Consider the following 72,089-nt stretch of genomic DNA (forward strand, 5'->3'; position numbering starts at 1 on the left):
GCCCCCCCTTAAAAATATCGGCCAGGGGCATTGCCTTGCCTTGTTCAAGGCCCTTTAATAACCCCCCAGTGCTTACCAGAAGGAGTTCATATTCCTTAATAAGTACCTAACTATATTTTCTGCTTCCCATCATTCCTAACTTGATGCTCTGGAAATACTATCTTGCCAGTAGTATATTTAAGTTGTATACACCCTGTCTTTGCTCATTCTGTTCCCTCTGCCTGGAATTTCTACACCTTTCTTTGCACGGGCCTGGGTGGCCTTTAAGACCAAGCTCAAGTGTCATTTTCCACAAGAAATTACCTCTGAACCCTTGGATTAAAGTAGCTGCTCTTCCTCCATCTCCAGGAATTTCTGCATTAAAGAAAATATATCTACTAATGTATTTGTAAATAGATTGGAAGTTCTTTGAACGCAGTGACCACACGTTATTCATCTGTCATTGGTCAGCATGGTATTTGGCACTCAGAAAGACTTAATAAGTATTTAAAGGACTGGATTAAACTTAGCCGTTAAGGTAATAAGCAGTGAATATATGCAGATTGGCAGTTTCTCATACTTTTTTCACATACCATTGTCAGGTTGGTTTCCATTAATTTGCGAGTTCTAAATCTAGAAATTAATATTTATTTTCCTTGTTTTATTTCTCTATTTATTATTTATTTAAGTTTAATAAACAAGTATGGAATAATTAATTGTTAATATTACTTACTTACTTAATTAGTTAATTAAAAAGATTTTTATTACTTATTTTAGTCAGAGGGGAAGGGAAGGAGAGAAACATCAATGTATGGCTGCCTCTTGCATGCCCCCTGCTGGGGATCTGACTTGACCCACAACCCAGGCATGTGCCCTGACTGGGAATCAAACCAGGGACCCTTTGGTTTGCAGACTGGTGCTCAATCCACTGAGCCACACCAACCAGGGTGACTCTTTGTTTTATCACCTGGTATTTAAAAATATAATTCTGACAATATTCCTCCAATTATTACATATAATATTTATATATTAAACTAAACACATAAATTATATATTAGTTAAATATATATAATTATATATTACATTAGTTGAAAAAAGCATGCCTTCTTGACCAGATATAAGATATTATAGAAATATCAGTAAGTATAATGTCAGGAAAGAATAGAGAGCTGGCATATTGATCTGCTCAATATCTGTTGGCTTTTGGGAAGTAGTTAAAGGGGCAGACTCTGAAGCCAAACAACCTGTATGTAGAACGCTACAGAAGTCACTTAACAACTTTGTCTTGGTTTACTAAGGACATAGAAGGGGATAGTAATAGTCCCTATTTCATGGTTGTTATGAAGATTCAATGAGATAACACATACAAAATCCCAGAGTATGCCTGAGAATCATAAGTTATCAAGTAGTACAGTTACTCTTATAATTAATCTTGGAGACTTGGTTCAGGTTATGTCACTTCTTCCTATTGCCCTTCTAAAGATGAATTGTTATTGGATGCCCTTCTTCAAGATTTACATAGCACACACTTCATTCATTCATTTATTCATTCACTCAATCGTCATTTATAGCATCTACCAGAAGCCATGCCCCTGGTCGAAATGGGGGTACAAATAAGGCTACCTTCAAGGAAACTCCAGTCTGGTTAAGAAGACCAATCCATTTATAGAATGAAAGCAATATGCTTAAGTCCAGTGATAAAAAGCAGACCCAGAAATGTAAATTATAAGAACTGTTAGTTACAAATGAACACCAAAGTTCCCATCACTACTTTATTTTGCCTGTCTTTGGTGAGCAGGTGTAGTGAGGACAGTGGGTCATGTTTATGTCTAATGCACAGGAAGAAAAAGTGAACCCCTTTAAGCCATTTGTCACCATGAGGAAAAGCAGATAAATCATCCAATATTTCAAAATAACCCAGAATTCAGATTTTTTATGTGAAGGCTCCTAGTTTTTGAAATAAAATTAATCTATTAAATAAAACAAAATTGTTGTATAAGTTAAACAAAGCAAGTTTATGAGCTGGAAACTGTCTTTTTAAAAAAAGTTTTTCCTTTTGAATTATTTTTTATTTTTGATTTAATCTTTATTGTATTTTTTTATTTAATCTTTACCGTTTAGTCTCTTTACACCCCCTTCCCCCAGCAATCACCACACTGTTGTTCATGAGCATGAGTCTTTTTTCCTTTTTGCTCTCAATCCCTCCACCCCCCACTAGCTGTCATCTGCTCTCCATCCATGAGTCTGTCTCTGTTTCGCTTGTTAGTTCAGTTTGTTCATTAGATTCCACAGATGAGTGAAATGCTTAGGGATTTTAGTTGGTAAATTCAGGAAAATATTTTGTTTTTACCACAAATTTTTATTTTGATAAATTTCAAACCTACAAAAACATTGAAAGATTTGTGTAATGAACATGCTTTATATAAGTATGTGTATTTACATTTACCACCTATTTGCATATAGTGTTTTTCTCTTTTTTCCTCAAAGACATTTCCTGGATGTAAATTTTTAATGAATCATTTGAAATGAGTTACAGACATTTTGATACTCATGCCTAGGTAGCTCAGAATTCGTCTATTAAGAAAAAGACATTACTTTGTGTAATGACAATAGCATATTACCATTAGCATTAATTTAATTATACACTTAGTTTACAATTGCGTTAGTGAATGGTTTCTTAACATATATAATGAGCTTTCTCCTCCTCAACTAATCTGTTTTTTTGAACAAGTTGTATTCTTCCATTACCACTAAAGTGGGACCATCAGGACCCCATTCCTCTGAATCTATGGGAAGTTACACCCATTTGATTCTTGATATCATGATCTAGTCCTATTTTCATAAGGCTAATATTTTACATCGGTGAGGTGCTATGTTACCTTCTTGCTCAACACATGGACTCCCTTTTCATGCGTCACACTGTGTGCATGGATTCATGAGCACTGAATCATGTCCGTTATTCTGGATTCTCTTCCCTATTGTTTCCTCCAGACAATAAATAGCTTCCTTTTCCATCACCACTTTTCTTTTTGTGACAAAGCTGTTTTTTTCTTCCACAGTGGTTGGTTTTACCATTTTATCTGAACTTTCCCCCTGTGTTCTCTTCAGATTTCATATAAAACCTTCTTGAACAGGCCTATTAAAATGTTTTGCTTATTTACATGTTTGTCTTTTCTTTGTTCAAATGTGAAGATCTTAAGGAGAGCAATAAAACTTAGATGGAGATTTCAAAGGATGCATTGAAAAGAAGCTTAGCCCAATTTCACTGTGTCAATACCAATTAGAGTGAGACTACTTAAGAAAGTCTAAGTCACCATAAAAACATTCTTAGCAACATGCAAATGGAAGTGAGCCCATTATAAAAGGAAATTTCAGGAAAAGAGACTTGACTCATCACTTGCCATGGCATCACTTGCCTGAGATGTACTGGTTGAAGTGCCTCAATGACGTCTTCCGAAGGCCTGTTGTAGTTGTATGTCTATTTGCGCTTGAATGACAGATTTTTTCAGTTAGATTTTAGAAGAATACCAATACCTTCTGAAAGAGGCATTACTCATTTGAGCTGCTGACCATATACTGGGAGAGTTAAAAAAAAAGAATTAGAAGTTGGCTTGTGTCACGTAATGCTTATGAAAGCACTGGTACTATGTGTGACACAGTGTCAGCATGCCATAAATGTTAGTTTTTCTAGTTACAAATGGAAATCTCTTCTATTGCTTTACCAATGCAATGCTAAGACCAAGGAATTGCCTGGCTCTATTGAATCATCAAAAATATTTAATTATATTTTCATTTTGAGTATCATATTGTATTTTTTGAGAACTAAAAATAATTTTAAGGCATTTTCTAACTGGTATGCCTTTAATATTTGATTCATGAAAATATGCCTTTCTCTATTCTATATAATCCAAATGATCATCATCACGGTTTTATGATGTGATAGCTCCCACAGTTTTATAGCTCTCAAAGACCTGTCTTGTATCAGTACATACTTTGAATTCCATACTACCTTTTTGAGGTCAGCGGGAGGACGAATTCTCGAGACTTAGTTTTTTTCCCCAGTAAAGCAGACATATGTGTGGCTTAAGGTGACATAGCACCTGCCAATCCTTTGACGCTCAGTTTTCATAATATCTGTTGTGTTCGTTTCCTGTGGCTGCTGTACCAAATTTCCATGGACAGGTGGCTTAAAGTAACAAAATTTTTCTCCCACAGTTCCTGAGGCTAGAAGTCTGAAGTCCAGGTGTTGGCAGGTTGTGCTCCCTTCAGAGCCTCCGAGGGAGGTTTTGTCCCTTGCCTCTTCCAACTTCTGGTGGCTGTTGGCATTTGTTGGCTACGGTTGTGTCGCTCCAATCTCTCCCTCTGTGGCCACATTGCATCCTCTTCTATTGTTTGCATGCCATTAGGATGATTTCCTTATCTGGAAATCCTTAACTTAATTACCTATCCAAAGACCCTTTCTCCAAATAAGGTCCCACTGATCGGTTCCAGGGATTAGGGGCATTTTTCAGCCTAGCATCACACAGACTTTAGAGTTTTGAGTTGAGATTATGAACTTCAACAGGTCTCTGATTCATAGTCTACACTCAGCAGAGCTTGGCTTCTTTAACGGTGTCCCTCAACCCCAAAACCATGCCCCTGATTTTTAACTTCCTTGGTGTATATAAATAATTTTCCAAGATCACAGATCAGGGGAAATAGATCCTTGGTGTTTTAACTTTTCAGTTCAATGCTTTTCCTAAGAACTACATTACTAACACATTTTACTCTCATGTCAAAATGGGACTCAATAACAAGAAAACAAACAACCCAATTAAAAAATGGACCAAGTTCTTAACAAGCACCTCACTGAAAGAGATGTACAGATGGCAAATAAGCATATGAAGAGATGCTCCACATCATTGTCATCAGGGAAATGCAAATTCAAATAACAATGAGACGGCACAGCACAGCTGTTGGAATGACCAAAATCCAGCGTGGTTACAACACCAAATGCTGACAAGGACGTGGAACAACAGGACCTCCTGCACATTGCTGATGGGAATGTAAAATGGTACAGTCCCTTTGGAAGACACTTCTTATAAAACTAAATGCACTTTTACACATGATCCAGCAATCATGCTCCACATAAAAACCTGCATGTGGATGTTTATAGAAGGTTTATTTATAATTGCTCAAACTTGGATGCAGCCAGAATGAAATTCTGTAGGTGAATTCAGAAGGTAAATAAATTGTGGTATGTCCAGACAAGGGAATATGATTCAGTGCTAAAAAGAAATATGCTATTAAGCCATGAAAAGACATCGATGAACCTTAAATGATTAATCCAGAATGAAAGAAGCCAAGCTGAAGAGGCTGCAAACTGATTCCCAAACATATGGCATGCTGGAAAAGCAAAACTGTGGAGACAATAAAGACCTCAGGGACAGCCAGGGGCAGGACAGGGGGAAGAGATGAATAGGTAGAGAGCAGAGGATTTATAAGGCAGTGAAAATACAGCCAAACCTGAGTTCTTGGCTGTCTTGGTTCTTGAACGGTTCAGTTCTTGACCAAGTTGTTCACAGAAAAAATGTCTCAGTTGCCTAACGAAACTTCAGGTTTCAATTCTACTCAACAGCCTCTTCATGCTGGTACCTGTAAGGTCAGTCACGTGTCTCACAGGTGACAAAGGGGATTGAGTGTTCAAACAAATCACTTCTTGAACAGTTTTCCAGAATGAAATAAGTTCAAGAACCGAGGTTCCACTGCACTTTGCATGATATTACAATGATGGGTGTATGTTATTACATATCCATCTACACCCATAGAACAATGCCAAAAGTGAACCCTAAAGTAAACTGGACTTCAGGTGATTATGAAGTATCAGTGTGGGTTCATCCTCGGTTTTAAAAAAAGTGCCACTCTGGTGATTGAGGTCAGTAATAGGGGCATCTATGCACGTGGAGGGAAGGGGTGGTGTATGGGACATCTCTGGACCTCTCAATTTTGTTACAAGCCTAAAACTTCTCTAAAAATGTCTTCTTCAAAGAGACACTTGAAAGGCCTGCACATATACACAGAGAGTAATATTATTCCCTGGGGTTGTCTGTGTGGCAATCCATGTTCGCCTATGGAAGTAGTCAACAGCTGGATGGGTCCCGGGTTACTGAGTCTGAGCCTGCACTCTCTGGCCAGACCTCTTGCATTCAAGTCTCAGTTTTCTCACTTAGTAGGGTATTGGACAAGTCATCTGACTCTTCTCTATTTCAGCTTTTTAAATCTGTAAAATGAACTTACTAGCAACAACAATAACAACAGTTTTCTGATTATTAAATGAATTATATGCAAACATGGTGAGAATAGAGCCCGGCATAGGAAAGCATAAGTGCTAGCTTCTATCATTATTATCATAATCCTTACTGTTGGTATTGTTGTTGTTATATATGAATATGGAATAGGGAATAAGCTGGTCTTTCAAAGTAAGGTTTTTAATGACTCAGGGAGAAACATGAAAGGTAGAATTTTAAGGGATGACGATTCAGTTTAGTATAAACCAAAACATTTATAAACAATGCCAGAGGGGGCTAAAGAAGAAATTTTGGCAACCAAAATAGGACTTAACAGTTTCTTTAAAGAATTTAGTAACTGATCTTGTTTTTCACGGCTGAGTAATAAACTCTTCAATTTTGCAACTGGCTGCTTGCCTTACTCCAGGATTTGGAAAAATAGGGAAAGGACATTTGGTTGTTAAATAAAACTGTTTACAAAAGCTTTATTTTTCTGTTACATGCACACGTATGTGCTTATTACCTGACAGAAGCTCTTAGGTGATTCCCCCTCTTCATGATTCAGTGTAGAAATTAAATGAAAATGTGAGCAGAATGCAGAAGGGGAAAAAGTCAGTTACCCAAATGGTGCAAAATTGGAAGGAGTAATAATGTTACAGAATTCAAAGAATCTGAAGCATTCAGCCAATTTAGGCGGACCTGGTGGGAGGCTCATTTAGGGTTTTCCTGCAGAGGGAGCTTGTATAATAGAAGTTATTTCATTGGCTGGCTCTGTTCATAGGACAGCCTGGAAACATGGGCAGCCTAGGCTGAAAGGAGATTCCACAGCATGGAAGGGACTCACAGACTGCTCTTGGAAAGGCTGGCAACTCCAGGCTCCTGGCTTGGTTAAGCAACTTGTTCACTGGCCCACAGATAGGACAGGCCACACTCTCTTCTATTCTGAAAGTCAAAAAAGCTCTGACAACAGGAAGTTCTGTCATCACTCATTTGGGAGTAGAGCCTGACCTGAACTGACATGAGGTTATTCATCATCTCAGTGTTTATTAGTTTGCTAGTGTGGCCATAACAAAGTACCACAGGCTTGGGTGGCTTCAACAACAGAAAATTTTTTACTCATAATTCTGGAGCTTATAAGTCTGAGATCGAGGTCTCGAAAGGATTAGTTTCTTCCTCTCCTCTTTGCTTGTAGATGGCCATCTTTCCTTGTCTTCATGTGGTCTTTCTCTGTGTCTTTGTCCTAATGTTCTCTTCTTGTAAAGACACCAGTTGCATTGGATTAGGACCCACCCCAGTGACCTCATTTTAACTTAACTCTCTAAAGACTCTCTCCAAAGAGTCACATTCTGAGGTTCTGTGCGTTAGGAAGTCAACATATGAATGGGAGGTGGGCACAATGCAGCCTGTAATGTTGTGAAGTTCAAATCTTGTAGAGACATTTTTGCATTTGATTATGGGTGTTGTCCCAGACCCCAGTGGGGGGTTGATGTTTAATGTTATATGTACACTATCATCTTACTAATATGCCCTGAATTCTGAACTTCCAAATACATCTTGCCTCTCAAAAGTTTCAAAAAAGGGGTTGTGGACCTCTAACAGTTGGAGATGAGATTCCTGCCAAGGTCAGGCCCCTCCACTTACCCACAGTTCCAGACTATAAAACTAGGGGATGGACTGAATGGTCTTAAGGTCCTCCCAACTTTTAAAATTTCATTCAATGAGCAGAGATGATTTTGAGTAAATCTTATCTCCTAAAAATTACAAGAATAAAAAAATAAAAATTATAAGCATACTTCAATACTGATTCTTCTCGTTGTGTCTCTCATTGGGTGACTCTCAAGACAGGGCTCTATCATATGGACACAGAAACAGGCTTGGGCTCTTTGGACAGGGAATTCTGGAGTCTTGAGTCCTTGGGGAATTTTCCAGAACTGGGGGGGGGGGGGGTAGGTGTGAGGAAGCTCTGATGCCTTTTTTGCTCTGTGAGGAGGGATGTGACTGCAGGAGGGTCAGAATGGGACCTCCTCAATCACAGGCCAAAGGTAGCAATGCCTGACTGGTGGGGCTTCATTTGAGGGGCCAGAGGAATAGGACAGCGCCTAAGAAATCCCACTGGACAAGAAATTGGTTCGTTTGGAAAGCTATGGGGAACGGGGCACTGTTTTCCCTCTTTTGGTTCTTGCTGATAGGGAGTTGCTTGAGAAGCAATCCTGAGGAGAGGATACAAGGGCAAAAATCCCCTGGCTGTTTCCAAGTCAACAGAAAGTTCAAAATAATACATAAAAATCCCATAAGATTTATTTTAGGAAACTTTGAAGAGCTGCTTAATTCCTTATGAGGTTTGAATTTTTTAAGTTTTTGAGGGAAAAGCTTTGCCTTTTAAAATAGTACTTGCTGATACAGGGTATTAGACTTTTAAAGTATGTTTTGAGACAAAATGTTTCAGTAGAAATAAAATCTAAGAAGGAATACCGAAGAGAATAGTGCTTACTTGTGTTTGATAGCTTTAAGCAAACTGAGATAAAAGAAATTTTCCTCCCAGTTTTTAAAATATTTCTGCTTGACAAGAGTTAGGAATGTTTAGGTGCTCTCCAAACACAGGGTCAGAGAACTTACAGGAGGTTCATGCGTGAAGGACTCTGACTCAGAATAAAATTTGGTGCTATCCAGACTGATGTCTCAAGTTCTCTGGGCTTGAGTTTCCCTGGTCATAGGGCCGCACCTAGAGACTGAAAACAAGATCCCATCTCCAGGATCAAGGGTGAAGGCCATGGAAGGTCAGGACAAGTGTACCGACCTGATCTCAAGGGTGGCCATGTCCACCCATGATCTGGGGGACCATGAATCCAGTTTCAAATATTGTTGTGGATGACGAGCAGGACATGGTTAAGGTTACTTTTGCATCTGTTTACCGTGGAACCAGTGCAGAGACAGTGGAAAAAGCGTGTGTGTATGAATGAGGACATGTACAGGACTCAGTAGTCAATAGAAAAGAATCTGCCATGTGAGAAAAGCCCAGAACCAAGGGTTAGCTGCAGTTTATACCACACGAGCTCTCAAGAATCTATCCTATTTCTAGTAAGGAAACTGTTGTTGGACCACACTTTCATAGTCTGTTTCTCACCGAGTTGTCAGGCCAGTAATTGGCCTGGTCACCATACTTCTGTGGCCAAGCCGATTCTCTATGCTTCTTTTTTGTCATCATGATATTGAAATGGAAACCAAGAAGACCTTTTGTCAGTGTGAATCTTATTCAAAGATGACCCCAGGCATCCTCAGGCCTCTGTGGCTGACCTCACGCGTATCTCCAGCAAAACCCTGCCCTTCCATGCCCTGCTATGTTCAGAACTATGTCTGATTTGCTCCTCTAGGGCAGAGGAAGTCAAACATTTACTGAAGGGCAGTGGCTGATGTAGCTCCTCTTCTGCTCTTCTGTCTGTTTTTACATCACACTGTAATGTAAAAGTCTGAGTCTGAGGTTGGATTGATTTGTTTGTATACCAAGGAGAGCACTTATTGGACTGTGGACATTCACATAAGTATGCCACTTGATCCAGTTCTCAACTGGGTCCTGTAACTCAATGACTTCAAAGGGTAAACATTCAGTATTTCTGTGGATGGAGCCAAAGCCTGTGATTCTGGACAACCACAGTACGATTCATCAGCCATAATATGCGTATAAAAACTAACATTATAGTGCCCGTGGGATAAATGTGGGACATGTGAGTAGCAGACAATAGGTGGTATGGAGGTTCAGAGGGGAAGAGAACGCAGAGTGCCAGAGTTGTCCAGGGAGGCACTTTGGAAATGCTAAGGTCTAAGTGAGTACTGAATATGAGAGCGAGGAAAGCCTAAACAGGGGAAGAAGCCCCTTTTGGATGGACAGAGTGGCTGGGACCAGGATGGAAAGTTAGACTTAACAGTGCTCGTTGGGGACATGACTGGACAGTCACACTGTTAGAACTCTGTAATATAGTCAATCCCCCTTCAGACAAACTGAGATGCCGTTGGTTTATTATTTGAAGTATTTTCAAGTAACTTCCTCATCTGGGCCATAACCACTTCCTCTGGCCTCAGAATCAGTCACATTCATGCCTGCGGAGCAGGAGAATGGAGCCCACTGGCTTGTGTTGTTTGTACAATTTCTGCTATAGCCTCGGATCCACGTTGTGCACTCCCTGAGGGCTACCTTTGGAAGGCAGCCATGGTCTTGCCCTGAAAGAGTCCTGCCTACAGCCAGCTCCCTGTGGTGAGAGGGAGGGGAAGGGGCAAGGAGGGAGAGAAGAGGAGAGGAGAGAGACTTGTTCTAATTTTACTCTTTTGTACAGCATTCTTTACATGCAATAACTTTTTGTATGAAGTAGGCTATTTGCTCTAAAAAGCACATTTCTTTGGTTTTTCTAAGTGGATAATTGGAATTATCTGAAGGCTTTGTCATTTGGAGTGATAAGTACAGTAACACTTTATCTGATCTTCAGTGTCCAATTGTGCGCGGGCAACGATGCCTGTTTGTGAAGAGTGACTGTAATTTCCCTTGGGAAGCAATGCGTTCCGAAATGGGTTAATTCAACTCAGGAGGCTATATTATCTTTTTAATGTTAGAGTAAGTATCTTTGACTTGTGTTCTAAAAAGCTTGTTTTAAGTGCACCTACACCTAAATATTTTCCTGGATTTATTGTTTATTCCACTGGGAATCAAAATATTACTGGCAACTGAATATACTCAAAATTAATGAAACAAGATATTTCTGCATTGGTGGAAGCTTTGTCCAATTGGAGTATGTACCATGGCCCTCACACTTAAAAGAAAGGCATATTGTAGAAAATGCTACAAATTACAAGTTTAGAGAGAACGTGGGAAGCTTCCTGGAGGGTCAAAAATCCTGTTCACACTGTGGATCACTACTGTTCTCCCAGTGACTATGAAGCCTTGAGTTTTAGGTAACCCCACAGTTAGTGTTTGTGCCTGAGCTCCTCAGTGAGGTAAATATCAGTGTTTAGTGTGAAAGCTCCTGCCAGGACCACTCAGGAGTCACCTTGGTATAACCTCCTGAGCTGTGTTAGAGGATAGGGCAGAGCTCCCTCTGACTCAATTGGATATCAAGGGGGAAAGATCTACCTCAAGAGCAATGAGAACATTTTTCATGCCTATAATCCTCATCTTTAGGAAGTATGAAGTAAACAGACTTGACCTTCTATGCACCTACCTTTCCCATCAGTATGTGTTCAGAACAGTGTCTGCTCACCAGCTCCTGTGCTTTTGGCTTCAGTGACTTCCCTTTCCAGAGTGGACCCCCCACGCTATGAATTTCAGCAACACTTTGATCTCCCTGACTCAGAGACCTTCTGCTGTTTCCACCAGCTACGGAGGATGCTGGGGAACAGCAGCACACACAGCTAACAGATTTGCCTTGTTACTTTGTTGTTTCTTCTTTTCTTACTCACAGGCTGCTGGCAATCCACAGAGTAAGTCATAAAACTAACCTCAGAACTTTAAATGAAATGGATTTAGCTCATCTGCAATGGGATCTTCAGTACCGTGTAGCAGGTTATTTTAGTTCCCTGTCAAATTCCACTGAGTCTCAACTATAACTGGCTCACTTTCTGTGTGCTTTCTGAGCCTGGCCATCATCCTCTGACCCTAGAACCCACGTAGGTTGTGAGGGAGGGAACCGTCTATTCCTGAGTACTTCTCGGCATCCTCACCCATTTTCCACTCTTGTGTTCTACCTCCAGGGAAAGAGGCATCCTGCTCCACCAACAGTCTCCTCAATCTCACTGCCTTCTGCTTCCCTTGGGGTCTTGCTCTGCTGCTTATTCCCTTTCAATTTTACTTCAGAGTGTTCTCTGGAGTTTCAGGACATTTCTCTCCAATTGACAAACATGCTTAAGTTCCTATTCATTGAAAACAAAGTCGAAAAGCAAGTAGTCAAAAGAAAAAAAAAAACAACCAACCCTGACCCCTTGACCCCTATACCATCCCTTCACTTTTCTCTGGCCAACGAACATCTTAGTTGGCACTGGCCATCTCTTTGTCAGGCACACACTCCTTAAAATCTGGCTCCCAAACTGAATATTCTACACAGATGTTCTCTTCTTAGTTAAAGGCATCTTACAGACTAAAGCTGAAATGACTTTATCCTAGTTTTTAGCCTCTTTACTCTCTCTGAGGGATGAGGCGCCTTGGCCACCCACACGGCTGTAGACTGAGTGTTTGTGTCTTTCCTCTGTCCCCCAGTTAAAATGCTGACGCCCTAATTCCCGATGTGATGGTGTTGGAGGTGGGGGCCTCTGGAGGTAATTAGGTCATGAGAGAGGAGCCCTCATGATTAGAATTCATGTTCTTATGAGAACAGACATGAAAGATGATCTTTCTTTCCCCTGTGTTGTGAGCAAGAAGGCAGCCATCTGCAAACCAGGAAGAGAGTCTTCACCAAGAACCTAACCATACTGGCACTCTGGTCTTAGACCTCTAGCCTCTGGAAGGGTGAGAAAGAAATGTTTTTTTGTGTAGGCCACCTATGGCACTCTGTTGAGGTAGCTCTAACAGACTAAGGCACACACCTTAGAATTCCAGGTGGACTTCATGATGCTGCATGCTCCTCTGACTCTGACTCACCCACTGGTCCTCTTTCTTCTTAAATGATGATGCTCCTTCTTCTTGGTCTTTCTCCTTTCTCTCTGTACTTAGAATCTCTCTTTGAGTGATCCCAACTACTCACATCAATTAAAACACCCCTTCTTGGAAAATACCTCTGAACTCTATACATACATATCTTGGAAATATTGTGCATTTGGTTCCAGACTACTGCACTAAAGCAAATATCACAAAAAAGCGAGTCACACAATTTTTCTGGTTTCCCAGTGGGTATGTTACATTTTTGCTATACTATAGTCTATTAAGTATGTAGTAGCATTATGTCTAAAAAAACAATGTACATGCCTGAATTTAAAAATGTTGCTAAAAATGCTAACTATCCTGAGTCTGTGGGAAAATGGCTCTGATAGACTTAATTGACAGAGGGTTGCACAAACCTTCAATTTGTAGAAAACACAACGTCTGTGAAACACGGTAAAGCAAGCACGCTTGCATCTGTATTGCTGCAGTGGACTGTCTTGGATCGCGTTTCCAATTGTTTGCTGCATATCTTCACCAGAAAGATGACCCATTGACTCAAACTCAAACTCAAAGTGATTAAAGCCGAACTCACTTTTTTCTCTCTATTAAGGCCTTAGTCCATTCTTTTATCACTGCTTATGAAGCATAACATATTTTCCAAACTGGTTATTCCAACTGTCAAATTTCTTCCTCATAATTATGCATGTGTGGCTAAATTTATTACTGATAGATTATTTGTCAGATTTTGGTGCTGTTTAAAACTCTCAGTTGCAGATATGCCTATGAAAGTGAACCCAGCCAGAACCCTGCTTCAAAGATGTTCTACAATGTGGATAAGCCTTACCTTCTCATGCTATTCTTCTAAAACACTCCCAAATTTCCTGTGTTATAGATGAAACTGACAACTCATGGTTTCATGGCTATCCTCTGAGCATTCTTGTCTCCATTGCAATACACTGACATGCAAACATGGTAAATAGTAGATTGTTCAAAGTGGATACCAGTGGGTATACTCATATGAGTTGCATTCATGAACCCAGAAATGATATCGCTTCCTCACTGTCTCTCAGTATAGGTAAGGAAAAAAATGTGGAGTGGGGAGGTATACACCTGTTATTATAGGTTGTCTTTGACCACAAGCAGATTTTTTTCTATATCTCTCATTTCCCAAAGAAGACTGTATGCTCTTTGGGGACATCATATGACTTACTCTTTTTATCTTTTAAAATATGAAGTATACAGAATAAATATTCCACATGTATTTGTTGAAAGGGGACATGGACAGTTAAAAATGGACATCATGCATGCTACCCTTGGAGAGAACATACCTATTACTTATCATGCAAGCTTGGTTTCCCATTTCCAAATGAAAGCTCTATGGCAAACATCTGAAAGCCTAGACAAATGGAAATTAAGCTGCTCCCAAATATATCTGGAGATTACAAGGCACTTTGTAATGCTTTCCCGTTTTATCCTCCAGCTTAATTTTCGTCTGGAAAGCAATATTCCACAAATGGCTATAGCATGTTGGAGATTTCAGCTGGGGGGCGAACTTGCCATTTATAACATGAGCCATTAAACTGTTTTGCAAAACTTCCAGGGTTTTTTGAGGCTGGTGATAACCGCAAGAATAATGCACATTCTCTATGCCAAAAGATGTGAATTAATGAGGTAAAGGAAATGTTTATCTCTTGCAAATGACTACAGAAAGTTTGCCAAGTCTCTTCAAGTTGTCTCTTTTCTCTTGGCATTTTCTTGGAAAGAGTATGCCCTGGTTATGAGACTGTCATGTGACTAAAGAGAACTTTATGGAGTGATGCAGGCCTTCAGGGCCGCAGTCAGAGGTCTGGGGGATATGGATGTTGACATAGTTTTTAGGAATATAGAAATATATTTCAAAATCTGATCAATGAAAAATGTACAACCCCTAAACTAGATCTACACATCCAGTGCAAGGTCAGGTGGGGTGTGTGTGAGTCAGGTCACCTGGAAGTTACAACTCTGTATGATATAATCCTCTGCTTCTCATTCCCTAGACCACTTTGTAATGTGGGTGTGTGTGCACACGTATGCGTCTGTTTGTCTCGGTGAAAGGGTCATTAACATGCTGAAAATAAGGCAACAGTTTAAGGAAAAGTCTGTCCTGGTCAAAACTGACAAAGGCTGACATTTTTAAAGTAAAATTCCTGGGTGACTGAACAGGTGGACAGTCACTCTGGGTGTATCTCCTCCTCAGAATAAGAAACAAGAGCAGTTCAGAGGTTTGTGCTTGCTTCCCTGCATGGTTTCATCAACACAACTGGATAGTAGGATCTCTACTTGGGATCTAAATAAAGATTGCCTTAAGCTCAGTCTAAGTTTTAACACATTCATGATAAAGTGGAAGTACATTTGCTCTTATTTTCTAGGCTAACTAGTCCCTTATTCAGTTCAACACCTTGACCTCTGGCCTAGAGAACCTGGGGCAAGTGGAAATCTTTCGGCAGTTTTTTCTTGTGGTCTGTTGGACACCATCACTCCCAAGTAGCTAGAGCACTTCCCCCAAAGTCGTTGGGATTTGATTTTGTTTTTATCTGTTTTTTTTCTTCCCTCTGTGTCAGATCATTCCTATCTCACCTTTTACCTCTCCTGTTCTTTCTTCTGCTTCTTTTGTTTTCAGCTATACAATCCTAGATGCCTAGGAGTTAATGTGGCTTGTTAAATATTCTCTGCACAGAGGGTGGAGAAAAGCGCTATATATGTCATGCAAATAACGATAAGGAATCAAATTCTGCTCTGTGCTTTTGCCAGTTTGTGGTAATAAGTTATGTAATAATGTACTAAGTGATCAATTGGCAGCCTGGTGGGGTGAATGCACTTCTCTAAGTGCCTCGTGAACACCCTGGGAATGACTTAAGTGTGGGAAAGAATAAAAACCAATAATATATGTCAGCTCTGATCCATTTGAGAATTCATGTCCTGAGAAATTTCGGTGGAGAAATCTAATGTCTCATCTGCAAAGGCATTTGATTTGCATTCATAGAGAGATCATTTTCTGGTCTGGCTGCTCTGGGAGGGAGCTCAAAACTCATGAAACCTTTTAAATCCTTAGTTTTGTTCATTTCCCTTTTACTGTGAATATGCACCAAGGTCATGGCCCTGCCTGGAAGGAAAGCTGAATTAAGAGCAAAAATAATCGGATTATTATTTGTACAATAACTTGTACTTCTGAGAGCTTTGTCAATGCAAGAAACATCCAAATCTGTTGACAATTTTTATGAGTTTATTTGAGCCAAGCTGATGATATACAGAGTGCAAGATCTCACGTGCTCCTGAGAATGGCAGTTTTGCAGTTTATTTAGTACATTAGAACCAGAGGAGAATATAGAAGGAAGGTGCCCGAAATCCATGGACAGTAGATTAAGGAGGCAAGAGAAAACAAAGCAGTGAAATCTCTAGAACTGGATATAAGGCAAAATGGAGAAACACACTTCCTTGACATTAGTGGGTGCAGGATAGTTAATAACTGACATTTATAGCACATAGAGGTGGTATTCGAAGAACAAGAGAAGAATGGGGCATTCTGTGGTCTTATGCTCTGGTGCTCTTATACTCTGGTGCCTGCTTTTGTGCCTTCAAGGGGTAGAAAAAGAAAATTACTCTGACATTTCAAAGGTGTGTTGTCATAGATGCATAAGAACAGTGGGCAGGGCTCACTTAAGGTCAAGACTGACCTTTGCTGAGGAAGCCACAGGCCTGTCATGTGGCTCCCCTGAGCTTGTCAGATTTATTACATAGCCCCCATTTTTGTTTATGGCATCTGTAGCCCTGCATCACCAACAGTGTCCTTTACCTGGAACCCAGCTAGGGAGTTCCCTAGGATAGGTAGTATCCGGATCTTCCAAACTACAGTAAAGGGCAGCCTGCTCCGTGTCATGCACTGATAATCCCAAATTTCAAAGAGATGTAAAGTGCAATTCCTGCTGACAAGTTGTTTAAAGTTTTGTTGAAAAAGTGCGCATGCACATTTACAAACAACGTCACAGTCTATGACAAACTTTAGGGAACAGACACAGAAAGACTAGGGGAAGTAAGGTCTGTACAAGCTGCAACTGACAGAGGGTAACCTCATGGGGATGAAAAGATTTGTGCTTGGCCTTGAAATAAGGAGGGACTCTGGCTACAATGGGCCAGTGTGGCTTGGTAAAAAGAGAAGGGACTTTGGAAACAGAATGTCCTGATTTGAATTCTGCTTGGCTACTTACCGACTGTGTGAGCTCAGACTAGTTGCTAAACTTCTCTATTTCTCAGTTTTCTCCTGAGAAAATCAGCAGAGACACAAAATAGGTGCTGAGTAAGTCATTACTTAATTAGGTGAAAGAGTGTGGGAAGCACTTTAGGCAAACTGAAAGAGCTGAGCAAAGGTTTGGAGCGCACGGGCAGAGGAAGTGTGGAGCGGAAGTGAGGCTCCTGGTTGTCTAGAGCAAAGGTAACCTGGAGAAGAGTACAACATAAAGGTAAGTGATGAGAAAATAGAAAATGCATCGGGCAAATGTTCTTTAGTTATTTTCGTTAACTGAAGTTCAGTTAACCAGAGCAGTCGGTTCTGTGGTGTGAGGGCAATTATTGCGTACATTGGCACGCTCCTGATTATGCTTCAGGTCTCAGCTTTGATATCCCGTCCTTCCGTGAACTTCCCAGTCTGGGTTGTGTGCGTATTCCTATTACACTGCGTCACAATTGCTTTTCCCGTGACTACCTTCCACTCAGGATGAGCTTGTTTCTTGCTGATGGCTCAGGCTGGGCCTATTTTATTCACTGTTGTGTCTGAGCACTGAGCAGAAACCTGGCTCTTTATTAAGCACAGAGTAAGTGCTTAATAATTATTGATGGATGGGAAGAAGGAAGGAAAGAAAAAAGAGAAAGGAAAGAAAGAGAGAGAGGGAAGGAAGAAATCACTATTCAAGAAGTTGAAAGTGAGGAGATTCGGATCTGAAGAAAAGAAATTGGTAGGCAGGGAGTGAGAGTTGACCTTTTGCAAATTCCTGACTTTGGGGTTTGTTTAAAACAGGCAAGGAATTTAACTTTCAAATTTGTAATTGATTTCGAGTCACTCTACAGCCACCTGACAGAAGTGCATTTTTCTTACAAGCCCCACTACTCCCCTTTTTGCAGCTATTTTCAATTTCTTAAGCTCAACTACTAACAGAGGGAAATCAACAATTCAATTTCTTGAAAAAAAGCATGCAACCAGGAGGTCCACTTTCAGAAATATCAGTTTTGCCAAACCTCTTTCTCTCAATTATACCATTGTATCACTGATTCTAAAATATATTTTTTATATTTTAACATCTCTGCAATCAGGATGCATTTTATAATCAGTGGTATATTACAGTTCTAATGGCCATGGCTTTTCTTTCTCCATCATAGGTAAATAGCTGTGCTTCTTTTTAAACATTTTATTTATTTATCTTTAGAGGGGAAGGGAAGGAGAGAAGGAGAGAAACATCAATGTATGGTTGCCTTTTGTGAGTCCCCTGCTGGGAACTGGCCTGCAACCCGGCCTGCAACCCAGGCATGTGCCCTGACTGGGAATTGAACCACGATCGTGTGGTCCGCAGGCCCGAGCTTAATCCACTGAGCTACACCAGCCAGGCAGCTGTGCTTCTTTTTAATCAATAATATCTTAGTTAAGATGAAGAAACTGAGTCCTTAGCTAAATTAAGAATTTTCTAGCCCCGGCTGGCGTAGCTCAGTGGATTGAATGTGGGCTGTGAACCAAAGGGTCGCAGGTTCCATTCCCATTCAGGGTACATGCCTGGGTTGCAGGGCCAGGTCCCCGGTGGGGGCTACCCAAGAGGCAACCACACATTGATGTTTCTCTCTGTCTCTTTCTCCCTCCCTTCCCATCTCTTAAAAATAAATAAAAATATTTAAAATTTTTCTGAAGTTTACTCTGTAATCTGGTAGTGGAGCTAGGATGAGATCTTACTCCCAACGCATGGCTCCATTCTCCTGGTTATTATTCCTCCTTTCTCCAATTGCATGTCATAACTGCAGATACTTCATGGTAAAATTATTTTCCCATGTCAGTGACAATAAGCAATTCCATTCCAAGAGTGGGAAAAGACCAGTCAGGAAACCTGAATAGCAAGAGTTTGCAATGATCTGTGTGAGACACAGGAGCATTTACTTTGGCCTGACTTCTGTGAAAGGTAAGCGGAAGATGTTTGCCACCAAATTGGTTCAAAGAGACTTAGTTCCACTCCTGTGAAATCAGGGCATGCAGCAGGGACACCATGGCAACGCACATTTCCATCATTGTTCTCCTGCCTCTTCCCAGCCCCGAGGGCTTGTATAATGAAACCTTGACTCCCTGGACTGGATCGATTTGAAACATGTTTTATTGTTCCAACTATTTGGATTTTGAGGCCGTCATGCTCTGGATATCCTTGCCCGATAATCTGGAAGCCTAAGGGAAGTAAGTTTCTTCATATTATTCATGATTTGAGGGTCCCACAGTCAGTCATCGCTGCTCCAAATAATGATGGGACAGATACAAGCTTCCATAGTGAAGCAAGATTTGGAACCCTGAGGTTTTGGTCATGCTATTTACGGGCAGTATTGTGCTTCTGAACATTCATTTAGTTACCCTGAGCTGTTTCCCACGTATGTGTGTTGTCCTAGTCTCACAAATAATAGTTCATTTCTCATTCTAAAATTTTGCACAAAGAACAATGGCTCTTGTGCGCTTATCATTTCCTCTCTGTGCCATTTTGTGGAATTTATTCTGTGGGACTAAGTCAAAGAAAAATTCCTAGAATTTGCCTGGAATTGGTCACTGGGTTTGGGATATTTTTGTGGGGCTTTTATAAAACTCTTGCTTTGGGGTCTTGCAATATTTCAATGGTTGTTTCTATGTGTTACACCATGATAACAATCTACATGTCTTGCTCTGTGGCCGTATTTATACCACTGAAATGATCTAGTTCTCTGGAAAATTTAGTAATTCTTCCAAGATTAGACTCTATGGTTCTAACAGGGAGTTAAATGATCCCTTAAGCAATCAATTAATTTCAAAAGAAAAGAAATCACATTCAATTAGGAGCAGAATTTAGAGATATTTCAATAAACAAATAAATAAAATGTTGAGACATGAAATAAATGTATACAATGTTGAGATATGTCAAAGATAAAAATTCTCTGATCATTCATTATGGCTGTCATCACCTGCACTCATTTACTAATTAGTTACTTCTACTAAATGATAATAATAGCCAACATTTGAACCCTTCCATGTGTAAGAGATATGTGGTTGGGGCTGTATTCTCTGAGTCAGGATTGAGAGAACCTGAGTAACTGAGTTCTGGGCATAGAAATTATAGTAGATTCTCATTGATTTATTTCCATCTAGCTTTGATTTTTTTCTCCCAGGAAATCTCTCTTATCAACTTCTCCCCCCGTTTGAGTGGAAATGGGAAGACTTCGCGTGATCCTGCCTCTCTGGTCACAGTTCGGAGGTTGACAGAAGACTCAAGTTGGGCCTATGAGAGTCCCTTCCTTAGGAAATTTGAGATTGAGATAAAAGAATTCAGTCAGTTTTGGGGTGACTAAACCTGCAACGTGTAAACTAGATACCTATTGCATTCCCTCATATGTTTATCTCAAGGAGAGGTAGAAATATAAAGCTGGAGATGGACAAAGGACATGTGTAAAGGGGAGCAGGGAGGTCTTTTTGATGGTGTCAGAGGCCCTGTCCTAAAACACAGCTTATCTCCTGTCCTTTTAACCTCATAGTAATTTTTATCTTGTTTTCTCTTATTTGGGAGTGGGTTTCTATTACTGGTAACCAAAAAGTCCAAAGTTCCCTAAGGAAAGGTGTTTATATGCAAATTAATATCATAAGACTAATAACCTAATTTCAAGATATATTTCGGGCTGTGCAACTAAATGAAGAAACTGGACTTTTAAACATACTATTTATCCTACTTTTTATATTTTTGGATTATCCACTTGACAACTTTCAGTGAGCACTCACTATATGTAAAAAGCAAACCAAACAAAAACAGGTTCAGGTAACTGAACAAAAGGAGGTTCAGCTGCCTGTTGCCATGAAAGCCAGACTCGTGAGTCAGATGCTGGTGCCAGAGGGTTTTATTCCAGTGGAGCACAATCTGGGAGGATGGCTGACTCCAGTCTTAAAGCCCATCTACTTAGCACGACCAAGCAAAAGCCTGTGTCCAGAGTTCCTGCCCCAATTTCAAGTACAGTCCCTTTAAGGACACATGGACAATAACTAAGGTGGGGGGCAGAAGTGGGAGGGAGGTGGGGAGCACTGGGGGTGGGCAGGGCTGGGAATATAAGACAGAAAACTGTACTTGAACAAGAATTAAATAAAAAAATAAAAAATATAAAAAAAATAAAGTACAGCCCCTTTGGAGTTCTCAGTGGCTGCTAAACAGTCCCCGTCCCAATCCAAGTAGCTTAACTTGTTCCTGGCTGTTGTTCATTCCAGGTTCCCTCCTGCAGCCTGTGTGTGAATCCCACATGGCCCTGAGCCATGTGGCTGGGAGGGCTACAAGGTCAGGTCCTTCCGGGAGGTGTATGAACACACCAGCCAGTGCATCACCAGGTAGATAAGAGAGGGTTTCTTTGTTCCTCTGGGATTATATTAGGGTGGGTATGGGACAGACCAGATACTTTCTCAAGATGACCAATCTACTTCCCCAATTGTCTCTCCCTTCCCAACCAATCCTCTCTTTCCCCTGGTTAGACGGACAGGCCTCTTTGGTCCAAAAACCTCCCCCTGTGACATTTTGACTTCTAGGGCTCCTGTATGTGCCTTCCCTTGGTCTCGCCCCCAACCTGGTACTGGAAGGGGGAAGGGCCTTTTACTCTCGGTTATCTTGCTAGCTTTTCGTGATCTCAGTCTAAGAACCTCCCCCAGCCATCATCTTGGCCAGCGGAGGAGACTCTCTGGTGCTCTGACTGTTTTATGGTAACACTCAAGGATCTTATAATATAGTTGAGAGAAAAAATGCACAGGGGGAGAATTCTTAAGTAACAACTGCAAAGCAACGACTGTATAAACACAAATTAAATAGAGCAAACTAATTGCATAAATGCTGAGGGGTGACAGAGTAATGAGCAGGTTCTAGAAAATAATCTGTAAGGTCTATTTCAGCTACAAAATGCCACGAGGTTGCACACAACTGATAATTGGATAAGGCAGCACTTAGGAGTAACCCTATGCCTTAGGGAGCTTGAAGAAACCAGAGCAAACCAAGCCAAGATTTGATTAAAGCTTGAATGTTGGGAATGCATGCTGTTCTGGGCTACAGCAGATGCTTTCTTATATGGCAGCAGCGAGGAGACTCCTGATGAGTTTGGAGTTTGTCTGAGGAGAGGAAGGCAAGACAGGAATGATACCAAATCTTCTTCCAGGCAGCTCTGGCCAGGAGAGAAAGGAGAAGGCCATTCTTGCCACACTGTCTTTATGAATTTATGACTTTCTGACTTCTTCCTAGGTTTGTTGAGACTGGGTAAATTTGCTGTACTTCTACAATATTTCCATTTGAGTTTATATATATAAACATACATATAATTTCATATCATTTATTTAGAATATTCCCTTTGAAGGTCCTTGTTTTAAATAAATCCTATAGAGGGGGGGGGTGCCCTAGGCATTATGTATTAAGAGATTTTGTTATGAGCTATATAGCAGCATAAACAACTAACTACATTTCTGGGATCATCAAATTCAATTCTAATGAGATGCTTATTTATCATTTTACCGCCCTGAACTCTAAGTTCTTGGCCACAAAGAATATAACCATGGGGCANGTTCCTCTGGGATTATATTAGGTTGGGTATGGGACAGACCAGATACTTTCTCAAGATGACCAATCTACTTCCCCAATTTTCTCTCCCTTCCCAACCAATCCTGTCTTTCCCCTGGTTAGACGGACAGGCCTCTTTGGTCCAAAAACCTCCCCCTGTGACATTTTGACTTTTAGGGCTCCTATATGTGCCTTCCCTTGGTCCTGCCCCCAACCTGGTACTGGAAGGGGGAAGGGCCTTTTACCCTCGGTTATCTTGCTAGCTTTTCGTGATCTCAGTCTAAGAACCTCCCCCAGCCATCATCTTGGCCAGCGGAGGAGACTCTCTGGTGCTCTGACTGTTTTATGGTAACACTCAAGGATCTTATAATATAGTTGAGAGAAAAAATGCACAGGGGGAGAATTCTTAAGTAACAACTGCAAAGCAACGACTGTATAAACACAAATTAAATAGAGCAAACTAATTGCATAAATGCTGAGGGGTGACAGAGTAATGAGCAGGTTCTAGAAAATAATCTGTAAGGTCTATTTCAGCTACAAAATGCCACGAGGTTGCACACAACTGATAATTGGATAAGGCAGCACTTAGGAGTAACCCTATGCCTTAGGGAGCTTGAAGAAACCAGAGCAAACCAAGCCAAGATTTGATTAAAGCTTGAATGTTGGGAATGTATGCTGTTCTGGGCTACAGCAGATGCTTTCTTATATGGCAGCAGCGAGGAGACTCCTGATGAGTTTGGAGTTTGTCTGAGGAGAGGAAGGCAAGACAGGAATAATACCAAATCTTCTTCCAGGCAGCTCTGGCCAGGAGAGAAAGGAGAAGGCCATTCTTGCCACACTGTCTTTATGAATTTATGACTTTCTGACTACTTCCTAGGTTGTTGAGACTGGGTAAATTTGCTGTACTTCTACAACATTTCCATTTGAGTTTCATATATATATACAATTTCTTATCATTTATTTAGAATATTCCCTCTGAAGTTCCTTGTTTTAAATAAATCCTATAGAGGGAGGGCCCTAGGCATTATGTATTAAGAGATTTTGTTATGAGCTATATAGTAGCATAAACAACTAACTACATTTCTGGGATCATCAAATTCAATTATAATGAGCCCTGGCTGGTGTAGCTCCGTGGATTGAGCACGGGCCTGCGAACCAGAGGATCGCGGTTCGATTCCCAGTCAGGGCATATGCCTGGGTTGCAGGCCAGTTCCCGGCAGGGGACACACGATACATTGTGTGTCCTCGGCAGAGGCGACCATACATTGATATTTCTCTCCCTCCCTTCCCCTCTAAAGATAAATAAATAAAATATTTAAAATTCAATTATAATGAGATGCTTATTTATCATTTTACCTCCCTGAACTCTAAGTTCTTGGCCACAAAGAATATAACCATGGGGCAGGGGGAACTTTTTCTCTCTTGTTCTTAGCAGACTAGCTGACCCCTCATGAGCCTTCAATTGGGACAGAATAGCTGAGGAGTTAAGAGGGTAGGCTCTGTAGTCAGATATTTGGTTTTAGGTGTTGACTCTGTAAACTTGGACATGGACCCATTGTTAGTCTGAATGTCACTTTTAGTGTTAACAGTCAATGGGGTAATGACAGTGTGTCCATTATGTGGTTGTCGTGAGAAGTAGGAAGTGGTAAGGTAAAGCCCAGAACAGTGCCTGGTGATTAGTAAGCTCTTAATAAATGGTTGATGTTTATTTTATTTATTAATATATGCTATGAAATAAACAGATGAATAGATGAATGGTTTGACAGCATTTTATGAGAGATCTTACAATAAATATTCTGACCTAGAAAAAGGTATTGAAATAATCAGAAAAATTTAAAACACATCACTATAATTAAAAGCTGTAAGATTGCTTAATCCTCCATCCCACAGAGAATTACATTTTCACCAGTATTATTAGAAAGAATGGGAACAGGGCTCCACACCTTTAATTCACTTAGATTTGTGTGTAGCTGGGGACAGTGACATGCCTATGGGCATCTGGCTTTCAATGTGGAGATGGTTGTTATTTCTGCTGCAAGCATCCCTGAAGCGTGGAGATATTGCTTGCTCGTCTCTGGGTGTAATGACAAGCAGATCTGCAGATGCAAGATGCTATGGGCAGAGGCTGAGCTGTCAAGCACAAAATGATAAACCTGTTGTCTTTTAAATTCTCATTCATTTAGAAGGTGGGGGATGCAGAATTGCCTTTTGTGCTAAAACTATAATACCAAGGCATTCTATAAGCCAGAGTCCATGGGTCTCATCACCAAGCTTCCTCAGGTCCCGCAAACCTAAAGTGAGGACCTCATTTAATAGTGAAACCCTTATAGCTTCATTTGCAGCAGAAGGGCACGAAAGATTAAATTCAATCTCTGAAGTCAAAAATAATTTTCTAAAAGGGAAAAATCAGAACAGCCATTTAGCTGTGCCTAGTCAAACTCACAAAATAATAATAGGGGAAGGAGAGAAACCTGGGGAAATTTTCGTTAATGGTATTAGATTGCTAAGGCCTCTGTAACAAAATAACACAAACTGAGGGGCTTAAAACAACAAAAACTTGTCTCACAGTTCTAGAAGTTAGAAGCCTGAAATCCAGGTGTCTGAGGACCATTCTCCTTCTGCAACTTGTAGGAGACCCTTCCTTGCTACTTCTTTGCTTCTGGTGGTTTACCAGACATCTTTAGCAGTCTTGGCTTGTAGATGCCTCACTCCCATCTCCATCTTCATATGGTTTCTCCGTGTGAGTATTCACATCATCTTTCCTCTGTGTTTGTCTGTGTCCAAATGTCTCCTTTCTATAAGGACTCCAGTCATATTGAATCAGAGCTCCCCCCACTCCCCCATGACGTTATATTAATTTGATTACTTCTATAAAGACAATCATTTTAAAGAAAGTCACAGTCTGAGGTGCTGGGGCTTAGGACTTCAACATATGTTTTCTTTTGGGGGCAGGGGAAAAGCAGGGAGATATAATTAAACCATAACAGGTAATCACCCAAACTTAAGTTTTTACACATTTTGAAGGGTTCATGCTTACTGCATTAAGCACACTTTAAGGTCAGGAATTTTTCTCTCTAATTAAGTGTTATAGAATGATCAACTGTAAAAGAAGTCAGTTTGAACTCTGGGATTCTAGGATGTGAAGGAAAGATCCACAGCAAAGAAACACAAGTGCCTGTGTCCTAACAGCAAGGAGGACAGGAAAGACATTTGTAATCAGCGAGTGAGTCTTTCTTCCCGGCCTTGGTGCCGGAGCGAGGAACCACCTGGGCGCTGTCACGGCGGCTCTAACTGCACAGCACTTTACAGGACCTGGCTGTGAGGCACTGCCAGACGTGTCCGGGAGGCAGCTGAGCCTCCTGGGCTCTGCAGGACGCTCCACCACTTCACACGGCAGGCTCTTCCATGGGAGTGTGTGGGATGGTAGATGCTGACGTTCTTCTGGGGTGGTTCTGAGGACCCGCCCTGCACACCAACATAGCAATCAATCTCAAGGGGTGGTTGTGAGAACTTCATGATATGTTGTATCTAATGCTGCTAATACAGCATCTGCCAAAAGAAAAAAATACTCAACAGTTTGAGATGAATTTTCAGTATAATTAACTATGAAAATAATTGAACTAAGACTGAACTTTAAAAATAAAAAAAATGTTTAGTCAGTCAACACTTAGGAAAAATGACCAAAACAATGGCGTTTATGAGTGGCTGTTTAGGATAGGCTAAGGGATCTTACATTCCAAGTAAATTCTAATCTTTTAAATACTAAAAATCGTTGCATAACTATTACCTACTGCCTGTGTTGTCAATACAAAACCTGGGAAAATGAATGTAGGAGGTGATTTAAGAAATCACCGCGTGTTGATTGATGTACATTGAATTTTAGAAATGAAAGTGACCTTTTAAAATTTCATTAAGTATAGTAACTTTAATGAAGAAGAGAATAGTGCTTCCTATTTTATTAAAAATGTTATGGGAAGTGGAAGCTTTTCAGAAGCCAGTGTTAAAATCAGGATGATTTATTCTTAGCCACAACATTAAAATTTTTGTTGTACCATCCTCTCTGTATTTTGATTAATTAAGTCTTTATAAATTACGGGATTAGAAGGTTTATTTTCAGATGGAACATGTGTCACTATTGAGAAACAATCTAACTTTTCAATATTTAAACTAATATATATGTTAGTATGAATATATATTATATATAAATTGCTGACTTACCTCCACATAGATTAATTATAAGAATGTCAGTAAGATACAGGAAATGAGATATGGAGACAAAAAATGAGAACAAGAAGGATAAAGACAGGGAGTGGGCCCAGGGAAATTCTCTCATTTTAAACTCCCTGGATAAATGCTCTACAATTTCCTGGCCCCAGGGAGTGTCCTTTTATCTCTGCAGTCCCATGTTTTCTGTAATTCGACTTATCATTTCTTCAGTAGATTACACAGCATCATGTCCTTTGGTCTGTAGCACTGAGGCTGCTGCCTTCCCCCCACCCTAGGAATTCTGCCCATAAATCACTGTGAACCAGTGGCTCAGTGAGTACAGGCAAACATGTCTATAGTTGCTTGACCTTTTTTTTAATATCAGAGCTCAGAAACTTCTCAGTAACAATTTTCTCCTGCTCTCCAGAGAACCATGTTGAGATAAAATTTTAACTTCTCAGGCCATAACTAAAAAAAGGCTTTCTTTTCTGTCTCCCACCAATCTCACTGCTGCTTATCAAAAAATAGGTGCTCGGCAGAGGCAGGACAGAGGTTTGGATTATGTGCTGAGGCGTGTGGGGAGGAATGTGCAGACTCTTGGTGGTACAAGTTATTAATGCCCACTGTAACATCCCTTGTCTTTGCTCCTGCTCCTGGAGTTCCTGTCCTAATCCCATTTCCCATCATTCGCCGCTCTGTTACACTTTCAATTCCAGTCCACACAGCAGACCACAATTCTCCTATCATGCCTTGCTTACAGTGTTGATCATTGAGACAAAAACCCAGCATCTTGCCCCTGGGGCCCCCACACAATGCACCTTTCCCACTCCCTGTGTCTCTCACAGTGGGCTTCTTAAATCTAAAGCTACGTCAGGTCAGCATTGAATTTAAAAGGTGCACCTGCAGGTTGTGGGACAGCTGGGGACCAGTGTCTCGGTGAGCAGAGGGACACCTGCAGTGACCTGGGGCAGCAGAGTAAAAGCCTGTACTGGGAAGTAACTGAGGTTACCAAAGGAGTCACCCTATTTAGTTTCTCCCTCCCACTGATTCTAGTATTTTCTTCCTGAGGCAGCCCTGCACGAGAACTCAGGCTGTCCCTTGACTGTTGTGGTCACTCTTAGTGACCACACATAAAATACACACTCAGATAATCAATTGGAATGCATAGTCCCACATAATTATCAAATCTACCAACTTGATTTTAAGTTGGAGTGTCTCTTCTTTTCCCACTTTGGGATTGTTGCAGGAAAAAAAGTCTGTGATTGAGGAGTGGTTCTGTCTTTAGCTGTTTTTCTAAGCTAGTGGTTCACATCCTCCTCTGTATCCCTGTGGAGTCAGGAATGCAGGGCAAGGTGAGAAGGAAGAGGGAGCGTTGCTTGTATCGGTGTGCACTTCTGTGAGGGGTGACATGTGCCATGGCTTGGTGGGTGTTTAAAGTGGACTCTGATTCATGTGGGTCATCTGAAGTTTCTTTAGAACCCCTCCATTTTCCCCCTCCCCCCTCCCCGCCAGCCACTGAACATCTTCCTGCAGGTCTCTGAAGGATGCTGAATGTATCTTTCCTCGGGCTGGACTCTGGCTCCTTCCTCAGGCATTTGGTGGTAGTGCCAACATTTTTCTATTATACTGCCCTTACATTCTTTCATATTTTTCTTCCTTCTATTTATAGACTATATAAATGGAATTAGAAAAAACACTCAATATAAATTATAGGAAAATAAGTCAGATCTTGGGCACAGTCCAGAGAGTTTCTAAGTACATTTGTTGGTTTGTTTGTTTTGAGTTCTCATAAAAACAGATGGTATCATTGTCCTGAACACTCTAGACTCAGTATCTGTGGAGATTTAAACACTGCATCAAAAGTGACTTTTGAGGTACTTTTGACTCCATAGCAAGTTCATGTGGATTAAACACAGCTCATTGAGTTGTGTCATTTAAGGCCGCTGAAAACTTTATAATAAAACAACAAAAACCAACGTCCACATGAACACAGTCTTTACTAACTCTTAGTGGTTATCAGCCTTGAGTGAGGTGAGCTCATTCCCATTTGATGGACAGTAAAATCAGGTTGACAGTGTCTGAGGACTTGGGGGAGGTCACTGAACAGTGCTGTGGGCCAGAACTAGAATTCACGTTCCGATCCTTCTGACTTCAAATTCCACAGTATTTATACTATGTCCCGAAGTGTCCTGAATGTACCAAAATAATAGGAACTTTTAAGATAGTGAAATCTGGTCAATAACTCCAAGTGTTCTGGTAAAGATGCATGGGGACCTGGCTAAGTAGGCAGGTGGCAGCTTTGGTCCCCCTTTACATTCTCTCTGATTGTCCTAGGTACAGGAGGACCATTTTTGGGTCAAAGGACTGGGATTCCTGCTCAAACCTTTACTTAACTTCCTCAGGGGGACGTAGAGAGCAGGGTATATGAAGCTCCACTGTCGCTTGGAATCTTTAGGAGAGAAATTTCAATATATCGAGTGTTGGGTGTCGAGGGGAACAGATATAACAAATAAGGGCTTCCTTTTAGAGGCTTTTCAAAATAAAATAAAAAGGGAAAAATGTTCCAAGAGAGGTTGGTCTCAAAATAATGTTTTTAAAGTTTTATTTTAGATTTTTCGAGACCTAGATATGTTTAAAGGAAGGGGAAACGGGCACCTGAAGAGAGGGCAAGAGATGAATGTTGCGAGCAAGGAAGATCGTGACATAAATGTGTCACAGCTTAAAGGGTACCACACACAGATGACAGAACTGACCATGAAATTAAAAAGATGATTTTTGTTTGAATTGGGAGTGAAAAAAGAGAAAAAGTGAGAGAAATATGGGGAGATGGAGAAGTTGAAAATTCAGAAAGTTTTCTGTATAATTAGGGTGACCATAAAATGTGTCACCTAAACCAGATAACTTTGACAGTGAAAATGGCACCTTCTGGAATAGATGTTGGGATAACAAACATAAGTTAAGTTTAAAGGTGAAGTATGTTTACCCTCTGATGGCTTCAACCTTTTTATTTAAACTCAGGAATCTTCCTTTCTTTTTTCCCCCAAATATCCTTTGAAGTATACCTCATATCAATGTGGTATTTATTCTTTCACATATTCATTTAAAAGTATTTTTCAAGAACTTTTTATATGTCACACAATATTCACTACACTGATATATAGTACAGAAGACAAAAACAATTATAGTATACTTTATCAGACTTTTTATATCTGAATTCTCAATAAAAATAAATTTATGTGTTCATAAATTATACACTTATATCACTAAATTAATATATTGTGTCCATTTTACTCCAAAAAGTAAAGTTTGAAAGTGAGATAAGGATATAACATGAAATATTTTAAAATTATAATTTCATTATTGCCAAAATTATTTTGTTTCACATAAAATGCTAAACTTATCAGTACTGAACCTATTACAAATATTTCATTATTTGTGAAGTTATTTAAAATTTTTGAAAAGACTTACATGTTGGCTTCTAGGTAGATAGAGATAATTTGGTTTTAATAACACACATAACTGGAAAAAACACCCCCCAAAGCACAGTATATGCAAAAAGGTAACATTCACTTAGTCAATGTTTGTGATGTTGGATATCAATCCATAGCTCCAATAAGCTGGATTTTTTTTGCCTGACTTCTAGTCAGAACTGTTGTGTCTATCGCTTTTCACAGCTGTAAAGGCCGCATGCCTGCACCTTTTACTTGTGCTTACATTATTGGCATGGTCGTCAATGTTCCACTGCTTTGGAGGTATATTTTGGACCCATTGTTCTATTTTTGAGGTATATTAGTTCAAACAGAGAGGTGACTTCTCTGGGCCCCATCATGATACACTAAAAACTAGCAAGTGAGTGAGGAGGCCACTGTCACCCTCTGTCAACCCTGTTCCTTCTAAACGCTCTGTGGGCTGTGTGTGTTGTTTCACTCCCTGGCCTGGACTAAAATGGTCTTACTGATAAACGTTGGCCAAAAAGAAATAGAAATATGACTTTTAATGCCCTTTTTCTGTGCCCCTGCAGGTTGACTTGCAAGTACTTTTGTGGGGGAGGGTAGGCTCAGGTATGGGTTTTGTTGTCATTTAGAACTTGCTGTGACACTGAGAAGCTCTGTGGTCCTGGACAAGTTGCTTCATGTCTCTGAAACTCAGCTAACTATTTGCTGTGTAATGGTGATAATGATGTTTGACTCATTTATTTTTTTGACAATTAATGAAAAACCATGGCCATGAAAGAAATCCAACCAAGGAAGGGCAGATAAAGTGGTTCCCAGGTAAGGTCAAGTTCAAGGAGTTCATCATCACCAAGCCCTTATTATATGCAATGTTAAAAGGACTTATCTAAGAAATTGAAGAAGATCAAAAATATGAACAGTAAAATGATGACAAACTCAAACTATCAACAACTGAACCTAAAAAAAAAACAAAAGCAAAAGCAAACTAAGCAAACATCGAGAACAGGAACAGAATCACAGGAGATCACTTGGAGAGTTATCAGCCTAGAGGGCATGGGTAGGTGGGAGAATGGGGAAAAAGGTACAGGGAATAAGAAGCATAAGTGGTAGGTACAAAATAGACAGGGGAGGTTAAGAATAGTATGGGAAATGGATTTATAAGCCAAAGAACTTATATGTATGACCCATGGATATGAACTAAGGTAGGGGAATGATGGTGGGAAGGGATACAGGGCAGAGGGGAATAAAGGAGAGAAAAAAAGGAACAACTGTAATAGCATAATCAATAAAATATGTTAAAATTAAAAAAAAGAAAGAAATCCAACCAAGAGCTTAATGCATGGCAGGCGCTCACTGACCCACTGGCTGGCCCTCTGGCCCTCTGCTTCCGTTCTCCAGTCTGCCTTTCTCGCCTAGCTCAGTCATCCTCCCGCCCCAAGCTCTGCTTCTGTGTTTGAAAAATGAATGAAAAACAGAAACTTAGTACATGTGACTAGCTCTTCTGAGCTCCCCACATTTTTTCCTACAATAGCAGTTCTCAGGACTCTGCTCTATTTTAGAAAATAGACAAGGGGACCTCTCCCTAGATTCATGTATGCCATACATTTCTCCCAGGACTCATCAGCTAGAACAACATATGAGGTCACATTGAGAGTAATAGCTCAAATTTCACCTGGTCTGCAGGCCCTCTCCACCTGTTGGCAAGGGACTTTCAGCCTCCCTGCCAGCCCACACACCAGTATTTCTGAGACTCTCTATGGGGTGCCTTAAATGTGCTTACACATGGTTTTGTGCTTGACACATGTAGCAGCACTGGGCAGTGTGGTCCTTCCATTGCTCTCCTGTGCGTGGTGTCTCCCTGATGTGGCTCTGCATACCCTCTCCTGGCCTTGGAGTCCCCCTTCTCCATGCTTCTCCACTTGCCGTTTCAGTTCCTCCTGTGGCTTTGCTCAGCACAGTTAGCAGATGGACTAATTCACCAAGAAAGACCCGAATTTCCTTCTTACCAGATCTTCTGGGGTCTTTGCCAGGGCAACTCGGAGGGGCAGTTGCTGAGGGAAGAGATAGATCCTTTTCCCTTTGCCTGATGTTCTGGTAGGGGAAGATCACAACAGGTGTATTATATAATTTAGTAGGAGTAATTATTTTAATTAATAATTACAGCTCCTTCTTCTTGTCTTGATACACATGTGTCCAGAAGGCTGGAAGAGGGGCAGTTCTGAGGGTGTTTACCATGATTATCCAGGATCTCTAGTCCAATGTGATAATTAAGCCTTTTTTTATGGGATTAGCTCATTATCTTCACTTCTTCCTTCAGTATAAGTTTTCTAAAAATAGACTTCTGATCCTCTATCCAAAAACCATTTTGGCAATCAGATTATTGAGTTATACCCAGATACGCCGAAACTCCAGAAAACCGTGTGGCTCGAGTTCTGGTTCCCCGTGACATCTTCGCGTCAAGCTGAGAAACGTTGGTGAGTACTGTCCCTCCAGGTCACCCGCAAGCAATAGTATTAATTTTGTCCTCATTGTGATCTTTGTCCTTGTCAATGGACCTGTCAAAACCATCATTGCCCTAACAGCTACCATTTAAATGCTTCTGACCAGCTGGGTGCCGTCCGCAGCCCTATTTAATTAAATAGTGCATGATGTAAATTCTTGACACTAGACTTGCAGCAGGTGAACATAGCCCAAGTGCAAGATGGACTTCTGCTATGTCGGGTTCTCTCTGTTGCCTCAGGCATCAGTGTAACTTGCCATACTAATGCCTGGAGAGGGGGCCTGCAGTGGGTAACTGGAAGCATAGGCCATAGAGAAGCCATAGCATAACCTGCATGGATCCAAACCACTGAAGCGTTTCAGAAAGTACCCTGGAAATGTACTTTTGTCTCCAAATGATGAAGTCCTCAGTTGCACTATAATTTTCACAAGTTTGTTCTCCATAACTCATTTAAAAGGCAAAAGTAACTTATTTTTGGGGTATTGTGCATTTTAATTAAATGCCCTGGNTGTTGCCTCAGGCATCAGTGTAACTTGCCATACTAATGCCTGGAGAGGGGGCCTGCAGTGGGTAACTGGAAGCATAGGCCATAGAGAAGCCATAGCATAACCTGCATGGATCCAAACCACTGAAGCGTTTCAGAAAGTACCCTGGAAATGTACTTTTGTCTCCAAATGATGAAGTCCTCAGTTCCACTATAATTTTCACAAGTTTGTTCTCCATAACTCATTTAAAAGGCAAAAGTAACTTATTTTTGGTGTATTGTGCATTTTAATTAAATGCCCTGGAAGCATTGGTATCTCCTCTTTTTCTCCCTTGGAAAGAGCAGTATATAATGAACACACTGACATTGAAATGAGTGATTAATATGCAGCTAGTTTAGTCAGTATGAATCAGCATTTTGATGATGTCTTGTGAGAATAGGATTATAAATGGGCAGGATTTTTGCCTTAAGGTTGATAATTCTGAATTCTGGAAAGAACAAATGCATTAAATAGCACTGTTAATTTGTTTTATAAAGCATACAGCCATACAAGAGACAAATACAACTTAGGGAGAAATTGATAATATCTAATTAAGTATATACCAACTTTGAAATATTTAGGACATTATGAATTTGTGGCAACTCTTGAATTATTCAGAACAATAATTTAGAAAACCACCTTGGGCATTCTTTTCTGTGATATGTTATCTATAACATTAGTATATTCTTCAAGATTCACCTGCTCTCTGCTCATTGACCTCAGAATAGTTCTAATTCAAGGTGCTGGTTGACTTTTCCAGTTACCTGATTTGTTTCCTGCAGTATTCTTGCAGGAATCTTACTCAACCAAGCCTAGTTTGGAACCTGTTTTTTCTTCCATGAAAATAGATTGCTCTCAAGCCTGGCAAACAGTGTAACAAGCCTTCCTCTCACTTCTTTATCAACTTCTTTATCTCTCTAGAGACTCCACTGTAACTTCCATGAAGCTCTGTTTTGACTAAACCTGTGCGAATCCTAATCTCTACTATGAAGTATTTAGTAAGTGTAGTCTTTGGAACACAGCTCTTTCGTGATGCTCTGGGTAAAGAGTTTCATAAATAAAGAACTGAGGGAAATGTTGCTTTTATGATACTCCGCTGGGAGACTCACAGCATGTCTTAAAAGTGTGGCTGTAAGAAGCTTATTTTGATTAACTTCTTTGATGACACATTTACATCCCTGGAACTGTTGTTGTGTGGAATGTACTCTAGGAACCCACTACTGCAGCTGTGATAATTCGGTACTTGAATTAAGACTGCTGACATTGTTTTCAGAGTATTTAGTCATTTCTCTGCGTTGAAGTGCTTCAGTTACGTTGTCCCATCTCCCCAAGCACTCATGTGCAATTTTCTCAAAGTGGGCTTGTACTTCACATCTACCAGATGAAACCTGGAGGCTATGGTGACAGACCTGAAAGTTGCCATTCCTATCTGGATTTGAAGGGCTCCTTTAGATTTTTAATAAATAAGAACTAGCAACTCTGTCTATTACACTGACTCTGTCCCTTCTTTTGATTCTCTCGTCACCACCTCCTTTGTAAGTGCTGCTAAACATATTCAACTTCAAAGCCTTGCTATGCCTTTTATTTTAGTTCCTATTGCTGAAGTCTGGCCTTTCCCGGGTGTGCGAGTCACAGCTGGTAATGATGGGGACCAGATGATGCCCCAGCAGCACATTAAAGGTCTTTTCCAGGATGTGGTTTGATGGTTTTGCTCGGGTATTTTGTTGTTGTTATTTTTTCCTTTGGAATGTGACTTGTGGCCAGGAATTATTTCCCTGATTGCATTTTTGCTACCCCTCTTCATTTGGGGGGTTGGAAAACACACGGAGACACAAGGGGTATGTTGTAAACTACTACTAAAACTAGCTGGTAAGCTCCTGCAGGGGGACTTCTAGCTGTGACCTTTTATGTACTCAATAAATATGCTTCTGTTATGCCCAAAGTACCATGCTGATATCTTGGATCTATCACTTTAACAAGGCATCATTATTCTAGATTTTTTTAAAACTTAAAAGTTTATAGGCATAATTCTTTGAATATTACAGAAGAGATGTTTGCCCTTATGCTGTGTGTTCACATAATAAGGTAGTGGGATGCGTATAGTTTTCCGATCACTTTGATATGCGCTGTGTACAATATATAGGATATTACTATTTAAAGTATGGATTGTGTTTTTCTCATTATGGCACTGTTGTGTGCTTATGCAACAATTGTTATAACACAAAATTGTTATAAAGAATTTGAACAACACAAAAAGGACAAGGAAGAAATGAAAAGTCATCCATAGCATGACTACCATGCACAGCTCACTCTTCATTTCATGGTAGTGGACAACCGTGGGATAAGTAAAGTCGACCCTCCAGACATTACTTCGAGCATCCTCACTAGGCAGTCTGCCTCTCAGCATTAGTCACCAGACTCAGAGCCCGCTGATGATCTCATATTCAGTGGTTCTAATCATTGAAGCTCCCCAGTCCTGGTATGCCTTTTTGTTTCCACATTCAAACTTTTTAGGTTATCATTACTGATTCCCTGGACTTCAAACTACATTCTCCAAATATTTATCTCCAACCTGGCTGCTCCCTGGAACCATAACTCCTACTCAGCTGCTATCTTAACATCCTTAACATCTCCATGCAGATACCCAGAAGGACTCTCAAACTTAAGGCCAAAGCTTAACCCCAGATGTTCCTTTATCCAGACATTTTCCCCAGGTGTTTTTGTCTGTTTGTTTGTTTTTTGTTTTTCATCTTAATAAGGAGCGTCACATTAACACAGTTGCTCAAGTCAAATTCTGGGAAGCCATTCCTGATTGTTCTTTTTCCTTCCTCTCTCCCCCTCATGTAGCATATGTGAGCCTCCAGAGAGAAAGATTTGGGATAATGCCAGATTTCTCTCGGCCAAGCCATTATTAAAGAATGTAATTTATAGGGGTCAGTTCTCCCTCTGCTAGAAGCAAATGGAATCCTGTCAACTTCTACGCTGGGGGTAGGCATGACTTTGGCAGAACAAATATTTTCCGTATTGGAAAAAAGGAGGAGCCCTTATGGATGACCTAGCAATATGTAGCAGGCTTCAACAACTGCTGTTTTTGGCAGCAGAAATCAACCCCGAGGACTGACATTTTCAAGCAGCAGCATTCTGAGTGGTTGCCAGTAAGAGTGTTCAGCAGGTTGAGCAAACATCAGAGTTCCCAGCAAGCTGGGAAACTAGGAGAACCTGGGTCTGAAGAAGCCAGAAAAAAATTGCACGTTATATTCTAAGGGGACATATTAGTCCATTTCCCATCTTATTCCATAAGGTACTTGCTGAAATGAGCTGTTGGGTTGGGGCAAAGGCGCTGAGAAAGGAATAGAAAGAAAGGAAGGTGGGGAGACTCCAGGGCAGTGCTCCCTCATGGAGACGATTTGTTTCTGGGGCAGACAATTTATGTTTGTGTAAACTGCCCCACATTGGGGGACATTTAGCATCTCTGATTCTGCGTGCTAGAAGTGAATGCTAGTAAATGCCAGACATGCCCATCACTCATTAGGGAAACCAAAACATATTTCTCTGGATATGGAGCAGTCCCAGCTTCCTCGGAGTCTCTTGAGAGAATCTATGAGGAAGGAAAGAACTCTAAAGAGAGAGATTTGAAGGAGTGATGTGTGTGTGTGTGCAAGAGAGAGAGAGAGAATGAGAGAGAAAGAGAATGAGAGGGGGAGAGAGAAATATAGATAATGGTGAAAGATCTCTCTTTTACTGACTGAGGTGGTTAGACTTGGAAGGATGTAGAGACTTACTGGATCAAGAGGATCCTCAAGGATTCCTAGGACAGAGTGGACAGTCTGTCACCAGGGTCCTTTGAGAGAATTCCTCCATCCTCAACAGACAGGGAGTTTTAGGGTCCAGCCAAGATTAGATTTGTTTTGCCCTATGCATCCCAAAACGCTGTTGGTGTAGGATATTGTTACAAACCCCTAAATAACCGAAGTGTGTGACACACAGGAGCATCTGTGATGTCATTTTCTCTGTGATACATTCCACACATCTGAGTAATATTGCCTAAAACACATGCCCAAGCTGCCCACAGCCTTTGCTTGGCGCCAGGAATCACATTTCTTATCTGAATCATAGAAAGATGGTACAAGGAATCATCTTAGGCAGCTTAGGCTCACGCCTGCCATGAGAATTTAATTTTATAAATATATCAGCAGGCACCTCCTCTTGGCTGGGTTATTTCACTTCTCTGAACCTCAGTTTTTCTATTTATAAAACACAGCTCTTGATACTTACTTTACAGTGTTGTAGCAAAGAATGGATAAAATAACCATGTAAAGTATTTGATATACATTTTGTAGCTTACTGAACATTAATTTCCCAACTAGTTAGAGAGTCTAGGTGATTATCTGGAGTGAGGAAACTACTTTTGACTAAATGGCCTTACACACTTTTATAAAAGTCTGTCTTCTTTGGGTTCTTTCCATCCTTCTTCTTCACCTTCTTACGAATTAGCACAGCCAGCACTAGAGGAATGGATCTCACCCTCGTCCAGGTCAATTGATTACACAGCACACTGCAGTTTATGGGGACGTGAGCAGGAGAAGTGGTTCTGCCGTTTTTAAAGAGCAAAAGAAAGGGCACAGTATGCATTTCAATCTGCACATCCAATGCCAATTTTGTTCTAACAAATTGGTAGAAACAAAAAGGAAGAGGAAGAATCCCACTCTAAACTGATTTGTGCTTCAGGCAGCGCCAGGGTACAGACTCTGCACGGGACGACTGAGCGTTTGTTTGCTGTCATGTCACAGAACCTCAGCTGCCAAACGCTTTTAAATATCTGCAACAGACTCACATAATTGGAGAGACTCCTTAAGAGGCACGCAGAAGTTATAGAAGTCAGGGGTGTCAATAGCAATATAAACATTAATATGATAAAAATGAAGTTGGGATATGTGTCCTCAAACATCAAAATGGAACAGGTTGTTAACGGTGCTTCTTTTTGCTGTTGTTCTTTCCCACATTCTCCCTTATGTGGACAGCTTTTTTCTTCCCCCCTAACCCCCTATATTCTCATCTTCCAGCAACACTGCCCCCATCACGCCCCACCCCACTCTACCCCAAGCCATCCCTTGAATGCTACTAATATCCCTGTATCATAGAATAGACATTAAAAAACTATCTTTATAAGTTTATATAAAACACGAACCTAAAAAAGACAATTACAAGAATTGCTGAAGCGGAAAATGTAGTAAAGTCCCAATGTTCTCATTTACTAATTAACCCAGACAAAGCACACTTTCCCAAACTGCTTTCATTTCATCTAAGAGTGCCAAAATTAATGAACTATTCAACTAATTTACCTCAGCTGGAGTTTCAAAATGTGGTACCTTGTGCTTATGAGCAGTACTTTCATTTTTTTAATAGAAGCAGAAAAACTGGGAAAGGAGCCAGTGGCTGCTGCCTCTCTTCCAATATCTTCTCTCTTGGCCCTGAGGTTAAATATACTCATCACAGCCACAGGCACAGACACAGGTGACCTCATAGGGGCTGAAAAAGAAATGAGAAATAGCAAGAGAGGCAAAAAACAAATAACGGATCATTGCTGAGATATGTGTCATTCTTGAGCGAAATAATAAGAGCATTAATTAGACACTTAGGACAAATGTGTGAGCCCTTGTATGGAATGATTTACAGGTGTTTATCTCTTCCTCATACAGCTCTAAAAGGTAGGTAATGATGATAATAGAAAACACCCAGGCAGCATTCATTATATGTTAGGTGAAGGTCTAAGCACTCTGTAAATGCCAGTTCATTTAATCTTTGTGACAATCATTTGAGATAAGTATTATTTAGTATTCGTGTTTTACTTGTAAGGACATTGATGCACAGAGAATTTCAGTAACTTGTCCAAGATCACAGTGAATACACGGTGCACTTAGAATTTCAGCCCAAGGGGAGTTGATACCAGATAATGCAGTCATCACTAAGCTGTAGTATTAGCAGGCTAATTTCTCCTGGGTTAAAAGAGTGATTGGCATTTTATGCCCTAATTTTTTTACAGAATTTGTACCTGAAGTTCATGTCTTCTGGATCACCAAGATTAATAGTGTTGAGGACAGAAGAGAGACCAAAATGACCCGAATAGGGAGGGAGTGACAAGTGATATGTGCAGAAGATGGATGGGGTTGTGCCCTGTGAAGGCAGAAGAAAAACGTGGAAGGTGAGAGAAAACATGCACCCTAATGAGGATGCACTCTGGTGGAAAATGTATTTCATGCCTTCACAGCATCTTCAGCCTAGTTGCTGAGGGATTTGTTCCAACTTGATTGGTAGCAGCAATTGTGTCCAAATAGCCGTCACCTTCTGTCTAGACTGGTTCCTAACTGCCACTCTTGTCTTTTTCGCATGCTTTTCCCACCTAACAGCCAAGAGGGAGCTTTCAAAAGAGTAAATCAGATTATGAGGCTCCCCAGTTTGGAAATATCCAAACCTTCCATTCCATTTGGAGTAAATGCAGACACCTCCTGCTGATGTTCAGGGCCTGTGTGGCCTGCCTTTTGCCTCACTAGGTAGAACATTTTAGTCCCAAAGAGGACATTACCCAGTGAGTATACATCACTTAGCTGAACATGTATTCCTTAGTATAATATTGTCCACTACCAAACATGATGGAGAAATTTACATTCATATGCTCAATTAGTTTTCCAAGATCTAACTGAAAAAACCACTCGTTTTTTTTTCTCAAACCAGTTTGTATTTCTAGGGTTTGCCTCTGTACACTGCCCACAAACTGTAAAATAGTTATAAAATGATAACAATATATTGGTCCTTAAATATTAAGTGAAATCCATATGCCAAATCCTTCCTTAAAAATCAGGGATACACACACTATATTTGAAATATCTTTTAGCGTAGCCCCTGAAAAAATTATGCATTAATTGTGAAGAGGAAGAGAGTACTTGTATACTACCCCCAAATATACCACATTGGCATAAGGGTTATTTTGAGGTGAAGACACATACAGGAAGAGCTCTTTGCAGAGCTCTCATCTGCTTAAAATCAAGGCACAAGTTTCATTTTGAGGAAGGAACTCCCCTCCCCTCCCCCACACCCATATCAAGAAGAGAAGGGCACCTCGCTGAAGGTGGGGAGCAGACACTAAATTGAGTTTGCCTAAAATAGACCTTATCTTCTGTTTATTCTCTTGTGTATTTGGTAGTAACTTCCCCCCAGTTAATAATTTCTTGAAGACCCAAACCTCTTTGCTTTGTTAAAAGGTTATATGAACCCCTGAATCTGCTTCCTTGAGTTTTACTTTATTTCTGTGAACTCTTATGCATGTAAATATAGTACGTTCCCCCCTATTAGTCTGGCTTTTGTTAGTTTAATTTACAGGCTTCTGAATCACAAATTAAGAGGGTAAATAAAAAACGTTTCTTATTTAACAAATGCATTTATAATTATAATAGGATTTTTAGATGAATCCAAGAACCATAAATATCATACTCCAAAAGGTGTATGACCATAGTCAGAGTTAACAAAGTTGTGTCTAAAAAAATTAACCTTTCAAGGAAGCAAAACTGTCACTGTTTGCAGATGAAATGATAGTGTACATAGAAAATCCTATAAAGTCCTCCAAAAATCTACTCGACCCAATAAATAATTTGGCAAAACAACAAAGTCAATACAAAGTCAATATTTAAAGGCATTTTTAAAATAGCAATATACAAAGTCAACACAAAGGCATTTTTGTATACAAACAATGAAATATCAGAAACAGAAATCAGAAAAAATCTCATTTGATATAGCAAAAAGAAAAGTAAAGTACCTAGAAATAAACCTAACCAAGGGGGTGAAAGACCTGTATGCAGAAAACTGCACAACACTGAAGAAAGAAATCAGGGAAGACACAAACAAATGGAAACATATACTGTGTTCATAGATTGGAAGAATTAACATAATCAAAATGGCTGTACTACCCAAAGCAATTTATACATTCAATGCAATCTTTATTAAAGTACCAATGGCATGTTTTACAGATATGGAACAAACACTTCAAAAATTTATATGGAACCATAAACGACCCCAAATAGCTGCTGTAATTTTGAGAAAGAAGAACAAAGTAGGAAGGATTACAATACCTGATATCAAACTGAATTACAAGGCCATTGTAATTAAAAGCACGTGGTACTGGCATAAGAACAGACATGTAGACCAATGGAACAGAGTAGAGAGCCCCCAAATAAACCCAAGTCTCTATGGTCAATTAATATTCAATAATGGGGGCAGAAGCATAAAATGGAATAAAAATAGCCTCTTCAACAAATGGTATTGGGAAATCTGGACAGCTACATGCAAAAAAAAAATGAAATGCAATCACCAACTCACACCCTCACACAAAAATAAATTTGAGGTGGTTAAAAGACTTAAATATAAGTAGTGACACAAGAAAAGTCCTAGAGGAGAACATAGGTGGGAAAATCTTAAGTATTCCACACAGCAATATTTTCACCAATATGTTCCCTAGAGCAAGGGACATAAGGGAAAGAATAAACAAATGAGATCTCATTAAAATAAAAAGCTTCTGCATGGCTAAAGAAAACAGCATTAAAATGAAAAAAGAACCAACTGTATGGGAAAATGTACTTGGTAATGACACTTCAGAGAAGGGCTTGATCTCTAAAATACATAAAGAACTCACACGACTCCACTCCAGGAAGACAAACAACCCAATTTAAAAATGGGCAAAGACCCTGGGCTAGTGTAGCTTAGTAGATTGAGCACGGGAAAGTGAAGCAAAGGGTCGCCAGTTCAATTCCTAGTCAGGGCACATGCCTTGGTTGCAGGCCAGTTCCCCAGTAGGGGACACATGACAGGCAACCACACATTGATGTTTCTCTCTCACTATTTCTCCTTCCCTTCCCCTCTCTCTAAAAAATAAATAAATAAAATATTTTTTAAAATGGGCAAAAGACTTGAACAGACACTTCTCCAAGGAGGACATACAGAGGGCCCAGAGACATATGAAAAGATGTTCAGTATCACTAGCCATCAGAGAGATACAAATTAAAACCACAATGAGATATCACTTTACACTGATGAGAATGGTCATCATAGACAAATGAACAAACAACAAGTGTTGGACAGAATACAGAGGAAAGGGAACCCTAGTGCATTGTTGGTGGGAATGCAGACTGGTGCAGCCACTGTGGAAAACAGTATGGAATTTCTCAAGAAACTAAAAATGGAACTGCCTTCCAACCTGACATTTCCACTGCTGGATTTATACCCTAAGAACCTCAAAACACCAATCCAAAAGAACCTATGCACCCTAATGTTCATAGCAGCACAATTTACAATAGCCAAGTGCTGGAAGCAACCTAAGTGCCCATCAGTAAATGAATGGATAAAAAAACTATGGTACATTTACACTATGGAATACTATACAGCAGAAAAATGGAGCTCCTACCATTTGTGACAGCGTGGATGGGTCTGCAGAGCATTATGTTAAGTGAAATAAGCCAGGCCATGAAAAACAAATACCATATGATCTCACCTATAAGTGGAACCTAATCAACAAAACAAACAAGTAAGCAAAATATAACCAGAGACAGTGAGATTAAGAACAATTGATAGTAACCAGAGGGGAGGTGGAAGAGGATAAAGGGGGAAAGGGGTAGGGGTTTTCAGGAACATGTATAAAGGACACATGGACAACACCAAAGGGGGTAGGATGGAGGGTGGGAGGTGGGGATGGCTGGGGTGGGAGGAGATGGAGACAACTGTAGTTGAACAACAATAAAAAATTAATTAATAAAAAAATTAACCGTTCACCCATATGGAGGGCATAAACTGAAAGGTTTTTCAGAGAAGCATTTAGAGTGCACTTGTGGTGAACTTTTGGGTCCTCCTACCTCTAAAAGGGGGAAGTACCCATAGAGTCCTTCTTTCTTCACCTCCATTTGAGAGAGATTTGAAGGTGCCAAATAAAAATAAATTCAGACTTAAGTAAGGAGAGACTTTATTTAGAAAGTACTGCAATAGGGAGAACATTCTGACCTTAGAATCTGCAAGGGTCTCAATACTAATTTTTAAAAGGGTGTTCTTTTGTAGGAAGAAGTAAAATGTAGTAAGAGAAACTCTGTGGGGAAGAGTTTGGGAAACTCTCTGAGAAAGAGAAACCTGACCCAAGTTCAATCAAGCCAGTTTACTGGGTAAATGATAGGCAATTGTAAGCCTTTGGTCAAAGGGAATCGTTAGCAGAGCTTAATGCATTTTTGCACTAGGAGGTACAGTGGACTTGGGTTGGCTTCCTGTGTGAGAACAGTGTAAAGTGAGAGGGTGGCTTAAGCGGCCCATGGCAGTGGAGATGGCTACTGCTTAGGAAATAATTGCACTTGCAGAATTAGTTGAGTCAGAGAAAATGGAAGTTTTTTTCTGACCTTCTTTTGAAAGAGGTCTTAACTAAGAAGACCATCTGGAAGAATGAATGAATGGACTTTGGCGGGCGAGAAGCTGATAGTACTGCTGGATTCTTAGAGGCTGAGTGAGAAGAGTAGAGATGTGTTCATCTTTAACAAAAGAAGAGCATGTGGGAGATTCTCAGAGACTGGATCTACAAAAAACTCATCAGTAAACTTCAGAAGACAAAAAGGAGAACTCAACACTAAATCATGCTCAAAAAAGCTCTGATGTTGCACCAACCCACCAGCACCAAACACGAACATCCCTTTGCCCCTCTGCTTTTCTTCTACTCCTTTCTTCCCCAGATATCATGAATCAGTTAGCAAAATGTCATAAATCAGTAGTGAGGTTTCTCCTGGCTTTTAAATTAAAAGCATTATTGACTCCCAAAAGTCAAGCAGGGAAGGCAATGGTTTGGAGCAAGGTAGGCATATATGCCAAAATTTGGGAATATTCAACCTACCAAGTAGAATTACCTGTGTAAAAGTTTTTTATCTAAAAGTGCTGTCAAAATAAGAGGTAAACTTTTAACATATGCACAGCATGTTTATTTATTAAAAGTTATTGCTTGGAGCAATACACAAAACTAGAAAAATAATAATCCAAAAATTTATATGGAACCACAAAAGACCCCAAATAGCCTCAGCAATTTGAAAAAAAAGAACAAAGTTAAGAAGGGGATTTTAACACCCCACTGTCAAAAATGGACAGATCTTCCAAACAAAATATCAACAAAGATATTGTAGCATTAAATGACACTCTAGATGGAATGGACCTAATTGATATATATAGAGCCCTTCATCCTAAAGAAGCTAAATACACATTCTTTTCAAATGCATACAGAACATTTTCCAAGATAGAACACATGATAGGACACAAAACGAGACTCAAAAAATTTAGGAAAATAGAAATCATACCAAGCATTTTCTCTGATCACAAGGGACTGAAATTGGAAACTAACCCCACAGGAAAAAACCCCAAACACCCAAAATCATGGAGACTGAATGGTATGCTATTAAACAATGAATGGGTCAAGATAGAAATCAGGGAAGAAATAAAAAAGTTTCTGGAAACAAATGAAAATGAACTCACAACAATCCAAAACTTATGGGACACTGTGAAGGCAGTCCTGAGAGGGAAGTTCATAGCGATACAGGCTTACCTAAAGAAAATAGAAACATTTCAAACAAACAACCTAACCCGACGCTTGGAAGAACTCGAGGAACAACAACAGAGACAGCCCAGAGCACGTAGAAGGAAGGAAATAACCAAGATCAGAGCAGAATTAAACGACATAGAGACTAAAAACACAATTCTAAAGATCAATGAATCCAAGAGTTGGTTTTTTGAAAAGATAAACAAAATAGACAAGCCTTTAAGTAGGCTCAGCAAGAAAAGAAGAGAGAGGATCCAAATAAACACAATCAGAAATGAAAGAGGAGATGAAACAATTGAAACAGTAGAGGCAGAAATCAAGAAAAAAATCCATTCGATATAGCAAAAAGAAAAATAAAATATCTGGGAATAAACCTAACCAAGGAGGTTAAAGACCTGTATGCAGAAAACTACACAACACTGAAGACAGAAATCAAGGAAGACACAAACAAATGGAAACATATAGCGTGTTCATAGATTGGAAGAATTAACATCATCAAAATGTCCATACTACCCAAAGCAATTTACAGATTCAATGCAATACCTATTAAAGTGCCAATGGCATATTTCACAGACATAGAACAAACACTTCAAAAATTTATATGGAACCACAAAAGACCTCAAATAGCAGCTGCAATTTTGACAAAGAAGAACAAAGTAGGAGGGATTACCATACCTGATATCAAACTGTCTTACAAGGCCACTGTAATCAAAACAGCCTGGTACTGGCATAAAAACAGGCACATAGACCAATGGAACAGAACAGAGAGCCCAGAAATAAACCCAACTCTCTACAGTCAATTAATATTCGACAAAGGGGACAGTAACATAAAATGGAGTAAAGACAGCCTCTTCAACATATGGTGTTGGGAGAACTGGACAGCCACATGCAAAAAAATGAAACTCGAGCANTTGGTGGGATTGCAGACTGGTACAACCACTATGGAAAGCAGTATGGAATTTTCTAAGAAAACTAAAAATGAATGTGCCTTTTGACCCAGCAATTCCACTATTAGGAGTATATCCTAAGAACCCTGAAACACCAATCCAAAAGAACCTATGCACCCCGATGTTCATAGCAGCACAATTTACGATAGCCAAGAGTTGGAAGCAACCTAAATACCCATCAGTCAATGAGTGGATCAAAAAACTATGGTACATTTACACAATGGAATTCTATGCTGCAGAAAGGAAGAAGGAGCTCCTACCCTTTGCAACATCATGGATGGAACTGGAAAGCATTATGCTGAGCAAAATAACCCAGGCAGTGAAAGACAAATACCATATGATCTCACCTTTAACAGGAATCTAAACAACAAAACAAACAAGCAAGCAAAATGTAACCAAAGACACTGAAATACAGAATGTGCTGACAGGGTCCAGAGGGGAGAGGAGAGAGAATCACAGGGGAAAAGGGGAAGGACTCACCTGAACAAGTATAAAGGACACATGGACAATAACTAAGGTGGGGGGCAGAGATGGGAGGGAGGTGGGGAGCACTGGGGGGGCAGGGCTGAGAATACAAGAAAGCAAACTGTACTTGAACAAGAGTTAAATAAAAAAATTAAAAAAACAAAGTTAGAGGTATTACCTACTTGATATTGAACTATACTACAAGTCTGCAGTAATCAAAACATCATGGTACTGGCATAAAAACAGACACATAGGTCAATGGAACAGAATAGAGAGCTTAGAAATAAACCCATGCATATATAATCAATTAATATTTGCCAAAAGGTGCAAGAACATACAATGGGGTAAAGACAATCTATTCAATAAATGGTGTTGGGAAAATTGGACAAATACATGCAAAAAATAGAAACTAGATCACTTTCTTACACGATGTACAAACTCAAAATGGATCAAAGATGTAAAATGTAAGACTCAAAACATTAAAGCTCCTAGAACAAAACATAGGCAATAAAAGCTTGGGAATTTCTTGCAGCAATATTTTTCTGATATATCTCTTTGGGCAAGGGAAACAAAAGAAAAAAATAAACAAACGAGACTATCTCAAAGTAAAATGTTTTTGCATAGCAAAGGAAACTATCAATAAAATGAAAAGATGACCTACTAAATGGGAGAAGATATTTGCCAGTGACACATCTGATAAGGGGTTAATATCCAAAATTTATAAAGAACTCAGACAAGTTAACACCAGAAAAAGAAACAACCCAGTTAAAAAGTGGTCAGAAGACCTGAATATACACTTCTCCAAGGAAGACATACAGATGGCCAATAGGTATTTTAAAAGTTGTTCAACATTACCAATCTTCAGAGAAATGCAAATTAAAACCACAATGAGATACCACCTCATACTTGTCAGATTGGCTATCACCAATAAATCAACAAAAGATAAGTGTTGATGAGGTGTGGAGAAGAGGGAACCCTTGTGTACTGTTGGTGGGAATGCAGACTGGTACACATACTGTGAAGAACAGTGTGGAGGTTCCTCAAAAAGTTAAAGAGGGAACTGCCTTATGACCCAGTGATTCCACTTCTAGAAATTTATCTGAAGAAACCTGAAACATTAATTTGAAAGAATACATACACCCTCATGTTCATTGCAGTGTTATTTACAATAGCAAAGGTTTGGGATCAGCCCAAGGGCCCATCAGTAGATGAGTGGATTAAAAAACTGTGGTATATTTACACAATGGAATACTATACGCCTGTGAAAAAGAAAGGAAATCTTACTTTATTCCAACAGTGTGGATGGAGCTAGAAGGTATTATGCAGAGTAAAATAAGCCAGTCAGAGAATGACATGTACTTCATTTACATGTGGAATCTAATGAATAACATAAACAAAATGGAAATAGACTCACAGATACAGAGAACAGACTGACAGTTGTCGGAGGAGATAGGGATTGGGGGTTTGGGTGAAGCGATTAAACAATACAAATTGGTAGCTGCAGAATAACCACAGAGATGTATATTACAGGACAGGGAATACAGTCACTAGTATCAAGATGAATAGGTAGGTATAAAGCCAGGAGAGTACTTGCAGCAGCAAAGGGGGCTACTCTGTAAATTACATGACTGTCTAGTCACTTTGCTGTGAATTTGAAACTAACACAGAGTCATACTGAATGTAAGCTCTAATTGAAAAATGATTTTAAAAAATACCAAAGAAAAGAAAGTCCTTGTCAAATACATTAAATGTCCTTTAATCGCTGCCAAGGCCTTGCTGCCTGTTTACTTCCCTACACCACAATGGAAACAAGTATCTCTCCTTTATTTGGAGAATATTTTTGTTAGCACTTGGTTAACAGATAATTCAGACTTTTAGAAAACTATTGAGAGGCATGGGAGCTGAAGCCATAACACAGCTGAGTCATCCTTTAGAACTGAATGCCTTTGACTGGGGTCCCAATTAACAAAGTATGATGACTAATCATGTCAATTCTTTTTTTGTTACACCAAATTCTCCTAGGGTTGCATCTTTCAGAAACTTCCTATAGTTCTTTTCTATAATATTTGGAAGTCTCCCCAGTCCTTTCTTTTTGAGGGTCTCCATTAAGGTACCATGTTAACTTCATCCAGTGCGATACCCAGCTCACATGAGGACAATCGATAATCTATTCTGGTCATGATCAAATAGCTTGGTGTTTCTGTGATTATGCAGCCTCCTGGACTGGGAGCAATCAGGCAGAGAATTATCAGGACATTGACAGATTAGCTTCATCAGTTACCTGCTGTGACCATCAGCTTTCTGTATATTGATAAGGAAAAAATAGCCTGCTGATTGTCATTTAAATTACATGAAGATTTATTTGTCTTTTGGAACTCCAGAACATTTAAGTGTGATGTAAGATCAAAAATTGTTAAAGAAGGAGCAGAGTTGTTCCAGCAAACATCTCCCAAGAGGCTGAAGTGTGCCACTTGCATAGTTGAGGTGAGTACATTTTGTGCTTAATCATTTTCAATATGCAACACAATTTAATCCCACAAGTATTTATCGAGCACTTACTATTGGCAAAGTACTATGTTAGGTCCTGTGGGAGTTGGAGGAAGGCACATGGGCACTACGAATCTCAAGAGTTGGCTATTGAAACCTACAGGTAAATAAACATAATCCAAGGCAGACTATAATGTATGATGCAAAAAAGGAATCCAATCACCTTATGTTGGAACAATTAGGAAAGTCTTAGTGGAAGGAGAGAATATCTGAGTTGGCCTTTTAAAAAGTGAAAACGGGAAGAAGGGAATTACAAAATGAAATAAATGCAATATCAAATGCATGAGAATGGGTGTGGCAGATGCTGAAGGTGTTCCTACAAAACGCTCTGGGCACACACCTTTCCATTGTACACTGGCACCTTCTTACTGCCTGGTATGCAACTCTCCTAAGACTTTTCTTTGGCCGTGGTACCTGATCAGTGAGCATGTAGAGCAAGCTGGGAGACCAGGGAATTAGAGCAGCTCCAATCAGTGACAAATAATGGGACAAGGCCAAGGGGTGTTCTCTACCACTTCCGGGAGATATCGAGCAGGACTGGTTCTCAGTTCCCCGGAGTAGTTGGTGCTCACTAAACTATACTACTTTGGATATCCTCCATTTCCTGCCTCACATCTCCAATTCCTTGATGGGCACTTAATGTGCTACATAATGACAAGGATACATTCTGAGGAGTGCTTCATTAGGTGATTTCATCATTGTCCACATCATAGAGTGCACTTACACAAACTAGATGGTACAGCCGACTGTACAACTAGTCTATATGATTTGGTCTATTGCTCCTAGGCTGGAAATGTATAGTGTGTTACTGCACTGAGTACTGTGGGCAATTGTAACACAATGGTATTTGTGTATTAAACATAGAAAGGTATAATAAAAATATGGTATAAAAGATTATAGTGACAACTTTCATATATGTAGTCCATTGTAGACAGAAACATTATGTGCCATGATCCATGCATGGCCAGAATTTGGGGAGGTCTAACATTGAGATTAAGGTTCTAATTCAGTAGTTTAGAGTCTTGGTCCCATCATTCCTGTTTCTGAGATTTTGAGTGAGGTCAGTTATCTCCACTCTCTGAGCCTCAGGCTTGTTATTTATAACATGTTACTTCATACGGGTGTGAGGATTAGCAGAACTAACAAGCTGAAAGAACTTTCTTGTGGCATGTGTCTGTTGCTTTATTGAAGGTTTGTGGGACTAATATACAGAGTGAATATAGAGTTGAATTTTTGGCAACTTGGGTCCTAATAAGACTGTCTTTCTGACCCTCTCTTACTCAGCTGTTAGTGTCTGGTGAGCCTGCCAGCCCGGGAGCACAGCAGCAGTAGCAATGTGGGGAACATACCGTGGCACGTGTGTGATAAGGCCTGCCTTCCTCCTGCCCTGGAAGAAGCTTTAATGGAAGCCTCACTGAGCACCAAGTTCATGGTTGTCCCTGCTGTGAATTGCCATGGGCAGGATTGTACAGGAGTCAGAAAGGACAAGTTTAGCTCTAAAAGGCAAGCTTCTAGAGTAATCCACATGTTAAGGCTGCTCACTCCAAGTGTCTTGATTTTTAAAAAACATTCTTCTGTAGCACCCTTTATATTCACACAATGCCATTTTTTGTCTTAAGTAAAANGTGTGATAAGGCCTGCCTTCCTCCTGCCCTGGAAGAAGCTTTAGTGGAAGCCTCACTGAGCACCAAGTTCATGGTTGTCCCTGCTGTGAATTGCCATGGGCAGGATTGTACAGGAGTCAGAAAGGACAAGTTTAGCTCTAAAAGGCAAGCTTCTAGAGTAATCCACATGTTAAGGCTGCTCACTCCAAGTGGCTTGATTTTTAAAAAAACATTCTTCTGTAGTACCCTTTATATTCACACAATGCCATTTTTTTGTCTTAAGTAACATTCAGAACACGGCATTTCTCCAAATTATTATCTATAGACTTGTGGTGATTTTTCATTGTAGTGCAATTCAAGTAGGTGCAAAGGGTGTTTTGCACTTAACCTCATCCTTGTACTTGGTGTTATGGAGGAATCCAGAGAAATATGAGCCACATTTCCTTCCTTAGAAGCTTATAATTCTATCAGGGAGAGGAAAAGAAAGAACATGCATGCATTTAATGTAGAGAAAACAGGTATGGCTGTGGGTGGGAATGTTCTAAAGAAGAAGCCGGGGGTGCAACCTGAGTTTGAGTGTGTAAGCTGGTTGCAATTTAGGTGAAAGCTGAAGATGACATTCTTGGAGCAAGGAGCAGCATGAACAAAGGTGGAAAAAGAATAAGAAAGATTTGTGTAGGTGACAGTGAATGTATTGGCTGGGCAGGGATGGGAATCATAGAAGGTGGGCTTGGGAAAGGGAGGTGGACTCAGACTGGGTAGGGCTTTGGCTGCCAGGGTGAGGCATGTCCTCTAGACATTGTTCTAAGTTACCATCGTCTTGCTTACAGCCATGCAGTGAGCTCTTAACTGGTCTCCTGGGATCCAGTCTGAGGTATTTACAACAGGTGAACGGTGTCACTTCCCTGATAAAATCCTTTCCTAGTTTCCCTTAGCTATTAGGAGAAAGACAAAGACTTTATCCTGGCCTACGAGGATCTTCTGATTCAGTTCCTGCCCATCTCCACAGCTTCGTCCCATCTACTATACAATGTCTTCAGTTCTCCCCCTTTCCCACTCTCCCCTCATCTGTTTGTTCAGCCACCCTGGCCTTGATTCAGTTCCCCAGTGATCACTCCCACCCACCAGAAGCCTTTGCTTGTACTATTTCCTCTCCCCAGAACGCTCTTTCCCTCCACCTCTGTCTTTGACCTAATTAACCAATTTTTATCTCACATACTACAGCTTACCTGGGACTTTCTAGGGGAAGATTTCCCTGGCTCCTGACCATTGCATGTTCCTGAAACACCCTGTGCCTCTCCCCCATAAAACAGAATCCCATTTTGTGTGCAACTGTTTGTGTGTGTGACTGTTCTAATGTCACCCTCTCCTCCTGGACCGGAGACACGGATGCTCACCATTGCATTGCCTGCGTTTAGCATAGTGCCTGGAAAAGAGCTGACAAAGATCTTTTGGATTAATGGGTATTTGAATGAATGGATGGGTGAGTGAACAATAAAAAATGTCCTCATCAGAATTTGGATCAGATTTGATACCTACCTTCTCATTATTATCAGGTTTATCTGAGGACTATCAAGTTGCTTATTTTATTTAAAAGCTTCCTCTGTCTCTCTTCAGTCAGTTAGCTTATTTTTAGAACTACTATTCATGGAAACCAATTCTTCAGTCACCCTTATCTGTTATTCTTCTGAGTCTGGCTTGTTTTAAAAATGAAGAGAGAAAAGTAAACATTCCAATTTTGTGGTTCAGTTCACATTTCACTTTTCTCTTCTCTCTTATTCTGAACAATGTAAATGGTTTGAAAAACCCAATGCTTGCACTCATATTGCTCTTTTTAATGACAAGATCTCTAAGAGCTTTGAAAACATACTTACAGTAGTATTTTAAGCTACAAAAATATATCTACATTAAAGCTCCTTTAAGATATAGAGGCTGTTAACCGGTTCACAATATAGCAGCAACATTTAAAACACAAATGAAGAGTTCTCGTTAAATCCTCTAACTTGACCAATGGCGGATTCCTCCAAGAAGTAGCCCTCATTCTAACTCCAAACAACGTTCATGTCTCTTTAAAGAACACATGGCTTTAGAGAGATCTGGTTTGAAAACAAGGGTTTGAAATATTTGCAAATAAAAAAGGGCAGGATAAAATTTTCTCTGCCTTTTCTAACTTCTTGAAAATGTAAAAGGATCTTTAGTTCTAGATTTTTTTCTAATATGTATGTATAAAGCTATCAATTTTTCTTCAAGCTCAAGTTTTTGCTGTACCCTGCAAATTTCCATACGCCATATTTTAGTTATTTTTACTTCAAAACATTTTCTAATTCCCACTGCAATTTCTTTCTTTGACCCATGGGTTGTTTTCAAATGTATTGCTCAGTTTCCAAACATTTAGGCATCTTTTAGTCACCTTTATAAGAAGTTTTGATTGATTTCAGCTTCAATTCCACTGTAGTAAGAGAACATTCTCCGTATGATTTCAGGTCTATGTGATTTGTTAAGACTAGCTGCATGGTCTATAAGCAAATATTTACAATTGTTGTAAATGTTGTGGGCACTGAAATGCAGATTCCTAAATGTGTGTCATATTATACATCTGTCAATTAGATCAGGTTTCTTAGTAGTGTTATTTAAATATTTTATATTTAAATAATATACTATTTAAATATAATTTTAAAAATATTTTTATATAAAAATATAAAAATGATTTATTTTAGTCTGTTTTGTCCATTTGTGAGGAATGGTTACCTAAAATCTCCAGCTATACTTATGTATTTGTCAAGTTCCTTTATTGATTCTACTTAACGTATTTTGATGTTAGGCTGTTAGTGCATACCCATTATTATTACATCTTCTGGTATGGTTGGCACTTTCATCATCATAAAATGTCTCTCCTTATCATCTTTCTTTAAACTCTTGTGATTTTAACATAGCTATTTTATGTTTTTTTATTTTGTTTGTGGGGAGGCATATTACATGGCTTTACTATTTCCATCCTTTTGCTTTCAACTTGTCTCCTTATAGTAAATGTGCCTCTTCCAAGCAACGTATAGTTTTCTTCTTAAAACTATTCTTACAGTTTTATTATTTTAGTTAGATTATTCGGGCTGTTTACATTTAATGTGTTTGTTGGTATATTTGAGTTTTCTCTTTGTCCCACCTAATATTCATCTCTGGTCTCTCCTTTCTAGTCATCTTTTGGGTCAATGTAGTATTTTCTTTTATTTTCCTATTTCTTTCACTCTACTAGCTTGTTTACACACACATATGTTTAATCGTTCATTGGTGGTTACACTACAGATTATAATATGAACTTTTAGTTTTTGTTAGCATTATCTGTAATTAAGTACTTTATGTACAATTCTTGATGCACATTTCCATTCTATGTACATTTTAAGTCTAATATGTTATTTTTATTATAAAGTCAGTATTATGGTAACTTAGGTTTTTTTTACACATTTACAGTTTGCAGTCTTAGTTGTTTCCTAAAATTCCATGCCTCCAATTGAAATAAGTTTTCTTCTCCTTGAAAGATCTTTCTTAGTATTTCTTTTTCATGTAGGTCTTCTGGGTGTAGAAAATATTTTTGATAGAAAATATATATTGATTTTATTTTTTCTTCTGTGCATTTTAGAAAGCTTTTAGTTTTGAAATCATTACAAATGCACAAGAAGTTGCAAACATGGTTTAGAGAGGTCCCATGTAACCTTTATCGAGTTTGCCCCAGTTGCTACATTTTGCATAGTTGTGACAGACAGAATTGTCAAGATGCCTCCCAAGATTCCCAACCCGTAATCATTTAAACACTAATCTAGGAGCTGCTGTGATGGAGCTGTGCAGATGTTACAAAGGTTATGGATCTTAAAATAGAGATATTATCATGAATTGTCCAGGTGGGCAAACTGACCACTTGAGCCCTTGAGAGTAGAGAAAATTTCTGTAAGTGGAACAGAGAGTTGTGGTGGAAGAGAAAAGGGAGAAGAAAGAAGGCAGAGACTCAAAGAGTGAAGACTTCACCTGCCACTGCTGGCTTTGAGGATGAGTAAAGGAGGCCATGAGCCATGAAATGGAGGTAATCTCTGAAAGTTAACAATGACCGCAGCCAACAACCATCAGGAAAACAAAGACCTTTTTACTGCACCCACATGAACCCGAGTCCTACCAATAACTTCAATGATCTTGGAAGTGCATTTAANTCATTGGTGGTTACACTACAGATTATAATATGAACTTTTAGTTTTTGTTAGCATTATCTGTAATTAAGTACTTTATGTACAATTCTTGATGCACATTTCCATTCTATGTACATTTTAAGTCTAATATGTTATTTTTGTTATAAAGTCAGTATTATGGTAACTTAGGTTTTTTTTACACATTTACAGTTTGCAGTCTTAGTTGTTTCCTAAAATTCCATGCCTCCAATTGAAATAAGTTTTCTTCTCCTTGAAAGATCTTTCTTAGTATTTCTTTTTCATGTAGGTCTTCTGGGTGTAGAAAATATTTTTGATAGAAAATATATATTGATTTTATTTTTTCTTCTGTGCATTTTAGAAAGCTTTTAGTTTTGAAATCATTACAAATGCACAAGAAGTTGCAAACATGGTTTAGAGAGGTCCCATGTAACCTTTATCGAGTTTGCCCCAGTCGCTACATTTTGCCTAATTGTGACAGACAGAATTGTCAAGATGCCTCCCAAGATTCCCAACCCGTAATCATTTAAACACTAATCTAGGCGCTGCTGTGATGGAGCTGTGCAGATGTTACAAAGTTTATGGATCTTAAAATAGAGATATTATCATGAATTGTCCAGGTGGGCAAACTGACCACTTGAGCCCTTGAGAGTAGAGAAATTTCTGTAAGTGGAACAGAGAGTTGTGGTGGAAGAGAAAAGGGAGCAGAAAGAGGGCAGAGACTCAAAGAGTGAAGACTTCACCTGCCACTGCTGGCTTTGAGGATGAGTAAAGGAGGCCATGAGCCATGAAATGGAGGTAATCTCTGAAAGTTAATAATGACCGCAGCCAACAACCATCAGGAAAACAAAGACCTTTTTACTGCACCCACATGAACCCGAGTTCTACCAATAACTTCAATGATCTTGGAAGTGCATTTAACTCAGAATCTCCAGAAAAGAATTCAACCCTGCCAAGATCTTGAGTCTGGCTCCAGGAAATCAGGAGCAAATAATTATTAGCTGAGCCATACTGTGCCCAGACCTCTGACCTGCAGAACTGAGATAATAAATTTGCATTATTTAAATTTATGAAATGTATTAATGAAACAAACAAACAAAAACTCAAACACAATAATTTTTTTACAGTATCCATTCTAGGAAATTGATATTGGTATAATGTGTAGCATTCTACTAACTACATCTACAGATTCGTGGAACTGACATCAGAAAAGCCGGCATTCGTGCTGCCTGTCACCACCAGACCCAGTAAGTAGAGACGGGAATGGAATCTTTATGGGTATTTTTATTCAGGTGGCCGGTGATCTGAGAAGACAATGGGTTATGTACCCTAAAAGATTCTCTTACATTTCCCTTCGAGCCAGCCTTTTTTATAAGGAAGAACAAAAAGTATAGGTAAGGGATTTGTAATTCAAGGGAAAAGTGAAGGTTAAGGGGTTTGGCATTCTGGAAAGCAACTAATCAGATAAAAGCTGCAGTCTGGCCTTTCCCCTAACATCCTTTCATCCGATGACTGGTGATTCTCCATCTGGCTCCTCTGCCCTGCTTCCTGGGTGATTTTCTTTATCTGTGTCCTGGGCCGTGGGATGTCTCTCCCTGGAAAGCAATAACTCAGATACCATCTTGATTGCTTGCAGTTTGCCTGGGGCACAAAGGTGGACCTGCCTGTAGTCTCCTGGTGTCAGGGTGGACCATACCTTCAGGTTCTGAAACAATAACTTTTTCCATGCATTCACTGCTAGGTTTATTAACTATTACCTAAAACTAAAATTTTCCAACTCTTGAGTTCCTCCATCAGAACCACTAATCCAATGAAGATGTGGAGCTATTCCATCACTACAAAGACCTCCTCCTCCTCCTTTTATAGTCACACCTCTCCCCCTACATTTATAACCCCTGGCAATTATGAATCTCTTCTTCACCTTTATAATTTTTAAAATTTTAAAAATGTTATCTAGTTGGAATCCCATAGTATGTGACTGAGGATGGCTTTTGTCACTTAGTACAATGCCTTTCAGATCCATCTAAGTTGCAGCCATGTCAGTAGTTCTTTCCTTTTTTTTTTATTGTACAAAAACCACACACAAATAAAATTTATCATTGCAATGATTCTTAAGTATACAGTTCAGTAATGAATATTCTCATTATCGTGAAACAGACCTTCCAAAGTTTCATCTTGCAAATCTGAAACTCTGCACTCAAGCGAAATTCCCCTCTCCTCTACCCAGCAACTTCTGGTAACCACCATTCTACTTCCTGTTTCTATGAATTTGACTACTTTAGATACCTCATGTAAGTAGAATCATACTACACTTGCTCTTTTGTAACTGGTTTATTTCAGTTAGCATAATGTCCTTACGGCTCATCCATGTTGTAAGTTATTTCCTTTATATTGCTGAGCAGTATTCCATCGTATGAATGTACCATAGTTTGTTTAGACAGTCACCTATGCAAGGACATATCAGTTGTTTCCAGGTCTTGACTCTCCAAATAAAGCTGATGTGAACGTTTGTGACCATGTATTTGTGTGGACATAAGTTTTTATTTCTCTGGGATAAGTGCTGGGCAGTGCAATTGCTATGTCAGATAGTAAATCAATGTTCAGTTTTAAAGAAATTGATTATCTATTTTCTAGAGTAGTTTATTATTTATATCCCCACTAGTATTTCTGCATATTCACCAAATTTAATATTTTCACTTAAAATTTTTAAAAATATTTTATTTATTTTTAGAGAGTAAGGGAGAAAGAGGGAGAGAAACATCAATGTGTGGTTGTTTCTTGTATACCTCCTAGTGGGTATCTGGCCCATAACCCAGGCATGTGCCATGACTGGGAATCGAACTGGTGACCATTTGGTTCACAGACATGCTCAATTCACAGAGCTACACTAGCCAGGGCAGATTTTTTTCCAGTTATCCTAACAGATGAATAGTGATTGCTCATTGTGGTCTTATTTGCATTTCCCTAGTGGCTAGCAATGTTGAACATATTTTCATGTGCTTATTTGCCTTCTGTGCATCCTCTTTGGTGAAATACTTTATACTGTCTTTTGATCATTTTCTAATTTGAATGTTTGCTTTTTTCTTTCAAGTTTTGCAGAATTTTAAGAAATTACCTAGATACAGTTTTTTATGAGATCTGTGGTTTGCAAGTATTTTCTCCTGGTCTTTTACTTGCCTTTCCATATACTTCAGTGGGTCTTTTCTGTACACAATTTTAGTTTCAATCAAGTCTACTTTGTTGAATTTTTTCTTTAAGAATAGTGCTTTTGCTATAGTTCCCAAGAACCCCTCTCTGAAAGTCCTGAAGATTATTTTGTTGCATTCTAAAAGTTTTATAGTTTTACATTTTCCTTTTAAATCCATGACCCATTGTGAGTTCATAATGGGAGTTGGAAGCCCTCCTGGTTATAGCTCTGTAAGGTGAAAGTCTAGGTTTTTCAATTCACCTCTGTTGGTGGAGATGGTGTTTGCTTTGAGTAGGGTGATAAGTGTATACAATTTTCTGTAATGATAAGCTGCCCACATTTTAGTCATTTGGCCAGAAAATGTAACATGGATTGCCAGAAATTTAAAGTAAAAAGCTTTATACAAATGTTATTATGGAAGGATAAAGCAACCATTTTCAAAGGAAGAGCTATCTTAGCTATCTCAAAGCCAAAACTGCACTAGGATCAAATGCTTCTATTTTATGCCCTTAATGGGCGAAATCTTTTTTTGTTTTAAATCCATGAATCTTTAAAATGTGTTCAAGTCAAGTATTTGTTTGCTTAACACTATTTTTTAAACATGTAATACAATATAAAGTGTAGTAGCCATTTTCTTGACATCTATCAGAAGTCATGGTGGCGCCCTGGCTGGCGTAGCTCAGTGGATTGAGCACAAGCCTGCAAACCAAACGATTGCGGTTCGATTCCCAGTCAGGGCACATGCCTGGGTTGCAGGCTGGTTCCTTACAGGCTAACTACCAGCAGGGGACGCGCAAAAGGCAACCATACATTGGTGTTTCTCTCCCTCTCTCCTTCCCCTCTAAAGATAAATAAATAAATAAATAATCTTAAAAAAAAAAAAAGAAGTCATGGTGGCAATAAGCTACCTGACAGTACAGAGTCTCCAACTGGTAACTGTGGCTTTGCAGTCTGATCGTTGAAGGGTTTCCTCTTACTTTTGGATAAAAATGTCCACAGAAAACAACGTCACAGCAGCTTACACAACCAATATTTTGACTATATCTGTACTTTTTACCTGTTTTTATTCATATATGAGTAGACTTTAAAAAGAATATTCAACTTTTAGGCATTATTTCTGAGTTAAATGTATTGCATTAAAAACACTACTGATCTATAATTTCATGCAAATAAATGTCTTCTTGAAATGTAAAGTTCAATGAGTTTTGACAAATATATACACTTTTATAACCACCATCACCACAATCAGTATATATTACAGCTCTATCAGCCATCTTTTTCCAAATTATCTTATATCCCTTTATAGTTAATAGCCACCCCATATCCCCAACCCCTAGACTCAGGCAGCCACTGACTTTATTTCCCCATATTAGATTTTCTCCCTAAAATTTCATGTAGATAATATCTCATTTATACTCTTTTGTGTCTGGCTTATTTCACTTGGTATATTGATTTTAAGATTCATTCATATCATTGCATGTATCAATAGTTCCCTCTCTCTCTTGCTTGCTCACTGTGTAGTGTTCCATAATATGAGTGTGCATAATAATGTGTTCATCCACTTACCTCTTGAGGGGCAAGTGTATAGTTTTCAGTTTAGGGATATTATGAATAAAGCTGCTATGAACATTTGTTTACAAGTTCCTTTGCTACGGCATATTTCCCCAATGACTTTTACATAAATTTATACATGCATGAAATACTTCATAGAACTGTAAGAGGAGGCACACCCGGTAGAGTTACAACTCTCTTGTTCTCATGTAAAATATTTTTTCTTTGTTTCTAAAGATAGTGTGATATTATCCTTTAGGTTTGGGAATGTAGCAGCATTCAATTTGTTTGGTAGTTACCCAGGACACCCAGGAATGGCTTAGTATTTTTAGTAGTTGTTTCTACTTCTTTTTTACACTGTCTCCCTCCTCTGCGACACAGTTGGTGATGCCGTGCCTGAGAGGAGGTTAAGAGTGTGGAGCGTATTCAGCCCTTCCTTGAAGACCGAATTTTAATATTTTTAACTTGGAGGCTTTCTGCTCCTCCTCTGTTCTGTATTCAGCTCTAGTTCCTTTTACAAGCTTTTATTTATTGACCCCCTGGTGTTTCCTTAGCCATTCGCCTCAGCAGTAAAGCTGCTGGGAAAGAGGCCAGAAGAATCAACTGTAACAGGGTAGACATAAACATTTCAAATCTTCCGCGTTTTTACCTTAACCCACAAATATGTGAGATCAGTCTACATTCCACGTAAGACTGGAAATCAAGATCAACAATTCACTTGCTCTTCATGTTATGATGAAATTCCAGTTTTTTCTCAAACTTGGTTTCCCCTTCATTTAGTTCCTTGTGTTTTTACTATCACTTGAATTCTTTTATTTAGGTCCTGGCTGTCATGAATATTACCCTGAAATCCCTCCATGCTCAGTAATTGAGATCTCAGACACAGTGATGTTCTTGGAAACTATTCAAACCTTCAAAAATATAAACCCTGAAAATCAAAGGCTAGTAGATAGAGCGGCATTCAGACTTTCAGGTCTGTTTGTTGTGAGAGATTCAGAGCACTCAAACAAGGTATCACAGTAAAGCAGTAATTACTGAGCTCAATAGCCTATTGTTAGGATATTAAACCAAGGCCAAATAAGATAGCTAACCAAGCTGCCTTTTAAATATAGTGACTCATAGCCTAATTGATGTGAGGATCAAATAAATATTTTGGAACTTCTTTAAGGGGAAGAGATTTCTTTGAATTTAATTTCATTTAATGGAATTCATTGAACATCTTCAAAATTTTCTATAAATTGTCTAATAAAAAAAGTCTGAACCAAGTTTAAATCATCTTTTAAAAATGGATGGTGAAACTTTTTCTCTTCTTGCCTTTCCACATGAAAGGGAATGTGGTGCTGTAAATCCCCCTGTAATTTTAGCTGTAGAGACCTGGATCTGGAGGAAAAGGTTCTTGCTGGCACAAAATTTCAGGAGTTCTTAATGGAATGCAACTGAATGGTGGGACTTTTCTACAACACATTAAACAAATCAGTCCCAGAGTAAATGTTCATTTGGTCAGCCCGTGGTTTTGTTTTTCTTGTGACAGAGTATTGGTTTCGTGTGTTCTTTTTACTTATTTGTTTTCTGGTGTGTGTGTGTTTTTTTTTTTTTTTTTTTTTTTTTTTACTTATAGGTTCTTTCTGTTACGCAGTGACAATTTAGAAGAGTTTCTACCTATTAGGCAATTCTGATGACTTTTGCCATTACTGCTAGATTTCTTTCAATCACATTGAGAAAGGGTTAGTGGAGGCCCTAGCATGATGTGAAACATGCTGAATATTTGGCACCACAGAAAATACTTTGAATTCTTTCTCTGCTACAACTGGAGGTGTGTTTTTGATTAAATGGTTAGCATTTTGATCCTTTGCTTTCTCAGTTTAAATGAGAATATAAAAATCCTTTACTTAAAAGACTGTTGTGTTATTAAAAGAAATAAAATATGCAAAGAACCAGGTATATATTACATGCTCAGAATAGCTTACTTTTAGCACTGTATTTTTAGAAGGCTATTTTCTAGACTTTTCCTTTCTGGAAATTGTTCCTTAAACATTGACTGTGCCTCTAGATACATTCCAGAGGCAAATTCTTTTTTCAAAAAGATAATATCATTATAGGTCTTGTATTTTTACAATTTTTATACACAATGCACAACCCTCAGTTAAAACTACAAATCACATGAAATGGTAAGACAATAAGAAAGGAAAACAGAAAAAAATTAGGCAATGGAAAGAGATATACTTGGCTTCAAATAATGGAATAATCAGACATAACACTTAGAACAACCATTCTTAATGAATTCAAGGAGATAAAAGACCAGACAGGGAATTTTGGAGATCCTCGTAACTCCTAAAAATTCCAAAACAGGTTCAATAATTGGAAAACAAAATATCTGAAATTGTGAACTCGACATGTGGGAGTAAAAACAGATTACATGCAGCTGAAAAAAAAAACTAACTGGAGGATAGACCACAGTAAAATATATAGAATCCAACCCGCAGAGGCAAAAGAATATGGAAGAGAGAAGAGAGGGACAAGGACATAGAGTACACATGAAGAAGGCCTCACATGTGTCTAACTGGAATCACAGAAAAAGAGAGAGAATGGTGTAGAAGCAGGATTTGAGGTAATACCTGAGAATTTTCCAAAATGAATTAGAGACATAATCCTTAAATTTAACTCTACATATTATATTTCTGGGTATTATCCAGTTTCCCGAATGGAGATCAAGGGGCCAGATAATATAATTTACTAGTGCTGGGGAACTGGCTGCTCATGAGTTGGACTTAGAACAATAAGAAACAGGACATACCTGGGAAGATAAATCTCTCCTCTGTTCTTTCTTCCACTGAATACTTCTCAGTATGGTTCATTTTTTAAATGAAGTCTTTCATTATTTTTTCAATGATTTATTTATTTATTTTTAGAGATGGGGGAAGAGAGGGAGAAAAAGAGGGATAGAAATATCAATGTGCGGTTGCCTCTTGAGTATCCCCTATCGGGGACCTGGTCCACAACCCAGGCATGTATCCTGACTGGGAATTGAACTGGTGACCCTTTGGTTCACAGGCTGGCACTCAATCCATTGAACCACACAAGCTAGGGCATTTTTAAATCCCTATAAACAAGTTATGGTGCTAGAAAGTAAACTCAGCTATTGAGGAACCTATTATATCTCTTGGCAGCTTGCTATAATAACTAATGTGGTAATATAATTCATTACATTCCTTACATATTCTCTTGCATCATTTCCCTTTTGCTATATCCATACCATCCTGGTTTTGCACTTCTCAAATTAATGGCACTTCAATAAATATTTTATTTATTTATCTTCAAAGGGGAAGGAAAGGAGAGAGGGAGAGAAATATCAATGCATGGTTGCCTCTCGTGCGTCCCCTGCTGGGGACTGGCCTGGAACCCAGGCATGTGCCCTGACTGGGAATCGAGCTGCGATCCTTTGGTTCGTAGGCCCACGCTCAATCCACTGAGCTAAACCAGCTAGGGCTCAAATTAATGGCACTTTAATCCATGTCACATTGTCCACTTTCTTGAGGACCTAAACTATATGAACCATAGAATTTAGAATTATATATATATATAATTCTAGAATGCATACTAAGATATTTAGGTATATATATATATATATATATGTGTGTGTGTGTGTGTGTGTGTATATATATACCTAAATATCTTAGGTATATATATGTATATATATACCTAAATATCTTAGTATACATTCTAGACACCAGGAAAATTTGTCTATACTTCTTATAGAAGTATAGACAAATTACCTTCAAAAGACCCACATTGTCAATTATAACAGACTACTCAGCAGAAACAATAGAAGTGAAAATACAATGAAATGTCATTTACATTTCTGGAAGGAAGTGTGTAACAGCCTAGGCTTTTATGCACAGCAGCAAAAAAATTTCTTCATGGACAAAAGTGAAACAGATATATTTTAGAAAACAATATAAAGGAAATTTATCAATTGCAGACCAACATTAAAAGAAATATTAATTGACTATTCAGGTAGAAGAAACATGATCCTAGATAGAAGGTTGGAAGTAGAAGGGAAAAAAAAGCAAAACATTTGGTAAATATGTGGGCATATCTGTGACTATTGTCTGTATAAGCCACTATCTAAATTCTGTCTGTTTATAAAACAAGGATAATAATGTCTTGGTTATTTAAAGTGCATGTACATTTTAAAACAGATTGTTGAGAGGTGGATAAATAGCAATATTCTCTTGACTTTGCATTGTTCAGGAATAGGGCAAAAGTACCAGGCAACATTATACACTATTAAATCATAAATGTATATTACAATCCCTTGGGTGACTATTAAAATAATAGTAAACTGAGCAATTTGAGGGGTGGGGTCAAGAAAAGGAATAGTAAAAAAAATCAATCTGAACAAAGGTAAGAAAAGAGAAGAAAATGTTATCATACCTGGTTGGTAAAAAAAGAAAGTTCTATGAGTGATAGTAGATTTAAACTATTTTATTAGTGATTTTATACAGGTAGATGAGTTCAATGATCCAATTAAAATACAAAGATTACCAGTTAGATAAAAAGTAAGAGTATACCTCCAGGAGTAAGCTATTTAGGAGATGCCTCTCAAATATAAGAATGTAGATAAATTAAAACTATTGAAAAAGAAATACCAAAAATTATTAGCCAAACAAAAACTACTTTTTTATTATCAGACAATATAGACTAAAAACATTTCCAGTGAGAAAGAAGTATGACACGTCGTGATATATGTTTAACCTCATCAATATGTAACAATTATAGTATACATTTAAAAATATAGTCTCAGATATATAAAATAATGCTGGGAGAAATAAAAAGATAAATAGCCAAATATACAATCATACTGCTATCAATAATTAACAAATCAAGTAGATAAAAATTAGGTTATTTAAATAACATAGATCAAAAAAAAGATGACAAATGGAAATAATGAATCTTTTTAAATAAGTAATATAAATAACATCTACATATTATGAGATACAGATAAAGCATATTTAAATAGAAAGTGACAGTCTTAAATGGAAATCTTGAAAAAGGGAAAAAACCTGCAAATCAAAAAGCTAAGCATCTATGGCTAAAGTTAGAAAATGAATAGCAAATTAAGTTTAAGGAAATGTGAAGGAATAAAATATTAAGAGCAAAAGTTAGTACAAAAAATGAAAGATACATTGGAGAAAATTTACAAAGAATAGATTGAGTCTGTGAGAAGACCAATAAGATCATCTAGAAAAAAGTCTAGGAGAAAAGAAAGGTTAAAAAATTCAAGAAAAAAAATAGACACAAATAACCAATATCAGTAATAAAAATTGACATTACTAAACATCCTATATATATTCAAAATAAAATATAAAATTGTTAAAAACATTTATGTGATGATATACTTAAAATATAGATGTAATGAACATATTCCTGAAAATTATAACAACAAAACTGACATAAAAGAGAAAATGTGTGTAAATGCCATAACTATTAAATATTTGACTTTTTAATTAAAAACTATTTCTCAGATAAAATGCTTCACTACTTAATTATACCAAATATTTTTAACAAGAAATAAAAAAGCATATGCAAATATGTCCAAGAATGGTGAAAAGGGCACATCTCACAACCTGCTTTATGAAGCCATCTTAACTTTGAGAGCAAAGTCTGGCTATGATACAATAAATAAAAAAATTACAGGTAAATTTCACTTCTGAATGTATATGAAAATCCTAAACAAAACATCAGCAAGAAATACGCAGCAACTATGAAAAGGGACAATCTACCAATTTGAGTTGTTTGATTTTTCAAAAATAAGCAATGTAAATCAGCGTATTAGCAGAAGAAAGAAGAAAAGTAATGTGACCACATATATGATGCAAAACAGTTTCTGATAAAATATTAAATTTATTCATAAAAAATTTTACCAAATTGAAATCAGAAGAACTCATCTTTAATTTAGTGTTTATATAAAACCTGTTGCAAATATAATACTTAATGGTGTGGTTAAAAGCTTTCCCTTGGTTATAAGGAGTTACAAAAGGGCTCACAGCAGACTTAGGACCTACACAGGCTCACTTCCTCCGGGCTCCACAGCCATGGCTGTGACTGCAGAGGCATTAGTGTCATATGGGGAGAAACTGCAGCATCCAGCATCACAGTGATTGCTAGGGGACAGCTTCCTCCTGGGAAAATCTCCAGAGGCCTGGCTGCAGTCATTGTCCCTTTTCTGAGCCCTCTGCCACACAGAGTCACAGAGCAGTGACACCATACCTGAGACTCCATGAACTTGGTTTACACAGGATGCTCCACCCTGGTTATTACCTAAGGTTCCACCCTATCCAACTTATGGATGCACTTTTCTACAATAGGCCACACACTACTAAGACAGGGAGTCAAAGAATCTCTACCCAATACATAGAAACAAACACAGGGAGGCTGCCAAAATGAGGAGACAAAGAAAAATGATCCAAGTGAAAGAACAGAGAAAAACTCTAGAAAAAGAATAAAATGGAGATAAACAATATCTTGGAGACACAGTTCAAAATATTGGTTTTTAGAATGCTCAAGGAACTCATTGGGTGCTTCGACAGCATAAAAAGGACAAATGCAGACATGAAGGTTACACTAGTGAAATAAAGAAAAATTAACAGGGAATCCACAGTGGAGTGGATGAAGACAAGAATCAAATCAACGAAGAGAAAAAACATTCAATCAGAATAGCAAGAAATAGCCCTGGCTGGCGTAGCTCAGTGGATTGAGCGCGGGCCTGCGAACCAGATGATCGCGGTTCGATTCCCAGTCAGGGCACATGCCTGGGTTGCAAACCGGTTCCTTGCAGGCTAACTACCAGCAGGGGATGCACAAAAGGCAACCATACATTGATGTTTCTCTCCCTCTCTCCTTCCCCTCTAAAAATAAATAAATAAAAATCTTAAAAAATTAAAAAAAAAAGAATAGCAAGAAATAAAAAAATGAGAATAAGGTAAGAACCATCTGGGACAACTTCAAATGTACCAACATTTGAATTATAGTGATGCTAGAATGAGAAGAGCAAAAGCAAGAAATTAAAAACTTATTTGAAAAAAATAATAAAAAACCTTCCCTAATGTGATGAAGGAAATAGACATGCAAGTCCAGGAAGCACAGACAGTCCCAAACAAGATGGATGCAAATAGCCCCATTCCAAGACACCATAATTAAAATGCCAAAGCTGAAAGATAAAGAGAAAACTTTAAAAGCAGCAAGAGAAAAGCAGTCAGGTACTTAGAGACAAGATCCCACAAGACTATCAGCTGATCTCAAAAGCAACTTTGTAGGCAAGAAGGGCCTGGCAAGAAGTATTCAAAATGATGAAAAGCAGGGACCTACAGCCAAGATTGCTCTACCTAGGCAAAGATACCACTTAGAATTAAAGAGCTGGTAAAGTGCTTCCCAGACAAAGTAAAACTAAAGGAGTTCGTTATCACCAAGCCATTATTATATGAAATGTTAGATGGACTTTTTCTTATTTAAGAAAAAGACCAAATCTATGAATATTAACATGGCAATAAATTAACAACCATCAACAACTGAATCTAAAAACACAAACTAAGCAAACAAGCAGAACAGAAGCAGAATCATAGATATGGAGATTATTTGGAGGGTTTTCAGTTGGGAGGGGAAAGAGAGAATGGGGGAAAAGGTGAAGGGGTTAAGAAGTACAAATTTGTAGGTACAGAATAGACAGGGGATTGTTAAGAACAATATAGGAAAAGGAGAAGCCTAAGAATTTATATGCATGACCCACGGACATGAACTGAGGGGGGTGGATTGCCAGAGGGAGTGAAGGGTACTGAGTGGAAGAGTGCAAAGGGGGGGGATTGGCACAACTGTAATTGCATAATCAATAAAGTATAATTTTAAAAAATGAAAGAAAACCTTAATAACCTATCAATATAACCAAATTTATAAAGACTTGATATTGTAAAGATATCATTTCCACTCAAAATGGTCTATAGTTTCTATGCATTCTCATTAAATACCTCAAGAAATGTTACATGTTTGTGTTTATGTGTGTATATCCCTTGAAATACTGATTATAAATATCATGGGAAATATGTACAACTAGGATTAGCCTACACACTTATAAAAGAGAGCAAGATGGAAGAATTTTCTCTACAGGAGATCAAAAATTAATATACACCCTGCCTGGATGTCTCAGTTGATCAGAGTTCACTGTGTACACCAAAGGGTTGTGGGTGTGATTCCCAGTCAGGCCATGTGTGGGAAGCAACCAACTGATGTCTCTCTCTCTGTTTCATGTTCTCTGTCTCCTTTCCTCTCTTTAAAAAAATCAATAAAAACATATCCTTGGTTGAGGATTAAAAATAAAATAAGTTAGTATACAATTTGAGAAATTAGGTTAATGTGCTATTACTCAAGTATAGGTAAATTGACCAATAGAATTAAATGGCTCAGAAATAGACCAAAACACTTACGGATACTTGATTATATACAACTGGGCAAGTGCAGAGTACTGCAGACATTTTTGCTACAAATGACGCTGAGTAAACTGATCATATTATAGAAAAGATAAATTGACCTCTACCACACACCACACACACCTATCAATTCCATAAAGAGAAAATGTAAATGAATAAAACTAGAGCTTCTATAATAGAATATAGGAGTGTTATTTCTCTTTGTCAAACAGAATGATTACCGCAAAGGTCTGATTTATAAATTTAACTATATTATAATTAACTTTTTATCAAAAGGCAAACTACAGAGTGAGAAAAGATGTTTGCCATACATAGTATAACTTATAGAGGACTTTTATATCCCAAACATATACAAATTTGTATAAATTGGTAAGCAAAATGTGGATAACAATGAATACACTGGACAGAATATAATGGATATTTTATAAAACGAATTGTATAAATGGCCAGTAAGCTTAAAACATATCTTGAAAGCCTAAAAACAAACTACCTCACTATTCTTAACTTTGTGAGTGAACATCAAATGATATACCACTGCATGCCTATCAGAGCGGCTACAATCAAGTTATCAACAATACCAAATATTGGCAAGGATGTGCAGCTACAGGAAATCTCTATGAGCAGGAATACAAACTGGTGCAGCTACTTTGGAAACTACTGTTGGATATTACCTCCTACAACCCATCAATTCCATTCTTAGATCAATACACAGTAGTGATGTCAGTGACATGTACTAGAGTGTTAAAAGTAGCATTATTCTTAAATTTCCAGACTGGAAATAAATCAGATATCAATCAACAGTAACTAGACTAGATCAGTAAACTATGGAATATTAATACAAAGGAATATTATGCAACAACGAAGATATATGAATAATAGCCATATATAGTGAGCAACTTGCATAAATTTTGAGCACGATGTTGAAAGAAAAACACTAAGTTTAAAGGAATATATATTGTATGATTTCAATTTTGTAACTCTCAAAAACATGAAAAATTAAATTGGAATGTTAGGAATCAAGACAGTGATTATTTTTGAGGCAGGAGACAGAGTAAAGCTTGGATGTGGGGGCCATTGGAAGGACATTCTGTAGTGCCCCCAACTTCCTGTTTCTTCAGCCAGAATAGTGCTATTATTAGAATTTACTTTATAAAAATTTTATTTATGGTACATTTATCTTTGTACACCTTTATGCATATATATTGTAAGTCACAATAAAAATTTAAAAATGCCACATGGAAATAGACTTAGGTGTCTTTCAAAATGTACGACAATTTTTGTTTCTTTGTAGTTTTCATGTTTTATCTTTTTGCTTGTAATTATAATATAAAGCAAAGGTGGCAGCAAGCAGAATATTTATTAGAACTACTGATCCACGACTTACATATATTATTTTTAATTTTCATCACGTTTTTGAGGTTAGTGTTATTAACATTTCATAAGTGAAGCAAGTGAGGCTCAGAAAAAGTCTCTGCAATACACGTGGGGTCTTAGCAGGTTATGGAAGAGTAACTGCAAACACACGCTTAGATGAGTCAGAGAGCAATAGTAATGTAATACATTCCTCTAGTTCACTTTATTTATGCCCTAATGCCTAAAGGTACAGTATTTTAAAAATAAAATTGTGTATTTTTCTTCAGAAGTTCAGTCTGGGTCTGTTTCTTTCTTTACTGTTTTAAATTATATTTTATTGATTATGCAATTATAGTTGTCCCAATTTTTCCCCCTTTGCACCCCTTCACCCAGCACCCCACACTCCCTCAGGCCATTCCTACATGGGTCATGCATTTGAGTTCTTTGGCTACTCGATTTCCTATACTATACCTTACATACCCATGGCTATTCTGTAATTACCTATTTGTATGTTTAATCCCCTCACCTCTTCACCTATTTCCCCACACACCCATCCCATCTGGCAACCATCAAAATGCTCTCCATATCCATGATTCTGTCTCTGTTCTTGTTTGCTTAGTTTTTTTATTCGATCATTGATAAATATGTATTTATTGCCATGTTAATATTCATAGATTTGGTCTTTTTCTTAAATAAGTCCCTGTAACATTTTGTGTAATAATGGCTTGGTGATAATGAACTCCTTTAGTCTTACCTTTTGGGGGAAGCACTTCACCAGCTCTTCAATTCTAAATGATATCTTTGCCTGGGTAGAGCAATTTTGGCTATGGGTCCCTGCTTTTCATCACTTTGAATACTTCTTGCCAGGCCCTTCTTGCCTGCAAAGTTTCTTTTGAGAAATCAGCAGATAGTCTTATGGGATCTTGTTTCTAAGTACCTGACTGCTTTTCTCTTGCTGCTTTTAAAGTTTTCTCTTTATCTTTCAGCTTTGGCGTTTTAATTATGGTGTCTTGGAATGGGGCTATTTGCATCCATCTTGTTTGGGACTGTCTGTGCTTCCTGGACTTGCATGTCTATTTCCTTCTTCAAATTAGGGAAGTTTTCTTTCATTACTTTTTCAAATAGATTTCCAATTTCTTGCTCTTTCTCTTCTCCTCTGACACCCCTGTTATGTGAATGTTGGACCTCATGAAGGTTTCCTAGAGGCTGCTTATACTATCCTCATTTTGGGGGTTCTTTTTTTCTTGTTCTGATTATTTTTTTCTGCTTCCTTATGTCCCATATCATTGATTTGAATCTTGGTTTCATCCTTTCTATTGTTGTTTTCCTGTAAATTGTTCTTTATTTCAGTTAGTGTTTCCTTTGTTTCTGCCTGGAACTTTTTTATGCTGCTGAGGTCCTCTTTAAGTTCTTTGAGAATCCTTATAAGTAGTGTTTTGAACTGTGCATCTCAAAGATTACTTATCTCCATTTTGTTTAGTTATTTTTCTGGAGTTTTTCTCTGTTCTTTCATTTGGGCCATGTTTCTTTGTCTCCTCATTTTGGCAGCCTTCCAAAATGTATTAAGTAGAGCTGCTATGACATTCTGTCTTGGTAGTGTGAACTAATCCACCAGGTGTCCTGTAGGGTCCAGTAGCTCAACCTCCTCTATCACCCAAGTGGGTACTCAAGGTATACCCTTTGTATGGGCTGAATGCAGCCTCCTCTTGTGATTGAGCCTTGATTGCTGTTGGCAGGTCAATTGGAGAATTTACCCATCCTTGTGAGGATTGGCTGTGACCACTGACCACAAACCTCCTCCCTTCGTGGAGGGTCAGCTAGCTGTGCAGGGGCAAGATGGTAGTGCTATGATGTGGTCTATAGTTGTCCACTGAGTTTTAAGGCTCTGGGGTTTCCCTAAGTGGTGCAGGCCAAGGTCATACCCCACCGGTGTTCTGCCTTGGGCCACCCTGCATTAGGCATAAAGCAATCTGAGATGATTGCTACTATCACTGTGCTTGGAGATTCCCATGTGAAGCCAAGCTGTAAATCTAGGCTGGCTGCTGCTAGTGCTGGGCCTGGATCACTTAGCCAGAGGTATCAGATCTAGAGGCTTGCTGAGGCTGGTTGTTGCTTGTTTGATAGGATGTAGGAAGTTGTGGAGCATGAATCAAGACCAAACATTCATATAGAAAATTTGTGGTTAACAGTCTGAGTGGGCCCACAATTTGGGTGGAACAGAGTCTCAGAGGATCTCCAGGGTGGATCAAACAGTGTTAGCCAGGTTGATGGAGTCTCAGATATAGCACCCACCTGACAGCTCTGTGACTCTCTGGAGGATGGCTCAGCAAGGGAACAATGGCCTCTGCCTCCCTTTCTGTCTGAGAGAAAGCTGTCCTTTAGCTCCCACTTTGACGCCAGACACTTCAGTTCCTCCCTTTCATGCCACTGGTGCCTTTCAAGCTGCTACCCTGGTCCCAGAGCTCAGAGGGATTGTATCTGAGTAAGTCTGTGTGTGGGCTCTTTAAGGGGAACTGCTTGGGACTCCAGAAGTTTCTCCTACTGACTCAATCTTTGCTGGTTATTGCAACCAGAAGTTATGGACACTTACCTTCCTGGAACTGGTACCCCTACCCTGGGCAGGGTGGCCTGGTGTGGGACTGGGACTCCTCCCACCTGAGATATCCCTTCCAAATTTTTATCCACCACACATGGGTGTGGTACCATTCCCTTCCATATCTTTGCCCCTCCTACCAGTCTGGATGCATGTGTTTCTTAATTCCATAGTTGTCAGATTTCCATTCAACAGTTCTGAGTGAT

At 38.9% G+C, this 72,089-nt stretch overlaps 1 long non-coding RNA gene across 1 annotated transcript; it reads left to right on the plus strand.

Moving 5' to 3' along the window:
- The first annotated feature begins 13,046 nt into the window (after window positions 1-13,046).
- On the plus strand, window positions 13,047-29,874 carry LOC118974447 (uncharacterized). The gene is made up of 3 exons (XR_005063904.1): window positions 13,047-13,117; window positions 21,212-21,217; window positions 29,863-29,874. It is a non-coding gene; the product is annotated as an uncharacterized LOC118974447 (long non-coding RNA).
- The last annotated feature ends 42,215 nt before the right edge of the window (window positions 29,875-72,089 follow it).

The sequence above is a fragment of the Sturnira hondurensis genome, unplaced genomic scaffold (assembly GCF_014824575.4).
Source record: "Sturnira hondurensis isolate 20B ecotype Veracruz unplaced genomic scaffold, ASM1482457v3 Scaffold0019428, whole genome shotgun sequence".
Lineage (NCBI taxonomy): Eukaryota > Metazoa > Chordata > Mammalia > Chiroptera > Phyllostomidae > Sturnira > Sturnira hondurensis.